At 42.0% G+C, this 71,558-nt stretch overlaps 3 protein-coding genes across 6 annotated transcripts; 2 read left to right on the top strand and 1 right to left on the bottom strand.

Moving 5' to 3' along the window:
- The first annotated feature begins 12,509 nt into the window (after positions 1 to 12,509).
- On the top strand, positions 12,510 to 40,619 carry rab11fip5a (RAB11 family interacting protein 5a (class I)). 4 transcript variants are annotated; one of them, XM_076748361.1, is made up of 6 exons: positions 12,510 to 13,397; positions 27,102 to 27,613; positions 29,458 to 30,046; positions 32,389 to 34,890; positions 36,619 to 36,775; positions 37,492 to 40,619. In XM_076748361.1, the coding sequence occupies exons 1-6, from the start codon at positions 13,021 to 13,023 to the stop codon at positions 37,747 to 37,749; spliced, it is 4,395 nt and encodes a 1,464-aa protein (XP_076604476.1). In that variant the 5' UTR covers positions 12,510 to 13,020; the 3' UTR covers positions 37,750 to 40,619. The 4 variants fall into 4 exon arrangements, with proteins under 4 accessions (XP_076604476.1, XP_076604474.1, XP_076604477.1 ...); XM_076748359.1 differs by having other exon boundaries at positions 36,619 to 36,784; XM_076748362.1 differs by lacking the exon at positions 32,389 to 34,890 and having other exon boundaries at positions 12,514 to 13,397; positions 36,619 to 36,784.
- A 971-nt stretch (positions 40,620 to 41,590) lies between these two features.
- On the top strand, positions 41,591 to 59,033 carry sfxn5a (sideroflexin 5a). The gene is made up of 14 exons (XM_076748836.1): positions 41,591 to 41,715; positions 43,880 to 43,948; positions 45,084 to 45,161; positions 45,566 to 45,592; positions 47,326 to 47,380; positions 47,852 to 47,877; positions 48,040 to 48,093; positions 48,569 to 48,625; positions 48,710 to 48,775; positions 49,650 to 49,740; positions 52,172 to 52,287; positions 52,435 to 52,520; positions 56,749 to 56,866; positions 57,908 to 59,033. Exons 1-14 carry the CDS (start codon positions 41,668 to 41,670, stop codon positions 57,983 to 57,985), a joined length of 969 nt encoding a protein of 322 aa, XP_076604951.1. The 5' UTR covers positions 41,591 to 41,667; the 3' UTR covers positions 57,986 to 59,033.
- Positions 59,034 to 61,006: 1,973 nt separating this feature from the next.
- Positions 61,007 to 67,397, bottom strand: emx1 (empty spiracles homeobox 1). Its single transcript, XM_076749261.1, has 3 exons — positions 66,984 to 67,397; positions 64,856 to 65,040; positions 61,007 to 62,147 (listed from the first exon to the last, which is right to left on the bottom strand). The coding sequence occupies exons 1-3, from the start codon at positions 67,330 to 67,332 to the stop codon at positions 61,980 to 61,982; spliced, it is 702 nt and encodes a 233-aa protein (XP_076605376.1). The 5' UTR covers positions 67,333 to 67,397; the 3' UTR covers positions 61,007 to 61,979.
- Positions 67,398 to 71,558: the final 4,161 nt, after the last annotated feature.

Below are 71,558 nucleotides of genomic sequence, written 5' to 3'. Positions count from 1 at the left end.
AAGATAAGATGAATGTTAAGGTGTAGAAGTACTGAAAAAGTCCAAAATCATGAATGTAAAACAGAAATTTCTCATAAAAAAATGTCAACTATATCTGATTTAAAATGAGCTGTAAAGTGCTTCATGTAGAATACATTACAAATATACAAATGTTCACATTATGAAGAATATGTGTAAAAATCCAAACAGGTGTCACATACAGCGAGAGACAGCACTTCACAGAGGCTAGGACTGTAATCCAAACAGCCATTTTACTGTTATTTATAGTTTTTTATTTCTATTGGTATTTATTATAATAGTGTCTCTCTAACGTCACATTTATCCTTCAAATCTGGAGCTTTAATTATTTTCCAGAGCCTCAGAACATGTCTGGAGGCTGAAATCAGACCTGCAGCATCACAGCAGAAAAGTCCCATTTTGATATGCAATGATGGAAAGTAACTAAGTACATTTACTCAAGTACTTGTACTTTACTTGAATATTTCATTTTATTCAGCTTTTCTACGTTACTGCATTTCAAGGGAATAATCTACTTATTGCTTCTCTACATTCATTCTAAATCTTTTCAGATTAAGATTTGACACAACAGCGTTTAATTTTATGAAATACATTTTTCAGAAATCAACCAGTGAAACCTTTTTAGCCTCAGGCTCCTCACAAGAAAACAGTTTGAGTCTCAGTTTAGGTGTCAGTGAATTTAAATAATGTCTTTTTATCAAATCAACTCACGACGCCTCAGATTTATTTATTTAGTGGCCCAAAAGAGAGATTTGGTGAAGACAGAGCTTTATTTAGCCCAATTAATAATCTTGCAGTACAAAGTAAATGTGCACTTTGTCAAACATGTTGTAATGCCACGTGATTTCTGCATTACTTAAAGTGTGTTTTTCTGTCTTTAGTCTCTAGAACTCCTGACAGGTGAGAGAATTCAGATCTCTGACTGCGTCTCTGTCCTGCACAGGTGGACTTCACGACCAACAGATGGCGTCAGATACAAAGTTATTTGGGCTGAACGGATCATATCAGTGAGATCACCTTTGATGCTGATTTGGAGGAATGTGGCTTAGAAACCTGAAATCTTTTAAAGTCAGTATCATTGTAGAAAATGAGACTCCAGGTTGAGGATCCTGTTTCCAGCCGCATCACTATAGTTTGAAGTGAAATGAACCAAATAAAAGCCCGTAAGGCCTGATTTGGCGTCACATTGTTGGATATTTTAAATGTTCTTTACATGAAATAAACAGCACATGTCCTCTCTGTCCACAGTCCTCCTCCTTGCTGGGTGATTGGCAGCTGCTGAGGTCAGTCCTCGGCTCTTTCCCACATGGCCCCCAGCCGCAGTTTAGCAGATAATTAAAATATAAATCGGACAAAGACCACTAAGACTCTGGTTAAGCGTTACAAAGGGAGAGCCCACATCCCCAGAGCTGGTAAACCTACACCGTATTATTGAGCCCGCAAAGAAAAACACGCCGCTCTCCGCCAGCTGTTCACCGCATGTGTTGTTTGGTGCGTCGGCCCGCGGAAAGCGGCTGCGGGCCGCGGGAGCCACGCTGCGTTCAGGGGCGGCAGGAAAGATGAGAATCCTGAGGTCACTGCGCATTCATGATCATATCTACCCTCAGTTGACATGACTCTGGAGAAATGAATCAATGAACACAACGAGGTTTCTTGTTCTCAGTCTTATTGGATTAATGTAAATGTGCATCAATCAGAAGATAGACATAATACAACGAAGCTCAACAAATATGCTTAGAAATAAACAGATATTATGTACAAGTAGTTGAAAAAAACACGTGGAGGCCTGTATAAATATAAGACAAACAAACTAGACACCAAACTTGTCTATGTTTAGTTGTTGAAATGTATAACACCTGTTTTCAAGGTTTGTCATTCAATCATTCCGACTCTCTTTCCTTTTAATATGAGATACTGTTATATGTGATATATTTCTCCTGTCGATGAAATTTGTAGCCACTAATGTGCATGAACCACTGGCGTCCTTGTAAAGTTTAAACTGCACATTTGTTCTCCTCGTATTGCTGCTTTTGAAAGTAACTCCTTCCGACGTGCATCCATCCTCACCCTGCGAAGTTGTAGCCTTTACAATGGCTGACAGCACCTGAACGCAGCATGCAGGCCGGGCTGGGATGCTGCTGCTCTGCAGGCTACATGGCTTTTGGCACTGAATTAATCTGCTGTGCTGTTTAGAAAGGATAACACTCATCTACCTCCACACAATGAAACACAGAGCTGATCTGAATTTCACAGATCTGCTCACATTTTAAATGAACTCCACCGGCCTCCTCTTCACACATCACTTTGAATAAACGCCTCATGGTCCTAATGGAAAATACTGGAATATGTTCTTGTTAATATGGAGATTAAGACACAATTTACAGCTCCAAATATCAGAAGGAGGAAGCATGCTTAACACCTGATACACTTCAGCATCAGAAATACATCTGCTGAAAATTCAAAGAGGCCGTACAAAAAGAAGAATCTCTCTCGACCTGAAACGTCGCTGACTTCTGTCTTCTGGTGGACTTTGTCTTAGTTTGGGTATCGCTTCTTCTCTCTGTCTCAATCTGGATCCATGATCTCCTGTTCAGTCCAGATAAAAACTCATTATGGACCCTCAGGTCTATCAGACACCTGATCTCCTCCACGCAGTCTAAATATTTGGATTTATATAAAGCCCAGTAAGACCAGTATCATTCTCACTGGTCAGCAACAGCTGCTGCTCACCAGCAGTGCAATATGACGGACAGGAGGGCTTGCAATCGTACTGTGCTATACTGACAGGGGTTTCTATTAATTTGTCCACCATGTTTGAGGGGAAAACATGGTGGACAGCATATTACAGTTGTGTTCAACTTGTTTAGTTTTAGTTCAGAGTAGATAAAAAACTGGAAATTGAATGTGTATGTTAACACACACACGTCTGTTTAATTAGTACCAAATTAATTGACCTGCCCTCTTTAGCATTTATAAGCAGTACATAAACATTTACTAACACACTATAATGTAGCTGTCAGCAGATATAAGGTCATTTCAACAATCAGAACTTCTTCAATGGAGACATATTTTATATTATGACAACTGTGTTATAACATACAGTCACATATAATCTGTAATCTGCCCACAAGAGGAATTCTATCTGCTTACAACCACATTACAGTGTGTTAGAAATCATTCATCAGATGTTTATTAAACGTGAATCAGGAAGACTTGAGTGAAATTATTACTGATTAAATTAAATCTTTTGTATCCTGTTTGTTCACTTGTTTTAACCTGAATTTAAACGTCTGTGTGGGATGTTTACGGTGTCATTTCTTTAAGTGAGTCAGCTACATAAAATATCTTAAATGGGAACAAAGGCGTTAGTATTGGGCCTTGTAGAGGACTGTACCAGGGGTGTAATTATAGACGGTGCAGGCGGTGAGGCAGCACTTGCGCCCGTCGGGGGGGGGGGGGGGGGGGTCCTGTAGAGAGAAAAGTAATTCAGTTTGCCACCTCTGAAATACACTTTATCCAAAGAAGATGTCGCATTAAATTGAAAATGGTGCCACTGGCTGTATACACCCTCGAAAGGCATCATCGTTTTCATTTTCTGTTGTTGTAAAATAGTCAGTAGATCTATGACAAAATGATGGTAAATGGACTGCGTCTGAGCGCTTTTACAACACAAGTCAGCACCATTCACACACACATTCATACACAGGTGGCAGAGGCTATCATGCATATATATGTACATATATGTGTGTGTGTGTGTGTGTGTTTGTTTGTGTGTGTGTGTGTGTGCATATATTCAGCATAAATTATAAACAATAAAAACTAATCAATTAAATAAGTTTTTTATTATACTGATGTTGTTAAGTGTCAAGTCTCTATGTGACGAGATGATGTGTGTGTGTGCTTCATAACTATAACCAGCGTGCACGATGGTCCACCAGGACGTCCTCACACCTCCGGACTGCAGTCAGAAACAAAACTAAAGTTTGAGAAAACGGATGTGATCAACGCTGACATTCTGCACAACCTGCAGAGCATTTCACAATTACAACATGGTGCCAAAACAGCAGCTGTGACTACAGTCAAACCCTTCATTCATGGCAGTTGTGTATTACTTTATGATGTTCTACATTATCAGTGTTAATAAAATCATTATTCCCAAGCTTCAGTTTTGCTTCCCAGCATTTACAACAATAATTAATTTCTCCTGTCCTCCACAAAGCCCAGTTGTTGCTCCCTTGTTCCCCAAAGTCTTATTATCTTTCACAGAACCTACATTTAAGTACCAGGAATGCTAAATATGTTTTAGCACCTGATTCATACGACAAAATGACACTTTAAATCACGAGTCGTTTTATGTGCGTTAAAGTGTTAAAGTTCTGTTCTTTTCTAAACTAATCAATCTTTGTTCCATCAGTGTCAGTATCAGTTTTGATTCTTGCTGTAACTGATAAAGATGATAAACTGATGCAGAGCAGAGACAGTGATATTTACTCAGAGCGTAGAGCTGAAAATGTTTCAGTTGTCTTTTGGGTTCTTGTGTTTGCGGCACGTCAGCCGACACGCCGGGATGCGAGGTGTGTTTTCAGGCAGTCACAGCTGTTTTTGGAGCTCGGTGAATCTGTGTCAGGGTGAGCGTCACGTACCAGGACAGGAGCCTTTCATTACGTTCATCAGGGGTGAGAAAGTGAGCCCTGATTAGGTTTCTAATTACCCAGTTTAAACTCTAAGTAGGCCATTTGCACTCCAGTGCTTGAACTGGATCCATCTCCGGCCTTCGTCTATCTGTTTCTCTTGGCTCCACAGAAGGTGTGTGTGTGTGTGTGTGGCAGCTGCCGGCCCTTATTGTCTACCAGAGTGTGTGTCCATATGTGTGTGAATATCCATCTTACATGTGGATTAGCCCTGGTTATGTAACAGCTGTTGGTGTCAGGATCTGATATGAATCCGCGAGCCTGATGAGGGGATGATTGACAGCTCAGCTCCCAGAATAGATGAGGAATCTTTCTTTGATGAGGCCCTGAGCTCCGAGCTGATCTCTTCACGGGGCTTTCTATAGAAACCTCTCTGTCGTCTTCGTGATTGGCGTAGATAATATCTTAATTGGACAGATTAGTTTGTAAAAAATATTGCTAAGCATTTCACCCCTCATTTAGAGCCTGTTAGATGCCTTTAAGGCTCTCAAATAGGTTTTGTCTCTTATGTGATTAGAGGACGTCGAGGGATGTTAGGCAGCTTTAAAATCTCATATTGGTCTGTGGAGCATTAGGAAATAATAGTCTGTTTGGCACTGTGTCATGGAAAATTACACAGTCTCTTCACAAGGTTCGTTAGTGGCTCTCTGTGTCACACAAGCTTTCTAGTCTGAAAATTAAAACAGTCTCAATGGGGAGAAACTGTTTAATCAGTGGTGTTGAAACATGAATCAATCAATACATGTTTTAAGGCAAATAAAAATGACATGGTTCCAGTTTCCATTTTTGCCTTTTTCTATTAGTGTAAATTGAATATTATGGGTCTTTCAGACAAGGCAAGACATTTGAAGACATCACCACGAGTGTTTCATGATTAATTGATTAGCATATAAAAAAAATAATGAAGAATAAATGCAACAGATTCTCTGCTTCCAGCTTCTGAAATGCCGGGATTTGCTGTTTTTCTTTGGTTTATGTGATAATAAACTGAATATGTTTAGCTTTTGGAGTGTTGATCATAAAATGTGAATAGGCCACCTTCAGGTCCGGAGTCCATTTTTCACCATTTCATGACTTTTTAAGGTGATATCCACATTACCTGTCAGCAGCGTTGGAGTCAAACCTCTGTTGTTGGCTGTGATGCCCATCGGAGGGCGCTGTATGCCTCAGCTGGTCTCTGCAGCCTGTGCTCACTGATCCTGACTGCAAACTGGACAACCCGTGTTTCTAGAAATGGGAATGAAGCAGCAAAAGAAAGATGAATGAAAGAATAAAAGTTCTTCTGTTAAAGAGTTCTCAGAGTAAGAGAATTCTCTTCCTGTCAGCACAGATTGGCTCATAAAGTCATAGCTGATGCGTTCACTTTGAAATTAAGGAACAAGTGTTACTCTTCAGGCTTTGAACGGTTCAGTGGAGCTCCTGATTTACATGGGATTCTTTTTGATGTGGTTCAACTGAAGCTTTTATCTATTCAGGACACACCAAAAAAAAAAAGTTTGGGTGTTATAAGACTTTTAATACATGTAAACCCAAAATGAAAACAGGGTATACATAAATTCTACTTGAAGAATGTACTAAACGTACTTTGTGCTATTTTGTCACCTTCAAGTACACTGAAGTGTACTCAAAGTAGTCCTTGAGTACCACTTGAGTAATCCTTGAGTATACTTGAAGTGTAAATTGTTGCTAAATTTGTACAAGTTCTTACAAACTTTATGAGTACTGAAATACACCAGTGAAAATTAGTATTCATGACAATTCAAAACACACCTGCAGTACAATTGTATTATATCACCAACGTGTTGGAAATATACTTAAATATAGTTAAAATGGAGTGAAATTAAAGTACACTTTCATTAAGAATGCTCATAGTGTATTACAGAGGACTTGAAAAGTACACTTTCTTACTGTTAAATGTACAATTTATACTGCACTTACAATAAAGTACACTTTTTATAAGTACTTAAAATACCATTTCAAGTATTGCAGAACTAGTATAGTCATCTTTGAGACATTTAAGTTGAACTTAATGACGTCTATTTAGAAGTACAGTTTTTAAACGTATATGTCAAACATGCTTTAAATTACACAGAAAGTATTAGTGTACTTGCAGTGACTTTTCTATACTTCACCTGGGTAGCATGTCAGCTATGCCTGCACGTTCACTGCGTTTTGATTCGCATGATTACAGAGCAAATATTCATATGATGTGAGCGAGGTCAAACTGAGCTCAAACACTTTTGCATGTGAGGTTTTTTTTAAGTGACTACAGTTCAGACACCGAACAGGTTTACGCTGAATTCACTCACATCTCCTCGTCTCTTTGAAATGTACCATATTGTCCTTGGCAGCAGACTCCTGGCAGTTGGAATAAGATAAAAACACAACATTGAGGTTTATTTGCTGATGCTGTTTGATGCATGTCTGGACAGAACAAGCATGACGCCTGCCCGCTGCCCTCGCTGCCTGTAGGATACAGTAACAGATATCTGGACTTCTACCAACAACCCGCTTCATCGCCAAACTCACATCTTTCCTCAGCCAAAACTTCATCTTGGCACCGCTAAAATATTTCACGAGCATCTTCCAACTCACAGAAATTCCGTAAAACTCAGATTGGAGCGTTTATCAGAGCCATTTTCTCTCGTTTTTTCATTTCTGAAAAATCACAACCTTTGCTTTGACACCTGCGTTTCAGACTAATTTGTTTTCTAATCTCATTACTGTTTCCCTTAGAATTAATTTCCTATAAAACATTATGGACAGATTCCTGGTATCTAAAATAATGTGGCCACAGTGGACAAATGAATTTTTGAGGGAGGTGATAAACTAGACATGTGGGAGTCAGAGCATCCTTAATATTAGAATAAAATAAAATAAAAATCCCCTTCATTATGGTTTTATTTAGCATTCTCTCTCTGTTTGTGTGGCAGGTATTAAATACTTTGTTGTGGGTGGAAATAAACCCGAGAGAGGACAGAAAAGAGGTTTGTGGACGGAAAGAAATGTGAGGCAAAGTCAGCCGTACTTCCCCGTGAACTGAAAACTCTCACTGCTCTTCAGATTTCATGGATAGAAAAATTTGCTAAGTGGGTCGCGTTGCCTCCCTCTCTGTGGTCACCGCTTCAGAGCCAGTCTGTTGACTCGCTCTTTACCTGAGTGGAAAATCTCAAGTGCTTCTGTCAAAATACCCTCAAAGAACAAAAATCCTCTTCCTGTCAGCACAAATTGGCCCATAAAGTAATATTTCATATGTGGGTCATGCAGTCGATCAGAGGAAGGAGACAGGCTGGCGTCTGACGTGAAGACACTCACTTCGGGCCTCTAACAGCTGCTGATGTGCCTTTGAGCACTGGACCTTGTCTGTCACTGCTTTAGAGGAGCTGCTCAGTGATCTCAACAGGAAGCTTTTGTATTTGTAGTTGTAGTTAAGTTTTTATCTATTCAGGAAGCAAGAGAGACCTGGGTACAGATTACACAAAATATCAGAAGAAAATTCAGTAGTCGTCACTCTTTCACTGATTAAATGTTGATAGATATTATTAAAAATGTCAGCTTCAGGTCCCTCAGAGGAACGAGTGTCAGCTGTCCCACTTCAGAGCAGAGAAACTTTAAAAATTCAAAAAGTTCAACATTTTGGTGGAGATCAGACGAGAAGATCAATATCACTCTTGTACTTGTTCGTTAAATATAAGGATAACTTCTGCCACAACTTCCTGGAATCTCAACAGCTCCCAACCAGGAAACAGTCTTAACCCCTTAAAACAGCAGATTTTTGTTTTTGTTGTCTGTTTTTATACAATTTCAACAAATGAGATGTTATGTGTTAATTAGTGAGCTTTATAGGTGCTGGTAGATGGATTTCCGACAGAGCCAAGGTAGATATTTCCCTTTTTCACACTTAATGCTAAGCTAAGCTAGCTGCTGGCTATAGTTACATGTTTATCATACAGATCTCATATTTGTAGTGGCGTCATCTAATTCTTAGCAAGAAGATGAATAGCTGTGTTTCCCAAAATGTCAAACTATTCCTTAAAGGTAAAAAAAAAAAAAAAAAAGATACCCAGCAGATTCAGTGATTAGCTTTCTGATACTGTCCCTCTTCACAGGACCCCACAGCTCTGGAACACCTTGACCATCTGGATTGGGTTGGACTGGCTGTTTATAAATCCATCCCCAGGTTTGTGTGTAAAGTCTGCTATTAGCTAGCTTGTTCTATATGTGGATATGTGGAGAAAAGCTGACAGTGTTCACACAGATTAGAGCGGGAGAAAATATATATATAAATACGTGATCACAGAACCAAACTGACGTTACTTGGTCAATAGGCTCAATAATGTTAGCACCTGTAGTTTTAGGTATATATTGTTGTTTTGGTCAAATGTAATATTTAATGTTTAATCCTCCCAGTTTACATCTTTATTCACAGCATTTCAATCAAGTGTCAGGTCAGCTATGTTCGCCAAATTACCTCTTTTACTATTCTATCTAAATGGGTGACACATGAGCAAGCTAATGCTATTAGCAGTTAAGCTAGCTTCGTCAGTTAGCCACACTTGTCACAATTGACCTCAACTAATTACTAGTTTGTGAGAGAAACCCCTTTTTATTTCAGATATATGTGAATATTCACTGACTGTAGTAAACATTTGCATTACCGTTAGGTTCATTTTGATTTTCAGTCTTTTTACTGTGTTATATTCTATTTTTGTGCTTTTAATTGCTTTTAATTGTGTTCTTTAATGTGTCATGCTTAGTTTACAATTATAGTATTTTTATTCATATTCCATGTGTGTTTTAGATTAGATTGTTACTGTTCTCCTTTGTGTTGGAGGAATTATTCTTGTTTTTTGGAGCAGTTATGAGTATTTTATTGTGTATGAATTACCTCCATACAATTACAGCCATATCTAACGTGAATAACTCGAATAACTATAACCATCTTTAATAACTTAAGTAATTGCTGCTGAAATGTGGTAACACACAAAATAAAAAAGATTCAGGAATTCACTAGTTATACTTATATAACCATAATTTCAATAATAATAAACTTTATTTATACAGCACTTTTTTTTTTTTTACAAAGTGTTTTACAAAATAAAATAAAATTAAAAAAAAAAACAGATAACGCAGATAAAATGATTAAAAATAGTCAAGGACATGAACACAGGGACATAAAGTCAATAAAACTTATAAATATGAAAAAGTAATTAGTAATAAAAAACATGTAGACAAATCATATATCAGACGTTTCCAAAAGCTCCAAATATGCTTCTAAAAAAATGTCTATATGAGGTATAACAGACTGGACATCTGAAACCTTTACAGAAGTAAAAACCACTTCAAAGAAATATTACTTACAGCTGCTTTGAAGTGAATGTAGCACATATTCAGTGCATCACAACACTGCTGAAGTGCCCTTGGACAAGGTGGTAAACCTCAAACTGCTGCTTTGCTCCCAAACCTGCACTCAGCGTCTGCCTGTGGGATGATGCACATTCACATCTGCTGTCGAGAGGACACATATGCCGTTAACGACTGTAAATTCACCAATTAAGTACCTCTAACCTAAATGAATGACGTCTTTAACTGCTTTGTCAATAAATAGACAGAGATATGATGCACAGCAAAGGCCGACCACTTTCCTCAGATCAAGCAGTGGCAAATTCTTCACTGTGTATTGATTTTCTCACATGTGGGCTGTGCACAGTTCAGCTCTACATCACCGACACCAGCAGCAACATCCACCGGCCCAGTCCTCCCATCAGTCACTCTCAGGCAGACGTAACCTCACACGCCCTGGGTCGAATGAGGTCTTTCACAGCCACACGTCAAGTAAGTTCAGACAGACTGAAGCAGGCAAGTCAACTGGGAACAAATTCTTCTCCACAATGACAGCTGGTGAGACGCAAACAGGGTCTCAATAGTGAAGGAGGGACAAAAACCAAACAAAGGGAAAGGATGAGAAGGCCGCTAGTGTGCAAAAGATAAAAGAAGCGAGAATTAAAAAAGACTGGCAAATGTGCAGAGTTGAATACTGCAAACAGCTTGACAAATGACACGAGTCAACACAAGGACACTGCCACAAGCAATTAAAGCATGCGGCAGGCGTAAGGCAGTGCTGGCACAGAACTTAATCTACAGAGAAACATAAATATGGCAAAGGTGACTTTACCCTACACACAAGAGAGTTTTTTTTTTTTTTTTAATCCTGCAATATGTGATAATCTGGTGTTATGATGTTTACTGTCATGCTCTGAAAACATGTATGAAACCATAACAGGATGCAGCAGAAACATCAGCCAGTATACTGAATTTCAAACATAGTTTACTTAATGTCACAGCCGTGCTATTGGCTCTGTGAGGCTATATGTTAGCACAACAGTAGTTTGAACTAAATGCTAATATCAGCGTGCTAACATGCTCACAATGGCAATGCTCACATGCTTATGTTTAGCATGTGTAATGTTCATGTCAGGAGAAGCTGCTGGGAGTCAGTTGAAGAGGACTCAAGTCCATGTTGCACCAAACCAAAGTGCTGCAAGGTTTGCAGGTGCATGAAATGAGACATATCGGCTTTGGGAGTGAGGAAAGTTTTTTAATAACAGATAGAAGGGGCATATGAGGATAAATATAATCATTGTGAAATGTTTCTTTTGCCAAAGATTCTTTTAGCAAAGCACTAATGTGTACTATAAATTGTAAATGTGAATTGTAAATTGTACTTGTTATCCGATCGTCACGTGTCGACCTCCTTTGCTCTCAGACAGAGAAGACTGAACTCAGCCAAGCCACAATAAGACTCCAGAAATGGCTGCCAATAACTCTGTCTGGGACATTTGGCCCAATGACACAGCTTTAAGGAGCATCTCTGTACATTCACCCTCCACATGCACAACAGAAACGTGAGCATTAGGTCGTAGCTTGAATGTCAATAGACTCAGAGACTCAGATTTCAGATGAAACTGTGTCAATATGAAACATGGCATGACTTTTACTGGGTCAGATGTATTGTAAAGATGCAGTGTTTGACCTTTGACCTGATAGATCAGGATCATTAAAGTTTAAAATAGTCTTTGTTACTACATAAATTATCCAGATAAAAGAAGGCTTGAAGATTTGTGTTACTCTGAAAGTCTTCAGAGCACAGATTTTGTTTTGCAGCCTCCTGCTGTCGAGCAGAGGCAAACAGCTGAAGAAGACCATGTGACACTGTTGAAAGCTGGGAACTTAAAGTGCAAACAGCTCCTGAGCATGCATGTCAACAGATCTATGACAACTGAGCACAGTGCATTGACTGATGAAGATCAGGCGGCGTGGTTGAAAGCTCAGAAAAGCTACTACGTGGACGTCGATTTGGGATTGTTCTGTGAGTTAAAAGTGCCAGTTTTTGAGCCATTTCTGTACAAAATAAAAATGTAGTCTGGTTTTATGAAAATGTATAAGCATGCCTACTTTGATGGTCTCCCTTGTATAGTTTGTGCATTTATTGTAACAGATTAGAGCTGCAACAATTATCCGATTAATCCAGAATGAATCAGCAACTGTTTTGGTAATTTATTAAAGTCTGTTTTCAGGCAAAAATACCACTGGACAACTTTGGGATTTGGGCTGTATGACACTGAAATGGACATTAAAAAAACAAACAAACAAACATAATTTGCAGCTCTCTGCCAGAGGTGAAATAAGATTTGAAGTTCTGTTATTAAGTCTACATATGTTCGTGGAAATCACTCAAAGCAGTTGTCAAAAGAATATTTTCGAGCTTTTAGTACAGAGGCCTTCATCGGGGTTTGTGCAGCGTGGACGGTCAAGCAGAGAGCAGCTTTGCATTCTCACGGAGGAGCGCAGTTGATTTGCTTGATTAAACACTAAGAAGCTGTAACACACCCTCCGTTCCCGCACAGGCTGACGCTGAGCTCTCTGTGCATGCAGCCCATGTGTTGTGTCGGAGCGGAACTTCCTCGTCCTGCAGAAGAAGGAGGATAAAGGTGTGACGTCGCTGCCCGCAGAGAGGCCCGTACGGCAGGAGGAGAGAGGCAGGGACGCGCCGTGCGGGGACGGACGCTGCCGCTGCCGCAGAGCACTACTGCTGCGAAACAAGGAGCAGCCGGGGCGCAGAACAACCGGCGAAACTTCGCAGACGACACACGGCCATAATGCGGCACCGCCCGCCGACCCCGGAGCTGATGTGACTGTGCACGCCCAGAGCAGGGAGGAAGCGGCGGACACCACCACCACCTCTCCCCGGTTGCCTCGCCTCGTCGCGGCAGGTCGGTCGGTCGGTCGGTGTGCCTGTCTGGAGGGGGACATGTCCTCGCTAACCGTCGAGGAGGACCAAAAATGGGTACCGACGCACGTCCAGGTGACGGTGCTGAGAGGCAGGGGTTTACGGGGCAAGGGCAAGCACGGCACCAGCGACGTGTACACCATCATCCAGCTGGGGAAGGAGAAATACTCCACCTGCGTGGTGGAGAAGACCACCGAGCCGGAGTGGAAGGAGGAGTGCTCGTTCGAGCTGCAGCCCGGCGTGCTGGAGAGCAGCGAGCGGAGCAGCTACCCGGCCGGGAGCAACGAGCTAGTCCTCACCGTGATGCACCGGGCGCTCATCGGGCTGGACGTGTTCCTCGGGCAGGCGGTGATCCACCTGGACAAGGTCTATCATGAGAGCAGATGCGTGAAAAACCAGTAAGTCCAGCTGTTTATACACGTAATAGTTGTGTGGCGTCAGGATGCAGATGGTGGGACTATGTGGCCAAAAGCTACATGCATATGCTTCACCTGCCATGACTTCCTCTGTTTTCCCATGTTCATTGAACTCATCAGGGTGTTTCTTTCCTTTCCAGCCTGCTTTTGTCCAGTTTTAGTTGCTACACAGTTTGTGCTGAGACATAAACACAGCTGTCAAATCTCTGGTGCTGCATCAGGGCCCTGCAGACACACCCTCCCTCCTCCCACAGATACAAAACTAACTCTGAGCACATCTGACCACTAAACTGAGGCTGAAGGCTTCCCCACATGCACACCTTCTAGAAACCTCCCTTCCGCCTCCTCCAGGGTTTCCACATGAGGGGCTTCTTGTGTTTGTTTTGCTGTGGGTTCTTGAAGTTGTTTCCCAATAGCCCAGGCATGACGTAAAGCGAGAGGGATTAATGCCTGTCCCAATTCCAGGGATTATCTAACAGATTCATGATCTGAAAGCTCCAAGGTATTTTTAGCCTAACATGTTGTTTTACAAAAGCCCGTCCGCTGGAGCTCAGGCGTGGCAGCGGAGAAGTGAGGCGAAGTTTCAGGGCGCGTTCATTAAACAGCCAAATCTTTAATTCCCACTCCGGTGGGGTTATTAAGTGGTGAACGTTTTGGTGCTGTAACTTTACCTTTAATGTTTTCATCTTCTATTCCTGATGTCCCACACTCCCCATAATGCCTTTCAACACCTCCCAGAGAGCAAGCCTGAACTTGTGGCAGTCAGCTGTGTGTTTGATAGTGTTAGCACAGAAATAGGCAAGACAAAAAGTGACGTTAGCACACTAGCAACTCAAACAATCCTCCTGACAGCAATGCATTCTGGTCAGTTGAGGCTGCTGTCAGTGGAGATATTGGACTGTTTCTTCTATGATTCATTTCTTACAGTTCCAGATTGGTGTACAATTTAGAGCGTACTTTTTTGACATTTACTGCTGCTGTTACAGATCCCTAAAACAATTCCTGCAATCCAACCATAATAACATGTGATTGTGCTTTGTTTACGTTCTGCCAGACAGATCTAAATGGCTGTCTTTTCAAAGGCTAGCTTAGTGCAGGCACCATCACATGTAAAACCTTTTTTTGGTCATGATTCATGCTGAAGAGGTGAATTGCACCGCCAATCATCAAATTGGACCTGCCAATAAAAAGTGCATCAGAAGCAGGTGCCATGGTGTTTACTCGTGGGTTATTCTTTACTTAACATCAGTCCAGTATTGGTATCAGAACAGGAACACGATCTAAGACGTCCTCTGTCCATCTGACAGCCTGTTGACTCAGCACAGTTTCAATATTTTGTCTTGTTGATGAACACAAAGGTTCCTCTTTAGCGTCTGTGTCCTTTTACGACCGTTTGATTAAAGTGACGACCGGCCGACCCGACCCTTCACTCAGACTCAGACTTGTGAATATGAGATGAAAGGGGAACCAGTCTCCTCTGCCGGCCCTGTTGGAGCTGGTCACTTGAAGGTTACAGGCAGCCTGATGGAAGTTGAAGTGTCAGCAGTTTGGTGTCTTGATACATTCAGAGTCTCCATGTGGTATTCAGTGAATCCTGGCTGGTCAATAGCATCACATCCCACAGTCAACACTGCCTGCTGAAACGTCTTTCTCACCTGTTTGACAGGGAACACATGAGCCACATTTTAGGTGAAACTGTTGTTTCTGTGCTACTTGATGCTGGTGCTACAGTTTACCATGTTAAAGACAGAAGCTGCATGTTCAGTCACAATCAGCTCTACCGTTTAAGTTGCGAATAAGCTCTGAAATGTGGTTTGAGGAAGAATGAAATGTCTGTGACTGAGAGAGCATGGTTGGTAGTTTGGGTGTGTTTTGCTAGTAGCGGCTAATGTAGGCTCAAGCTGCAGAGGTCTGTTATCTACTTTCTAAGTGCACACCCTCACATTGTTTTTGTTTTTAAGCTTGAGGTCTTCAGAGCCAACCAACCCTGACTGGAGGGACATCACTTGAAGCACAAAAGGCTTTATGCAACTCTTCACACAGGCAGTAGCACTGCCCCGATCTCAAAACAGACTTTGATATGTAAAATTATTTCAGTTCCCCTTTAAGTTCAACATGGTATTCAGTTAAGGGAGCTGTTATTGCCCTGCTGTCTGTGGGCTGAACTCCTAAAGACTTTGGTTCCTCAGTCGTGACATGGAAATGTCTGGATATCAGTGCCAATATCATGCTTGAGTCTGTGTAGCGATACCAAACCTTTATACTCATAATGCTTTTTAAACTTTGACCACATGCAGCCATTGTGGAATAATAGTAAATTTAAAATGTAACAGGAGCGCAAGAACTTTGTGAACTTAATGATGCCTTTTATACAGCAAAATATATTCAAAGTTTGCTGCATTGGATAACATAAAGACATAACATAAACATACATTTTCCATATAACGATGTGTGTATCATGATGGGAAAGATGCTGTTGATATCATAATATTGATTTCAGCCATATTGCCCAGCCGTAGCGATAGGCACAGTTGAGCTGAGGTTAAATATTGAGGTTTGAAACCCAGCCATAGTGGTGACTAGGGATGGGTACCTTTCACATCTGAATCGATACGATACCGATACTCGGTACCTGCGAATCGATACCGGTATTTTTCGGTACCTGTTTTCGATACTTTTTTAGGGGGGGATATGTGTTTGGTAATTAAAGTTATTTTGTATATTTAAAAAAATAGTCAAAACTTTGGAATTTTGAACATTTATTCTTCAATAACATCAAGTTAAATAACTCCAACATAGAACTTGAGAAAAATGTGTGTGGGGATAAAGTAAATAACTTAAAAATAAATAGATTCAAAATAAATAACTGTATAAAATTATGCTAATTGAAGCTGCGTCGTCGTCGTCATCGTCGTCGTCTACCTTTTTAAAAGGGGTGGTTGTTCTCCTTCCTCGAAGCTGGCTGCAAGTGTCGAGCCGCTGGCTGCAGCAGGCTTGCTGGCGGTAACGTTTAATGCTGACGCCGGGCGAGTAGCTGTGGTAACGTTAGCCTGTGTTTTTAAACTGTCAAAAATCGTGCACTCCTCCGCCTTGAGGAATATTTGGTGTTTAACCAAGTGCTTCCTCAAGTTGGACGTGTTTCCCTTGCTGGCTTTGCACTTCGCATCACAAATGTTGCACCGCGCGTTGTTGGCATCCAGCTTGATAAAATGAAGCCAGACTATGGAGCGTTTACGGTCCCCCTCTGAAGATAAAGCAACCACTGACGTAACCGCGTCACCGCGTCCTCCGCTCTCGCCGACGCATAACGTCAAGGTGCGTACAGGGTAAAAAAAAAAAAAAAAAAAAAAAAAAAGTGTGTTCAGGTACCGAAATGTGGTACCGACGGATTTCCCGTGAATTGATACTCGCTACTTCAGCGGGAATTCGGTCGGTACCAAAAAAGTACCGAAATTCGGTACCCATCCCTAGTGGTGACACAGCGGTTATTTCGCTTGTTGGTAGTTGAAAATGCTTTGATATTAGACTGATCATAATTTGCTTTATTTTTGTGCATCTTAGCTTTACAGTACTCATGTATGTTTATCCTTCAGGAGGATTTGGGGTTTGGGGCTGTTCCCAGTACCGCCCTTAAAGGTAAAGCAGTCTGACTTGTGTCATCTTTGGGCTCTCGTTATAGAGTAATAACAGGTTCTTGAAGGTTGTCATTTTTTAGGATAAGCCTTATTTGCATAGTGATAAATGGTGGCAGTAAAATCTGATAATAAAAATGCACAGAAAATTGGATCAGTGCAGTCAGTAAGCTGCTCAGGTGAGATGGAGGAAAGAAAACCAGCTCAACTCAAGACAAACAACAAAAGTCAGTGTACATACAGATGAGATGACCTCATACTGTAGTATTTAATTTCCAAAGTCCACCAGAGGGGTTTTCAGTGATGGTAGTGTTACATTTAATATTGCAAGGTTGAGGACTGAGGTCTTTGCCAAGACTCCTTCACTTTACAGTTTCTAATATTTATAAAGGCCTGCAGAGGAGGCGGGGGCTTCACAGTGATATAGTGCTCTGGGTCGTATATTACAGCAAATGGAGATACAGCAGGTCTGGATGGCTCTTTTCTTCTTAACCTCTGACTTGTGTTATTCTCTCCAGGATTCACAGTGTGCTTCTGAATCAGCGTGTTCCAGTCACAGTCAGTGGGAATGAAGGATGGGGTTTAAATTTAGATGTGGTTATGTTGGAGAGTTTATTCTGCATGTGGAATAATGAACAAACAGTGATGATCAAACTAGTGAGTTAGTGCCAGGGGCTTGGACTCGAGTCACGGCTTGGACTGGAGTCGTGACTTTAGGCTTTAGACAAAACTGAAAAAGAGTTTTAACTCATCCCTGACTTAAACACTAATGACTTCTGACTTTAGTTGACTTGATATAGCCTTTCCAAAACAAAAGACATGAGAGAAAAATTTAAGCAGGTGATTAAACAGTATGTTTATCAGTTCTAGCATATGGTAACCTGCAAGTGTTAGCATTTCAGCTAACTAGCTTACTGCCTACACTAGTGACCTGAGCACATCATAAATTAACTACTGTTCTTAAATTTGTGGGTTTATAGGTTACATAAAGAAAAGTAAATGGCATATCTGCTGTGTCTTCTCCCTCTGTGTGGAAACTGGTCGTGGATGCTGTCAGTGCTTTTGCTAACACTTTTTTTTACTTCAGGCTAATTAGCGCTACGCTGCAATACAGAACAGTACCGTTTATATGAAGTATTTCCATGTCTTCTCCATGAACATCAACTCCAACATAACATCTGGATAATATAGCATTAGCCTCAGTTTTTAGTACCTAGCCATCAAGTTCATATTTAAGACCCCTTTTGCAAGAGTGTCTTGTTTTCTTGTTTTGAGTCAACCTGAAACAGTGTTAGCTTAAGTAGCTAGCTAGCTAATAAAGTCTGCTGGTGCCAGCCGTCATTTCAGTCAGCAAAATGTACATTTATTGTTGCTGGCATTGACATATTGATATACAGTATCAAACACCAAATCATTGTTCAGGATTTGCTTTGTTATAACAGAGAAACTCTCCAGATGACCAGTGTTACGAGCACATACTGGGACGCAGTCTAGCTTCAACTTAGTCATGAGAGCAGCAAAAACAACCACACCAATGCTTTATTTTAAGCAAGTCCCAACATGTCTCTTCTTTATTCAGCAATTTCTTCATAAAATGATGGCAGAACAGCTGCCCTCAAATGGGTGGCATGGGGAGGATGTGGTGGCCGTGATGTATTTGCATGTTGAGTCTATCAGTGTAGAGCAGATTCTTGTAAAGGTGGGCGTTGCGTGAATTCCCTTGTGGGGTCTGCTGGAAACTGCCAGATCAACCCACTGTGAGCATAAACTGGAAAGCAACCCTCAATATTAATTAAAAAAATATTATGATGCTTTTGCTGAATGCTGAACTTATCATATACATTTTTTTTCTTAATAATCAAGTTTCTTCCCAAGTGGGTAATGTAACATTTCAGCTCCTTTTTCCTGCAGATCAGGGGTTTTTTTCATGGTATTGGTCGTGTGGCTCTTGCAGTGCTGATATTACGTTTTAGATTTGGTGAATATCTCATTGCTGCCTCAGTTTCTGCCATGTTGTGTATCTGTAGGAAGCAGAGAGTGTTACTGCAAGCCTGAGAACTGAACCTCCATCTGCTGAGTGAGGCAGAATGACTGTGTGTGTGTGTGTGTGTGTGTGTGTGTGTGTGTGTGTGTGTGTGTGTGTGTGTGTGTGCGTGTGTGATGTGCATCCATAGAAATCCTCTAAGAGCCGACTGTCTTTCAGTAGCGAGTCCTGCTGAGAGAGAATATGGACATTAGAAGTTACGTAACAGTCTGACCTGACAAGTCATCCAAGATAATATAAATGCACCTCAGCTATCTGGAAACATTTGTGTGGAGATTTATCAGATTAACGTCAGTAAAAAAACTGTCTTTAGCTAGCAAGATGTACAGCAGCCTGCTGTGTAGTTGCATCACAAATCTCCCATCAGCCTGCTGGGCATCATCATGGAGGCACAGACGAGAAGACACACATTGTGGTTTAGGCAAAGGACATTTTACTGTTGTTATTAGCAGATGAGCAGAGCCAGAAGAGACAAAGTTGTTTCCAAATCTAGGTCACTGTGACACAGCAGCCTGGAGCACTCTCAGCTAATTAGCCAGCATGCTAATGTAAGCAAAGCAGCCAATTCAAAGGGATGCTAGTAGTAGCCTTAACTAGCTTCTCTGTAATTTTGCATATGTGTAAATGTACAGGACGGTGAGTTTTAGCTGACCTGGTATGCATTTTTCTTACTATAAAATTTCTCCTTAATTGATTCAAAACCCACTTAAAGTTATTTGTATGTATTATTAATGGCAAAGGAGCATTCATCTATTTTGCATTTGTTTTTAAACCACTTTCCCCCTTAGGACATTAATTTTTAATTATATTTTAATTCTATCAAAACCTTGATTTCTCTATGCCATGGTGTTAAAGGGGCTTGTTGTCTGTGCCATTAAAGCACAAAATAAATGAGCATGGATAACAAGCTAATAATCTGTAAGTCATGCTCAAAGGCAGAAAAAAAGCCCCTCAGTGGTGCATCCAGATCAGTTCATGAGGAGATCCTTTATTCAAAAACCTGATATACAAACCTGTGCTCTTTTTAGATTTTGATTAAATAGGTAAATTAATCTTGCTGTGAAAGCAAGGATGTGCGAGAGATATGTTTTTAAAATACCAGCTTGGTTGCTCGGTAAGTATCAGTGATGAATTGGCCAGTGTCCACTCAGTAACAGCATTAAGATGAAGTTTATTGAATTGTGTTAAGAAGCCAAAGTCGGACATTGAGAAAAATGCCACCAGCTGTCCAGTAGCTCAAGTCCTTGAATATTACTGCCAGCTCTGAAAGCTTTAGTCATTTTAGGCTGATCTCTCTTTAAACTGTCAGCTATTTAAGAGGTTTAGCACTGGTTGTTGTACATGAATCTCTTAAAGGAAGTACACAGTAGTTAAAGGAGTAAAGGAGTCTGTTGTAATGCAGAAATTGGCCTTGACACAATATGGCCATGTGTACTTACAGCACAGTTCAACAGAAGTCATTTGAAAGTTGTATTATTTGTTGGAGCCTTTGTAAGCAAACAGATAGAAGTTGCCTTGTTCTCAGGATGCATTTCTACGTGCAGCACCTGCTTCTGTTTGTGGTGATCTACTTTTGCTTATTGACTCATTTTATCCATTGCTTAACAACACCCACCTCATGAATTTAGATCAACGAACGGCAAGCGGGCCACAGGTGGTCTGCCAAAGCTCCCCATCCTGCCTGCACAATATGAATGAATTCAGAAAATGTGTCCATCTAACGTTACTTACCAGTGGAAGAAGTCCTGAGAGTGATCTTGATTAGCTTGCCACCTCCTGGAAATGAGCCAGAAAGTCTGTAGCTCATATTTAACCATTGTACCGAATTGAATAACTTTCCATCTCCATAGTCTTTACTCTGTGGACCCACCATCAAACTGCTTGACTCCCAGGCTGGACGTTCCCTGGAGCCGACAACAGCTCACTGTCCGGACCAGGGGGGTGTAAGCTGGGTGGGTTTCGTATCAGCAAATGTTCGTCAAGCTGTTACCAACAAAGTCTGTCTACTCAACATCTCTGCTTAAAGCTACGCGACATGACCTCTGTTATTGTCCTCTCGTGCCTTCGCTTCTTTTTATGTTTTTGGAACAACTATGACCTACTTCTCACAAAAAATGGGCCATTTCTTTGGCTCTGTATCACTGATCCCTAATCTGAGCCTGAGGAGGTGTGGTTTTAAGATACAATGCTCAGTTGTGTGAAAGTATTGGAGGGAAGTTGGTGGTGAGGTAAGAGCTCATCGCATCCAGATGTGGAATGTGGTCTGGGTCTTGCGGTCTGTCAGCTACTTCTACTGATGAGGCTGGAATCCAGGCTACATTGCCAGCATTACCCACAGTGCTCCTGGAGTCTTTGTTGGTTTGTGTCATTGAAATAGATGTAATGGGAAGTGTCCACTTGATAATTCAAATAAACTTGCACCGAGCCGATAATCTGACCATGTTTGTCCTTTCTTTGGACGTGGGTGCCTTCAGATGACCAGTCTGACTGGTAGTTTTTGCACTGTGCCCAGCAGCGTTGGCTCTGACTGGACCTTGCTGGTGACTGTTTTGCTGGATCAGCATGTTAAATTTGCAGCAGAGGCAGTTGGAGAGTTTTGGCTCTCTCAATGTTGATGGCTGTTCAGCCTAATGAGTCAGAGGTTTCACAGTTAAACAGATCATTTATGTTGATTAAAGATCAAATGTTTGTGAGTGAATATGGAAACAGAGGCCCACTGGGCCATAAGGACTCACCGAGTTTAAATGCTAATTGAGATTTTTGCTATAAACTAGTGTTACTTTGACTATTACTAGCATGCTCTTGTCTTGTCATCCATCTTTATGAACAATCAATGATTGGTCCACCACTTTGGTCCAGACTGAATTATCACAACAACTGTTTGATGGATTACCATGGATTTGGTACATGTATCCATGAGATCAGAGGATGAATCCTTTTGGCTTTGATGATCCTCTGTCTTTCCCTCGCACCATTCAGTTTGTCCAATACTTTGGTTTGTGACCAAGTACCCGTAGCTGTAAAACTAGCAACATTCCCATCAGCCTCAGCTGTACTTTTTTGTTTAGTGCTAATGAGAAAATGTTACGATGCCGACATGCTAAACTAAGATGGTGAACATGATGAACATTATACCTTCTAAACTCAGCACGTTAGCATGGCGATGGTAGCATTTAGCTCAAAGCACCACTCTGGCTAAGTACAGCAGCTAGCATGGCTGTATTAGTTTTGTTTCTAAATGTGACGTATGAGTGGAGCACGCCAGGCCACAACGTTAAATACCAATATGTTTGGTGAAAAAAGTGTATTGCTAAATTCCACATGACACAGATCTGGCGCCCTTGGCACCAGTTTTATTTCAGAGAGTCTCTTCTGTCTGGCTCTGATACCACCCAGGCTCACAGAGCCCCACAGAGACTCAGGACCTGCTGGATAAAATAGGCTGATAGCCTACTTGTCTTGCAATTTCAGCCCTGTTCTGTCTTGAAGGATGGTTTCTAGGGATCGACTTATTCCACAGAAGACTTTGTGAGCTGAAACCTAGAAGAAGATGAAGGTGGCTCTTGAAAGAGAAAATGTTCCTATCTACTCATCAGTGGATAAGGTGGGGGGGATGAGGAGATGGTGTCATGCTGGGATGGGGTGGAGTGTTGTGATTTCCTGTTTTTGCAAGATGGGGAAGCAGATAGCCAGTTATGCTCTGCAGTTATGCTCTGCAGTTATGCTCTGCAGCTCTGGAATGGGACTGTTTATAAAAAGATGAAATCTGTGTAGACTCCCACAGATTCCAAAAAAAACAGGCAGAACATTTGGTTATGAAGACTGTAACCAAAAATGCTTTACAATATATGCGCATTGGCCTTGCTGAACTACTCGGGCATCTGTGTGGGATGATGCTTTTGGGAAACTGGGTCCTCTCCTGTAACAGACTGTGCTCTGCCTGAGTACGTGGGCTTCAAGATGTAGGCTGCTCTTTTTGTCTGTGTTGCAGTTTCTGTATTTAGGCCTCTTGTCCCTTGACTTATATTTGTTGTTGTCAGGCTTTTTCATGAGTCACATGATGCATGAACACAGGTGCATCTACGCATAGAGGCCTCTAACTTTTTTGCGTGGTCTTCACAAACAAAAGCTTGTTTTTTGTCAGCAGACGCTAATTTTTTCTCTCAGTCTCTTTGCATGAACAGTTTTAGTGTAATTCAGCCTGCCGAACTAAATACTGAAATCTGATAACACAAAAGAAATGTTTGCTCCACGATCTCATCAAAATCAAATCAGTAGAGGCTAGGTGGGAGACTTCTTAGACATCGTTCATGAATAAATTTCAATCCCTGCATGGTCGATGGTATGACGACGATAGGAGCTGGGGCAGATTTGCAAAAGAAAACCCTTACATGGCTCCCTGGTCCTGTGTTTGGAATGTGAACCCCTCCTTGGCTGCAGGGAGTTGGCTGCAGAATCAGGAGGAGGACTGATACTATTGTTGGAGCGTCAATGTGAAACTCGAGTCCACACCTAACAGGGGTTGGGGTTGCACCACTGGTGTACAATTTTAGACACTTGAGAGCTTACTCAAGAATCTTTGTATTTTTTCGGATGCCTCCACACATAAAAAAGAAGACCGGCAGGTTCAGCGCTCAGGAGTTTCTGTTGTTTGCATGTATCTTGATAATCTGCTAACAGGACTTGATTGAATGAAATGCCTTCTTTGCGGCCTCACGGGAGCGCCACTCTGCTCGTGTGGCACATTTCCATTGTTGTGAGATGTAATGTTTGTTGTTCTTGTGCAGCTATAAAAAGCATCAGCATTCCTCTGTCTTGTCCGAGCTCCACCTGTTTGTTATGTGTGAATATCAGAGTCGTACTGGAAGGAGTTTGTTCAATGATTGTTTTCGCTAGCATTCTTCTTGGGTGTTACCGGGTTTTCAGGGTTGAACTTGAGGTCGGTGGCGAGATGATGATGATTACATAACAGCCTGGACTCTGAATTATATGACTTGTGTTTTGTTTTTTTTTTCTTGCAGCCTTCAATTACACCAGTGTTTTTGCTTGAACAGGAAACCGTCCTGTCTCTTTTTCCTATGTAACCAAACAGCTTCATGTTAGAACTGAACAGGACCTGGAGACAAGGGCACGTGGTTTAAATGACCTTTTATTAAATATCAGACAACCAGTCCTGTTAGACCATTTGTCAGACCACACTTTCTTAAGAATATTTAGTGTTTTAATGAGTTTTGTTACATTTCTTTAATTCATTTTAAATTGTTTAGTTAAATTGTTTTAGTCCCACTAGCAGCCTGCTTGGACTGTAGGTGTTGTCATTAGTGTTGATTTATCCGTCCAACTTTGGTCCAGTGTGAAATATCTTGACATTTTTTTGAATAAATCTCGTCGAGACATAGATTGATGAATTAGTTTAGTTTTCATCCAGGGCCACCAACAGTTTTTCATGTCCAACACTGTTTTATGAAAGGATAATCTCTAAAATTGAATTCTACTAATGCTAACATAATGTAGCATGCTAGCATTATGATGTTGATAGTGCGCTAACAATAACGTTTTACCATGCTAATATGTAACATTAGCAAGTAGCATTTGGCTGATATGCTAAACTTTTAATGCTAATTGTACATGTGTTAGCATGCTAATGCTACCTCACGTAGGGCTGGGCGAACAGCTCATACTTTGAACATCAGTGGATCCTTTTATGCAGATTTTGAAGTTTAACAAAAATCATACAGAACATTGAGAAAGAATAAAGAAACGTTTCTAACTCCATAAAGATATCTTCTGCTCAGCCCTGCTCTCAATTTAAACATTAGTAGCATGCTAACACGCTAACTGCAATCATTATAGCATGCTTACATGCTACAATGTTGAATGTGAACAGTTGTTAACAGGCTGTTAGCTCTGCTCTAGTATTTGCTGTGTCTTTCAGCTGAATGCTAATATTCCTCTGAAAGTGAAAAACTGTAGATGTAGGTTGTTTTTACATTACAAAAACGAATTTCATTACATTGGGCTTTTTTGTAGTTTTCCCATGTGGCCCCTGGTAAAGCTGTTCTCACAAGCTGTTGTACTCTGATGCTAAAACTGCCTGCTGTGTTCAGTGAACACATCAGCTACAGTCTTTATTTAGAAGTTTTTGGGTTGTGGCCCCTGTCATTTTTCTGCCTCGCTGAGTCTCTGCGTTGTCATACTGTACGTTCGGCTTGTCTGGTTTCTAAGATAGCTGTGCAGCAAATGTGTGAGGTTCCTTTTTCATCATACATCCGTGGGTTTTCCTTAGTCTCAGGTTGCTTTCATGTAGCAGCTTTCATGTCTCGTCTTTGATGGTTAAACCTCCGTTCTTGTAACTTTGTTGACTTGTGCATTTCACTTCCGTAGCATGACATTTAGATTTTCTTGTTGACTCAACAGACCAGGACATTTTAGTTGTTCGTGAAGCAGCATTTAGGTCATTTTACATCCAACCCCTCCGACATCCTGTTTACATTTTCTGTATTAGGACTGAATTCACCACATTTGAAGATCGTGAAGTGATTACACAATCAGCTACGTGTAACTGCGGTAATTTTCATTGAAAGTCTATATTCAATGATTTGCATTTTGCAAACATGCCTGCATTTGCACATTAATCACATTAGTGGGATCTGCTGCAGCACAAGTCTGTTCTATAACTTTTGCCTATTTTCATTAATACAACAACAGTATTTTTTACAATTAAGTAAAATGTTGCCAACTATGTGCTACTCAGCCTCATAGTGCTTATATGAACAATAGAGGAAAGGCACTGTGGTTGAGGTGTGAGGTGAAAATAACCCAGCAGCACAGGAAGTGAAAAAATAAAAGCAGGGCCTGGCTTTCAGCCGTCCTCCCTGCACTGGTGACTTCCCTTTGGCATCTCAGAAACACATGTTAACTGGGGGAATTTTTCTCAGTCATGTTGTTTTTTTTAAACTGGTCACAACAGAGCAGATAAGAGTTTCCCATGAGTCATGGTGCGGTGAACTTGCTGGCACTGTAACACCCACCGGTACACAGCGTTTCTAAGAACTGCTCCTCTGTTCTCGCCCAGTGAAGGAATTTACAGTTGGGGCATCTGTTTTTCAGTCGGGGGGCCGTCATATAGGCCACTCACTGTTAAATCAGAAATTAGCATCCTTTACTTCATTGTTCTTGCTTACCGGGTCTGATGGCGAAAACAAGAGGGCCCCCTCAAGGTATTGTGGGATGTCTGGCCGCACACAGCCTGGTGGTATTAGTAGGACACACGCTCTTCAGGACAGATTAACCCCGTTCATAATAACAATACAGTCATTCACATTATTTCATGACCCCAATCAATGCTGAACTAATTAATGACTCAGATTGAGCTTTAAGTTTTCTCAACGCCTCATCGTCAGTTTTCGGTTTTCTTGTCATTAGCGCTTGCACATAACAGAATTTTAACTTTGCTGATTGGATATTTCTCGTTGAAATGCACCTTGAGAGTTGAAGTTAACGACTACCTCGAAGTCTTAATGTACACAAACTTGTACCTTTGACTTTTTTGATAAAGAAAACAGTTTTTTTGTAACACAGATGTTAATAGTTTGCGCTAATGATTCAGTTCGGACAGTTTCATGCCGATCCAAGCTGTGACAGTGCTCCACCTGTGAGGCACCTCGCACTATCTATGGGAAATTTGTCTGTGAAACCAAGGGCGCCCAAAATGGCTCCTCCCACTCCAAAGCTCTAATCTGGGGAAAGCTGATTCAGACATTAGAAGATGACAATGGAGCTGCAGCTAATGACTATTTTCACCATCAATTTTGCCTAAATTGATTAATTGATTATGTGACTTGTGGCATAAAACAGAGAAAAGCAGCAAATCCTCGTACTTAAGAAGCTGGAATCGGCAATAGTTCTGTATTTTTTCTTGATGAATGACCAGATAATTGATTGTTTCACTGCTGAATGATACTCAGAGTGTCTGTTCATCTCATGTGAGTGAATTGTTCTCTGCTGCAGGTGGTACAGGCTCAACTCGAAGACGGGGAAGAAGGAGAAGGAACGAGGAGACATTCAAGTCACCATCATGTTCACCCGAAACAACCTGACGGCCAGCATGTACGACCTCGTCATGAAGGACAAGGGCGCCTCCACCTTCGGCAAGCTGAAGGAGCGCATGAAGGGGAAGAGGAGATCCAGCGATGAGGACTCCTCGTCGGCCGTCCTACCAGGCGGTTACGGGTCCCTTTACCGGATGCGACAACGGCTGCCGAGCGATGGAGGTGGAGAGGAGGACTACGAGGACGACGAGGGAGGCGAGGCCCGGCGTAGCAAGATGAGGACCTTCTTCCTGAGAGGGAAGCTAAGGAAGTCATCGGACACCCGTTCCAGCACCTCGCTCGGGTCAGAGAGCAGCGAGTCCTCGTCTCGGGGTGGGAGCCTCAGCCCCACGGCCGGCATCAGCGTGGTCGTCTCTGACCTCTCCAACTCCCCCAGTAACAGCAGCAACCTGACAGTCGATAACAGTCCAGGTGAGAACGAGCAGTGGAGACGCCATGTTGTCATTTACTGAAGAATATCTAGGTCAGTTTCACGGTCGTCCATCCTTTCCTTCATCGTCGACGTGCACAGGTTCAGGTTCCCCTCTTGTGAGACAATCCTGCAATCGTTTACCAACAACTAAACTAAACTAACTAACTGACTAGTGCTGCAACTAACAATTGTTTTTATTCTTGGTCTCTAAAATGTGAAATAAGTAAGATATTCAGTTCATGATGACATATGACAAAGAAAAGCTGCAAATCATCTAATTGGAGAGCCTGAAGAGGCTTTTTTCACTATTTTTGTTGAAAAATTATTAAAATAATTGCTGATTATTTTTCTGTCGATCGACTCATCAATTAATTGACTTCAGCTTTCAACTCTAAACGAATCTGCTACCATTGATCCCCGTCCACCACTATAAATTTCTCCTGCAGAACTTGCTGGTGGTTTTTTAGTGGTTTATGTAAAATATCTATTCAGAATATGTTGAAATAAACCACTTCCTCAAAATTCTTTCACACCAGCCACCAACTCTGAACTGCACAATGAGTTTGAGGTTTTTTTTCCTTTTCGTTTATGAAGTTGCTTTTCACTTGTATTTAATTATTATTTTGAAAAGGAAGTTTTGTTATTCAGAAAATGGATGGATGACTGGGTGACTGTGAAACCGAAACTTATTAGCTTGTATGTGCTTCAAAAATGGTGAGAATAAAACAGATATACAGCGTAAAATTATTTATATATTTTTTAATATTTGCACAATAGTTGCTTTGTTGCTGGGAATTAGATGAGAAGATCGATACCACTTTCTCATTTGTCCATTAAATATGAAGCTACAGTTAGCAGCCAGTTAGCTTAGCTTAGCATAAAGGCAGGAAATGATATGGAATCTTTACTTTATCATTTGAATAGATAAACAAACCAGATAAAATGCTTTAAATGGTGACCTTTAGAGTTGCTAGTAGGCAGATTTTGCTACCTTTGCCCAGACCCAGGCTGGCATTTCCCCTCTGTTTTCAGCCTTTATTGCTAAGCTAAGCTAACTGTCGGCTGGCTTCATTTAATGGACAGATGTGAGAACATTATGTATCTTTTCATCTAATTCTTCACAAGAAAACAAAAAGGTGTTGATCTATTCCTGTAAATGCTCACAACAGGCGCATTGTGTGTGATGAGGATGACTCATTACTGACCCAGTCAAACACACTGCACACGTTAAAAAAATGCATTTATCAGTGTGACATGAGTTCGTCTTTTCACCATCTAACTTTTAACATTATGACATGTTAAAATAGAGAAAATGCTGTTTTTATCCATTTCATTCCTCTCTAACGCCACAGTGCTGCTATATTCAGCTAACATACTGAAAAGATGTTAGAATTTAAACACTAAGTCATTAAATGTCTGCATCTCCTGTTGTGAAACAGGCTGCCAGTGCGCCCGCAAAGAATTAATTAACGTCAAGTTAAAATCCCACATGCGGAACTGCTCTATTTTGACAGGTGTTTAGACTTTACAGATACCATCTACTTTGTTAAATCACCTGATTGGAGAGCAGCGTTGGAGAGATGTTGCACTCTGACGCTCTGAGCAACACTTCATCCGTTTCCAATCATTCTTACACCTACAGCACGTCTGCCAGTGATGGTGACCAACCCTGCTGTGAAAAACATTGTCAGTCAAAACCATTACGAGACTTTATCGCCCAATTAAGCTGCCTGTAGATTTTATTTATTATTCATTGATTGCCTGCATCCGTCTTTTCTCACTCTGCCTTTTGTCTCTGTCCTCTCCCACCTCTGTTCCTCCTCCTCTTGCCTCCTTTTTGCAGAGCACACAGCAATCACGTCGCCCAAGTCGTCATCCTCCCTCAAATGTGAGTTTGGTGATGAGGCTGGTGAGATCACCATCGCAGTGCCTCAGCCCACTGTGTGCGTTAATGGAAGCCATGCTTACAACGTCCAGCCCCTGGACCCAGGCTCAGGAAAACCTGCAGGTTCTTTAGGCCTGGGACTGTTGCAGAAGTCTTTGCCTCTCTCCATGTCTCTACAGAACCTCAGCCCACGGGCTTCCACAGACCTCCCCAAAGGCCCCGTCGGAGATGGGCGCCGCTGGTCTTTCGACAAGCCCGGCGAGGAGGAGAAGGCAGCCATAGCAGCGGCCCTGGAGCACAGCGGCCCCATGCTGGGTGACGAAGAGGAGCTGTTGGGACAGGCTGCTCTGCCCAAAGCCGCCTCCTCCACGGTGTTGTCGGATGGCCAGGGGAAAAAGCAGAAGAGGAACTTGTTCTCTCATGGGAGGAGCGAGTCTGCAGGGAAAGGGCAGAGTCAGTCCAAGGATGAGTCTGAACAGGCCCCCGCTGCCGCCGAGGAGAAACACAAGGGATGGTTTGGATCGAAGGACTCGCACAGCAAACCCAGGTGAGATACACACTGTGATCACACAGAGGACTAATCACACACTGACGTTCATTTGTTGCAACATCTAACAGATGATGAATTAGCATTTCAATCTGAATATGGATCGAAAGGTCAGGAACCTGCTGAGAGTTTGTACCCATTTAGATTTCCCTGCATCGTAAGTCACAGAGTGAAGTGTCTTATTGCATCTGAGCTGAATACTTTGGTTTTATTTGGTGAAAATAAGACCATGAAAGAATTTATTTAATATAGACTGATATTTAGCAGCAGAGCTGAAACAACTAAACTAGATTCATTGCAATTAAAAAATAGATGAAAAACAATAATCTTTTATTTATGTTCCAAAACGTTCATGATTAGAATTAAAAAGTTACAGAAATCTGTATTTGAATAAAACTTTTATGAATACAATAAAACAACAGCTTTACAAAAATAGAACTGAACCCATCACCTCACAGTCTCAAAAATCATTTAACCTAATAAACTTTGAAGAAATAGTTCAATAATTTGCTTTCTGTGTCCGTGTGTTAAGTATGGACGGAGTCAGCAGGAGATGAATTTAGCTTAGCATAAGGACTAGACGCAAGCTAAAACAGCTAGCCTGGCACTGTCAGAAAAGTTCAAAGACACGCCAACCAACACCTGTAGATCTCATTAATTAGTGTGTGTTTTGTCCATTTAAAGACATTGATTAATTGAACAAGATAAAAAAAAATAAGCCAGTTTCCCAAAATGTTGAAATATTCCTTTAAAGGGCGTTGGTTACCGTAGGGCAATTTTATTTAATCTCATCATTTGGAGGATAAAGAAAAGAATATCTCTTGTGTTCGAGGGTTCTTTAAATAGAACTTACAGAAGCTTAAATTGGAGTAAACACTGAAAATGTACCCGATTACAAGAGGTTTGAATTTCCCAAATCTGTATTCAGAGAATACGCATAATGTTGAACAGTTATCAGAGAAGCTGTTTACTTTTCACTTTCTGTGTACCAGCATGGCTGCCAGAATTTGCTTCCAGCTCTGTGCACGTCCCCCCTCAGCTCCTGGTCTCAGTCTCTGGTTACAGCAGGTATCTGCAATGCAGATGGAGGAGGGGAGCTGCTTTTGTGAAATTAGCTTTATCAAGCCGAAGCCTTGTGCACACTGTAATATGGTTCAGTAATAATCATCATTGCAAAGATGATGATGTGAGCTGGAGCAGTCCTTGCTCTCTTATAGGTTTGGTGTGTGTGTGTGTGTGTGTGTGTGAGAGAGAGTGTGTTTTTGTGTATGTGGGCAGGGAGAATATAGGGAAGAAAAACCCATCTAATTTTATTTCCACTTGTAACACAAGCACATTCTTAAGTGGGTAATTTATTTTGGGGGTGTCACCTGCTGCACTGTACTTTCTCTTGTACTGCTCACTGCAGTTTGTATCAGAGTTTATATATAATTAATCTTTATTTCAGGTCTAGAAGAACCCTGAAACAGTTCCTTTTAATTTTTTATTTTCATCTGTTTACTCCAGTGCAGTACGGCATCGTAATATTCATATACACCGAACGTAAACAAAATATTGGACTGATAAGCACCGGCTGATTGATGCGAGGTCAGCTATTCTAGACCATAGTACACTCAATACCTCTCTGCCAGCTGTGTAACTATACATTTTCACGGCCTACACACCCACATGCTCTTGAATCCCTGGGGAAAGGTGCCAAGTTGGCACCAGTTGCACTAAGTAATCACTACACCGGGCTGCATCCACTTTTCTTGCAAAATGTTACATCATGAGCCAATGAAAACACACGAGAGAGGACGGAGACTGATGTTTGTGATATATGAAAACATGCATGATTGATTTACACTGTTTTTACAATTTTTGATTGACACTGTTTGCATAGCAGTGAAAGCTCCTGTGTGTAGACTTTTCATGAGATTTTAGCTTATTGTTTTGGTTCCACTGCTAACGCTGCTGTGTGTCTGCAGAATGTGCAAACTGGCAACTCTTTGCTACCATGTTTACTTTAAAAGGTGATAAAATGTCAATGTTGTGCTTACAGCTTGTTGCGCTGCCCTCCAGTGGCCAGAAAATTCAGTGATTGCTGATAAAAAGGCCCTTATCGAAAACCTGCACTGTAAGCAACGAAACTGCCAGTCCTGAACTAAAACAGGGTTTAAATGAATAAAAAGGCTGGTTCATTTTGAATAAATTAGGAGAAACAGATTATACAGAGTCTTACAGTCTGTAAGAATATGTGATTAAGATGTGAACTGAGACAGAACACCTGCTGCAGGCCTGTCGTTCAGCTGTGTGAACAATCCTCACTAATCAAAGAGGAATGTGTGCCCTTTCTTTCACAGCCTGGTGGTGTCACCTAAACTAGAGCCCAGCACTGACCCCCACCCACCACCCCTCCCACCTAGTCAGCACCCCTCGGGTCCCCCTGTAGATCCTGCCTCTCTGGTTTCTCCGCTGCATCACACTAACCCCTTTAGCCACTCACAGAGCACACCACCCCCGATATCCCCCTGCAACCCTTTCTTCTCTCTCCTCCAGCACAACCCTTTTTATGAACCGCTAACCGCTCAGCCCTCAAAACCTTCGCTGCCTCCTTTGCCCTATCTCTCCAGCTCCCGGCCCCCCATAGCGCAGCTCTTTCCACAGCCGAGTAACCCTAACCCCACCTCAACTAACATCAGCCAAACCGCAGAGGACTCCATCACTGGTACAGATGCAAAGAACAAAGCGATGTCCAGAGTTGAGAAACGACCTCTCCCTCTGACTCCCATGGAAAGGGAGACATTTTTGAGCAAGAGGCCATCCAACCCTTTTATATCTGTCGGGGAGCTAGAAGCGGATTCGGAGTGGGACGAATCCTTTGAAGCATTTGCAGCTGGCAGGCTGCAGTCTCCTGAGGATCTGACCACAGATTACAAAACAGAGCAAAACTTAAGTGACCATCCACTGGAACACTGCAATAATAAAGGAGCATTACTACCCATAACAGATGATCAAAACACAAACGCGAATGACGCACCACATCATCAGCCTTGCACAGAATTTGTAATCGAAGCACATGAAACCTCCAGCCAGGTGATGAACACTAACACATATCACTTTGACACTTTTGCACAATATCTTGAGACGATCCCAGAGCACACAAGCTTTGAGAGTGACAACACAACTTTAAATGCTCCAGCGAACTCACCAAAACTGACTGCTTGCACTGGAACTAATCAAGCTAGCAGTGCTACTAACACAAATGATTTAACCAACACTAATATGCATCAAGCCCTCCATCACAACTCGCCTGTAAAGCTCAACAGCAGCTCCCCTGATCCTGGTTCTTCAGGTCTTGGCAGTTCAGCAGAAGAGGATTTCCACTCATGTCTCTCTTCTTATTCTGACAAATTCTCTGCATCCTCCTCAGAGGAGGCTGAGGTGCAGAACTTTGAAAGCAACATCCTCGGCTTTGAGAATTCCTCTGAGTCAGCTGTGGTCAAAACCTTTAAGCCCCCGGAATCTGAAGATGACATTACTGACGGGTCAAATGATCTGACTTTAGTTGATGCAGACCAGCACACTGTTATTCAGCACAGGGATGGTGATGAAAAGGTAGACATAAATGTTTTGGAGGCGTCATTGACGCCACAGTCTCCAGTGCTCACACTTCATCAGCCTGTGATCACTGGAAGAGAGATTCAGGCACCAAAACTCTCAGAACTACAGTCAGAATCCAACATCTCCGTACAGTCTGACAAGGAAAATGGCGACAGAGTCAAAGGCGAATTCAACAGATCTCCAGAGGAATTTTCAGAAGTGCTCAATGATTCTTCGGTATCTGTGAGTAACGCTACAGATGTGATCACCTCTGCTACTCCAGATGATGAACTCTGCTCCGCACACCCATCATTACACATCATAACCTCCTCGCCTGATGTGAAGCAGAGTTCCACAGACTTGCCCAATGAGAGCACTAGTTTAGGAGGGCAGGATGCGAGTCGACATTCTCCTATACCATTTGGACTTTTCGGTGATTTCCTTAACACCAGTCACATTGCAAACAGTCCAAGCAAGGACTTCGACGACCAGCTGTTGCACACTCGGGTGTCCGATCAGAGCACCAGCATCTTTCTCCAAAGCCTTTACGTCAGCACCGACTCGCAGGATTACCAAACCTGTGATTCTCACCGTTCCTCCAAATGCACCAGCGGCTCAGAGCCAAACGAGACGCTACACTCTGTGAACTCAACTCTCTGCGATGAGCTGAGTGAGATTCAGACGACTGCTGCATTGGGCCAAGGAAATTCCACCAATGCATGCAAGCCATCCAATGAAGGAATCAACCCAGTTCAATTTGAGGAATCCCTCTGTGGAGCCAAGGCCAACGCTGCAACTCTTGAGCCAAGTTTCATGATAGGGGACGACTTTGGTTTAGAAGTACTCCCAGCGGCATCGACAGACTCTCACATGAGCTGTAACCCGAGGAACCTCACCGAAGGAGGTGTGGAAAGTCATGATGTCTTAGGCCCTCAGGAGCAAAATGCTACGCTGCACCGCTCCCAGTCTGAGGGCACATTAATACCTGCCTTTGACGAGCTCCTCCTGCCCTCCTTTGGGAGTGATCCAGGTGCCATACAGGAGTCCTCTTCAGCACAGCCTGGCCCTGACCTCCCCTTTCTGATCTACTTTGCTCCTTCTCTAACTGCTGACAGTAGTAGCTCCCCTGTAGCGCTCTGTTCCCTCCCTCCCTTTGCCGATGCTACGGCGAGGTCACCACCCAGCACAGCACGAGTTGCGGCGCCAAAACCAATGCCTCAGGAGAGCCAGCAGCAGCAGCGGGCAGCCAATCAGCGGAACAGGTGAGGTTGCACATGCTCAGTGCTCGGTGAAAAGGTGGAGGGGAAGCACTTTTTCCCACTTCCAGAAATCTCTATCCTGTCGTCTCTCCAGTCTCCCTCTGCCGCTCCGCTTCCGCCTGCTTTTCTTCTGTGCCGCCGACTCTCAGGGGTTTTCTCCTTTGTGGTGTGACCTCCTCTTTTTCATCTCTTTGTTACCACACACACACACACACACACACATACTGGTGTTAACAGGACTCCTCCGCAGGTGCCTTATGTGGGTCCTGGCTCCGTGGCACCAGGAGGGGAAACAGAGCCTCAGGCCAATTAGCAGTTATTATTTTGCCCTGAATCCTACTACGCACCCCCTCCCTCCAACACACACACACACACACACACACACACACAAACACCAACCCCCTCCCCACAGGGCTAGCAAGTGTTCTCACACAACCACAATCCAAACATCAACCAGAAACAAGACTTTATAGGAGGCAGAAAAGGTGTTGTTGTGTCACTGATAGCATTTCCGTCTCACCTCGGGGTAATATTAAATTTAACACAATACCACATGTTTGATTGCACTGACGCATGCAATTAAGTCTTTCAGTTTTGAGCTAATTTAATTTTCATTTTCACCACTATTTCTTGTAATGAGGAGTGTTGCACATGTGTTAACTCCTTTGCTCTTGATCACTAAAATGAAGGCTTAATGGGAATGGAAAAGGTTGTCCTGAAGCATCCATGTCTGGTGTCATCCTGGAGGCCCACAGAGAAACGGCTGTGCTCCAATCATGGATAAACTGGTATTATCTGGGCTAAACAAAGCTATATGTGGCAAAGACTTGGTTGTGTGTATGCAAGTCTCTGCAGTAAGTAGGTAAGTGAGTGTTTGATAAGATAGATTTCCTTGTAAATGTAGGTCACTGACACAGGAAACTGTCTTTCCTGTGTTATCGTGGAGTTGTAGGTTGAGAAAATCCTTCAAGTTAACCTGAGAGTTGGTTTCTGGTTGTTTGCCAGCCAGCTGGCCAAGCAGGCCAATTGTTTGAATTAAATAGTGAGACTTTTTAGCCTATGTGAAATGGGTCTGTATAAAAACACAAACAACAACAAAAAAACAACTTCATCTGTAAGTTCATTTTTCAGTCTTGTGATACTTGAATTTTTCTTGTTTGTCTTCACAAAGTTTCCCAAAGGAAACCAGTAGTTGTAGTTTGGTGGTTAACTGTAGGTGATTCCCCATAGTTTATTTTAATAATAGCAGTTAAATGCTAATAAGTGCCAATTTTCAGGCTAACACTGAAAGTTCAAACATTATGTTTTACATGAATCAAAATAAGCCTTGAGTATCACCCACAGCCATAAGTATGTTTAATTCTATTAAGACTAAAGCTGTTTAAGTGGCTGCTTAAAGGATTTTACTCTGAAAATCACACATTGCACAAACCACCCCTCTACTTCCTCTCTGCTACTTTTAACAAAATAACAGAGAAAGGACAAATAGATGTAAATTCAAGTCCTCTTTCAAATGAATTTTCTGTATATGATCATTTCAGACACAGACTGAGATGTTCAAGATTTACGTTGCAGGAAGTTAATGGGCTTCTTTATGGACCTCCAGTTTGGCAGCCACATGGAGTTCTTACATCTCCTGAGAGTCTCCTGTATTCAGCCACAGGGGCGCCGTCCTGTGAAGTGGGATAGCTGATCATGTGTGTGTGTGCTGCTTGTTGTCGTCTCATCCAGCCCCCACCCCGTGAAGCCCCTGACCACTGCCATGCTGGCTGAGGAGAAGCGGACTGAGGGCCGGTCAGTGCTGGCCACCGGCCTGGAGAAGCTCAAGTCCACCATCCATCCGGGGAGGAGCAGTCAGCCCAGCGAGCAGGAGACGGACAGGAAGAAGGTACAGAAGGTATTACAATAACGATATGAAGATACTGCAGTATTCAGAGGCAAGCAGTAACTATACGTTTGAGGTTATATAGTCATGATTTGTGTTTAGATTTATGTCATATGTGAACCTGCAAACATGTAAGTGAAATTACACTTCTAGTCATCAAACAAAGTGGTTCGCTTCAAAAAAGACATTTTAAAGTTGTTTGTGTGAGTTTCTCGACCAACACACCTCCTGCTGGTTGACTATGAGAAGCACAACAACAACAATGATGATACTCCATTTATCAGCAGTAAGTGTAATAAATGTTTCTCAACTTGACAGATGCAAACTGACGAGAATCAGGGATTGAAAACAAAACAATGTTTTTTTTTTAAACCCTGTCTTCATAATGTTTATTCTTAATTGAAGTTATACAGATTTTAGGCAGATTTAACGTTGGATTTCATACAGATGATATTGTTTTTCCTTCAGTAAGGATGTTGTAAGACACAACATCAGGTAACAAAAGTGATGAGATTTTATTCATTTTTGTGAGCATCACACACAACGCTTCTGTCAGTTTGATTGACAGCTGCATCATCAGCCTTCCCGATGACACCTGATGTCGTGCGTGATGTTGAGATAAGACGTGGTGTGATCGATCGGGGTCGTACGTGTAGTCCTGCCTCACACAGACCTCACACTGTTATGTTTGCTCTTCCTCCCTGTCTGTCTGCCTTCAGTCTGCGACAGAAGGAGCGGGCTCGTACTACCACCTGAACCACAGCGAACTGGTCGCCCTGCTGGTGCAGCGCGAGGCGGAGCTGGAGAGGCAGAAGGCGGAGTTTGAGCGCCAGAAGTTTTTGCTGGCTAAGCGGGAGGTGGAGCTGAAGAAACTGAAGCCGCAGGTCAGAGATCTGGAGGACTACATTGACACGCTGCTGGTGCGCATCATGGAGCAGAAGCCCACGCTCCTGCAAGTGCGTTCCAAGTTAAAGTGACGAATGGGGGGGGGGGCGGGGTTTGCAGTTCAATCCGCATCTGTTCACTCTAACCTCCACAACAGCTCTTTAGTCTTTTCACTGCTATGCTGTCCTTTTTGATACAAATATTTAGGCACTGAGAGATGTCGAGGCGATGTTTTCCAGACGGCATGCTTTACTGTGCTGAAACGCGGCCTCGTCGAAGGGTTCGGTTCGGGCGGTTCTGAATGTAGCGGGTCCTCAGGTTGTTTTCAGGTTCACACAGCCAGTTGGTTTTAAGTTCTCAGAGGAGTGAGCCCAGTGTGTTCCAAACCCAGACGCTTCCACTTCGGGATCCTGATTGTAGAAACATCGATTCCTCCTTTTCACCTCACTTGTCACTTCTATCACCTTATCACAAAAGAGGGCGTTGGTAGAGTTTCACTCCAAAGCTCTGTATATCAGCTAACTCCTCACGCCGTTCAGAAGTGTCACAGTTGCAGCCGGAGGGGAGCGAACAGCGTGAAGGGCCACTTGCATCTTTTTGTACATTAACTATAAAATGCTTACTTCAAATCATTTTTTTCCACTGGTCGTTTCTGTAGCACACCTTGGTTTCACTTCATCTCAGTGCTGCATGAAAATCACCATGAAGTGACCTGAAAGCTCCTCAAGACAATAATTGATCACAGTGCACATTTTGACGCCTTTGATTTTAGGTCAGAGCTGCAGCTGAGAGCAGGGACCTTTTTCAGAACACGGCGATTATGCTTTGATCTGCAAGATGTAAGATTTAGTCAACAGAAAGCATAATTAATGATATTTTTCATTCTCAGTTAATCTGCCTCAATTACTGAATTAATCATTTGGTCTAAAAAGACGATAAAGCAGGGTGACATCTTCAATTTGCCTGTTTTGTCAGACCAACGGTTCAAAATCCAAAAATGCTCAGTTGACTGTAATGTAAAACAGCAAGTATTTGACCTTTTTTACTTAAGCCGGGACGCAGGGGTAGCCTGGCACTGTCCGAACATGCAAAGAACACCAACCAGTAGCTCTATACACAAATAGAAGAGTAAAAACATGTGTTTTTATTGATGCCTGGCTCCCCCCCGAAAACCACTGCTTAGTGCTTTAAACATGTTGGTCGCCGTATTTTTTTAACTTTGGACAGAGCCAGGCTAACTGTTTCCAGTCTTAATGCTAAGCTAATGACCGCCCGGCTCAAGATTCACACTTGGCAGAGAGTGTTATCGATCCTCTCATTGAACTCTTGGCAAGGAAGCGTCGAAGTGTGTTTCCTTTAACTGAAATGACCTGAAACCAGCAGCTGCAGAATTATTTCAAAGTAGATACGATATTTGGTTAATGAGGTAAATCCAAGCAGAACCACCAATATGTTTCACATACGGTAATAAACTGCACTGTGCTGAACCGCAGTGACTTGAACTTCTGTGACTGGCGTCCCTTTTTCCGTCTTCTGTATATGTTGTTTTGGATCGACACTCTACAAACGTTCCTCCTTGAATATCGAGTGCTCTGACCAGTTTTTGAAACTACAAACCAAATGAGCGGTGTGAGAGTTCAGCCTTGTCACGTGCACATTACCAGGAACTGATCGTAGCTTATGAATGTTCAAAAGTGTTCTTAGCCAGCAAGCGAATGGTTTTACTTTCTACGCACGAAAAGTGCCGTTTATCTTTTGCTTGTTCCTTTTTTCCCTCCTTTCTTCCCTCTTTCTGTTCAATGGGCATGTCTTGAAATTACCCATAATGCTCAGCCTAATAAGCTAACTGATTCTTGTATGGGTCACAGTGTTATCAGGTGAAGACAGTATCACTCAGTATCCAGTCAGTATGGAGATCGGCCATCACAGCTTCTCCGCTCTCATGCTTCTGCCTTCCCACGTGTGTGTTATCGACACGACTCCACCGTTGAGAAAATGCCTGCGACATGCTGGTACTTGACTCCCCTCCCTCAGTGTCTGTGTCACATCTGCTTCGGCTCCAGCACGCATATCGCTCCTGCTTTCAGGTGTTACAAAGGGATATATACCGCGTTTTACAGCATATATGCCGTATTGAAATGCCAAATGCTGCCTTATTTTTGTTTTGTTTTGCCGTTCATTAAGAGTCTAGCACTTCATTTTACTTGTCGGGGCTCGGGGCAGGTTTTGAAAATGATAAGCCATCTGTTTGCTGAAAGTTGTTTTTTTGTTTTTTCCTACTTCTTTTCATGCTTTGGTATGATATTGATTAGATCACTGCACAAAAATAAACTGTATGCATACCAATAGAAAATGAGCAGTAACAGTGATTATCTGTGAAATGCCAAAAAAAGAAAAAAAAAGCCTTGAAACTTAATCTATGGAGCAGATTGATACACCATAAAGTATTCTGATATGATGCCACTTTTAACAGCATTTGTGGATGTTCTTGCACTACTTAATCGTCAGAACATTACTCTACTGTACCTCTCTGTTCATATCGGTATAGTTAGATCTACTTCACACCGTACTGCACTTTCTGATCGCTCTGTGATTTAAGCACTTGGTTTTGACACCATGACGATGATTTTCCAGTGAGCTTGAAGCATACAGAAACATCCAAAACCGTCTTGTCATCTCAGTTCTGCTGTGCGATCTCAATATCAAGTGCATAGATGACTGTAGAGACATATTAAATGTGACTCGGCACTTACGAAGCGCAAGAATAAACGTCCTCCTCCATGTCTTCCATTTTCCAAGTTTTATTTAAGTTTAAACTGATTGTATTTTGTCCTTGATTGTGTAGCTGGTGGAATGTGCTTAAGGTAGTATGTAAGATTGGAAAGTTTACAATTCGTGATGCAATTCTGTTTCACAAATTTTGTATATTTAATAAAGAATATTTTGTGTTTCTTGCTCACCATATGCTTGGTTGTAAATCTTTCTTTGGGGTGTGTTTGTGTATGTTTTTGGTTGTGGTAATTCTTTGTTTACAGTGGTGTTCTTATGTTTGCATTCAGGGTTTGTTTCTGATAGTGAGCTCCCTTTTGTGTCCGGATCCAGATAAATCTGGTAAAATACCAGGATTTATTCAGCTCCTTTCTTCTTCTCTTTAAGATAAATGCGCAAAACATTTAGGTTATCGCAACTAAATAAGCTATTAGTTTAAAATCAAACGCGCTAAATCCGATTTGAACATTTTATGACTTCTGAACATCTTAAAATCATAATATACTGTGTGTGAATTAATAACTAGTAAAAAAAAAAATGTACATGGTGTGCCTGTAATATCAATCGTTAAATTCTTATTGACGTTTTACTGTCAGTATGTGAGTTGTGCACATGTGAAAAGTTGCTCCACATGTGTTTGACAGAACAAATTCATGTGCTTTTTTTTGTCTAAAATACTGGAATCAGCCTGTGTACCTCCCACCAGGTTTTAAGCACAGATACATGCAATTAATTAATGCACAGTTCCATTACAATAACTATCTTGAAGTGTTAATTCACCTCTGCCATAATATTCCAGGCTGGAGTTTGTGTTGCAATGAATGTTCATGATATTTTGTCCAGCCCCTTCACATTTTACTGACTAATTCATTCACCGCCACTAGGGGGCTATGTTTTACTCTTTAAACTCACCGTCATCCAGAGCTTCTTTGAACAAAACTGTAACTCAGGCTAAGTTTTATCTGTTGTTTTCCAAAATGTTGCAAAGCATCTTCCTCCATTAGCTCCTTTTTTGAAACAGTGAAAACAAAGCGTGTTCTTCTGGGAAGTGTAGTCTGCTTTCCATAAGCCCTTTGGAACGAAGCCGCCCGCAAAAGACTACGTTACCCATAATGCAACCTGGCCGCTGACGGCTGACCGCGCAGCCCTGCAGCTGCACTTACATTAAAGTGTTGGTGAAGTCAGTTTTGCTTGGCAGGGGAGGAGAAAGCTGCTGTGGACTTATCTGCTTTTTTCTCAGCATGTCTGAATATCCGACATTCCAGCTCGGCAAGCCTCGTTTCGACCAGGTACTTTCGTTTTTCAGTCGACTGTCTGCTGCAGGAACCGAAGTTCATGTGAAGCACCAGGCAGCTGTGCAGATGCGACCCGTTAAAGCTCGTATTTGTGACATGACATTTTCTGTTCTGTCTCTTCGCGAACAGACTTTTCTGTGTTTGAGTATCTAGCCGTGTTTGAGGTAATACACCTAAACTTTTGGCGGTAGTTTCTCTCTGCTGTATACACATACTTCACTGACGCACCGTGTCAACATTAGAATACATACACAACTCGTGTCCCGTGTCAAGCCGTCTGTGAAGCTCCAACGTGAGGTAAATATGTTAGTCTTTCTAAACTAAACTAGTATTAAAACGTTGGAAACTTGCACTTTTATTTATCAACTTGAAAGTGCACCAGTGTTTGGGGTCAAAAGGTCGCATAATTTGACCTTTGAACTTCCGCAGCGCGAGACGTAAGAGCCCATTATTTCTCAAAATGTCTGACCAACGGCCCGAACAGCGATTCTGCTGATTTCTGATATTTGTGCCATATGTTATATCCTATCATCTGACTTCATGGGATCAACTATTAAAAAAATAAATAAATAAAACAGGTGTCAATGAATTGGTTGACCAGCTCGACATATGAAGTTTTCCACAGCTACAGCTAGCTTAACTGATGGCTAACAGTTTAGCTAGCTAACATCACAGCTAACACTTAATGAACCTAAACTCTATGAGGATAGGGTCCACCTTGTGCTAACGACTCAGTTTCATTTCCGGTTAATGTACCTAGAGGATGACGTGAGTGTTGATTCTCATGGTTCTCAACAAAGAAAGAAATGACATTATTTTACCTAAACAAATCATAAATTTGCACATTCAACTACCATGAATATTTCAAATAATTATTAGGCAAACACGTACTCTCTATCCTAATTAATAGGTTGTTTGCAGTCACGTGATGTTAAATTCAGTCGGAGGGCCGGAAGTGAAAACTGCAATGAACGAGATGAAGGAAAGTTTTTACTGGGCTAGTTTAGAGGATATTTTGAGAGAATTTTCTTTTTCTGTGATAATCCATAAATAAATCAGTTTGGCCAGAGAACCAGTAAAAATATCTTAAATAGCCAAATGAGGTCCAAATCAAGTCACAGAGCCTTGAAGTACTGGTAAAATGAGTCCCCTCTCTTCAAATACTAAACCAGTGTCAGCTCAAACTGGTCAAGGTGGAGTAGCACTGGTGAGTAATTGAAATTAACAGATTTTAAAAACTGTTCCTCCATGCTGTGTTTTCACCAACCATCCATATGTTCAGGAAGTCACAAGGCGCAGCAGTGAGTCAGAAACCAGATTTTCATCCAAATTAGCAGTTAGTGTAATTAAAGTCAAGTTAGGGAGGGATGCGTGGCTCTCGAGGCTGCGTGGCGTGTTCCTGTGTTTCCAAAATGATTCCTTATGCTCAGTTATGATTAAATGATCGAAAGGTATTTCTGGCACAGTCATTATAGAGAGTAACTGCAAATGGTGTGAGTGGATTCGGGCCCCTCAAAGATGCAGATAGGAAACAGTTTGTCAGGGGTATTAATGAGGAGACTCCACCTGGTGTGTTAGAACAGCTGGCAAGCCGTAATATCACTGTTCACTGGATGACAGCTGTAGTCTCGCTGCCTCTCTCTCTCGGTTTGAAGGAACATGCCAGAATCCAGACCTGGCTGCCTTTATTACAACAAAAAAATTCATCCGTTTTACCTGTAGAGCCCATTTTCTGAACTGTCGCACCCTGACTCAGGTCAAGTTGCATTTAAAGGACCAGTATGTGAGATTTAGGGGCTCTATTAGCAGAATATGGCAGAAATGGGATAAAATATCAATGATTTCTGTAGTGTATCATCACCTTTATATCTACAGAGGGAACAGGTCCTCTTCCTCTGAGTCTGCCAGGTTGCACCTCCATGTTTGTACAGTAGCCCAGAACAGACAAACTAAACACTATTTTGCAGCCAAGTTCTCCTTTCCTTGGAAAGGGAGGAGCATATTCAGTTGGTCTCAGTCTGCAACCTCACAGCTAGATGCCACTAGATCCTACACACTGGTCCTTTAACATCACATGCAGAGGTAATAAATATGTCTTTTTCCAATTAATGTGACTTTTAAGATCATGTTTGAATGATGTATTTCCTTCTTCTCTTAGAACAAATTTTTTGGTCGATTCAGGCACTTCCTGGATGTGATTGACCCCAGCACGCTCTTCGTGACAGAGGTACACAACAGTTCCTGCGTGACTTTGTGCCTGGCTTAAAGGGACCTCAGTACTAGTGTTTTACTGAAGGGATGGAGTTGCTCATTCACTCACTGTGTATAGTGACTGGCTTACATGTGTCTCATTTTCAACGTTATTGGGAGACAGAAATATAGGGAATCTGCACTTGCAGGGCAATAATGTTGGAAATGAAATGAAACCCCATTGGCTGTGAAGGGAGGAAAAGCAGCTTGTTGGCATCCACACATTAGCTGGTGTTCTAGTGAGGTAACGGGCAGGTGTTCAGTCTCATTTTTCTGTTTTATTTGACCTTCCTCTCACCAAGATTTAAACAATAATGTTACATGAAACACAGAAGGAAGACAGTGTAGAAGAAGAAGGTCTGGCCTTTGTATCATTTCCTCAAGTCTTGGTTGTGTTGTGGTAATTCTGCTCATGGAGTCATCAGTGCTCTGGTGCTCTGGGTAATGAAGCTGTTAGCGAACTCTTTGGTGACAGTAATAGCGGCAGTAGCTCTTGGGATGTGATGAGGTGTGGACATGTGGGGCAGCTGTGAGGGGTGAAGAGTGTGTACGCTCACTCACACACTCACACTCACACACACACACACACACACACGCACACCTTGCATCCTGCTGTGCCAGGCGTAGCCTCAACTTGCCCCTAATGATGAAAGTGGAACAGGGATGGCCGTGATTTTGCGTACTATCTCACACACACACACACACACACACAGCCTCATGTGTGCATAGGCAAAAGTGCACACCTAACACTATCTTGAACAAATGCAGAGAAATGAGCGCGCACACACACACACACACACACACACACACACACACACACACATTCACATAGATGGCAAGCTCATTAGAGCAAATTGGGCCTCATGACCTTGTGTTTTGCTCAGCATTAGACAATGATCACGCCACAGAAAGCTGCTCATTACCTTTTAGTAAACTCACTTGTTCACTGAAAATCAGCATGAAAGTTTTAATGAAACACAATTATCACACTTTGAACCGTGTGGCTCACATAGTGGAGGAGGAAGAAACATCTCTGAGCTGACTGAAGACTCTCTGGGGAAAAGCGCCCTGACCTAATTTGACATTTCACTGACTTCTATCTGTCCAATCAGAAACGGCTGCAGGAGAGCATGGAGCTGCTCGAGCGTTTCAAAAAAGGAACTCTGCCTCCAGGTGTGACTGATGCTCAGGTAAACACACACAAACTTGAGTTCTGACGAGTGTAAATGTTCCAGTCTTTCTTTTCGCACGGTGGTTTTCAAAACGACACTGTTAAGGGTGTGTTGATTGGTCCACAGACGGGTAAAACCTGGTTGAGGTGTATGTGAAGCGTTCAGAGCAAGAATAGCTACAGAGGTGTATCTAAAAACAGCCTAATGTCTCCTGTTTAGACATTTAAATGCTCCATTTTACTTTTACATTTGATGCATTTAACTGACAAACTGTATATATTCAGAGTGCTTTACAAGTGCACCGTCCCTGTTTAATAAACCAATAAATAATAATGATTACTTGTGACATTAACTGGCCTGTATACTCAAAAAACTCTTAAAAATACAGTGTTTTCCCATTAAAGTGTTATTTGTCTCTACAGCTCTGGCAGGCTCAAAAAATAAAGCAGGTAAGATGTTTCTGTCTCTCATTCACTTTTTGTCTCTCTGTGAGCATGTTTGACCCCTGGAAGGTGGGAGTCCATCACAGCTGTTATTCCTTCACAGTCTTTTGATGTTTTTAGGTTATTTTTAATGTTTTAAACTAAAATTCTTACACATTTAAGCTTCCTTTCCTGCCAACTCCTATAACACCCCTCAGCAAACAACCAGCTCAGTCTTCACTGATGTGGTGCCTCATAAATAAGGAGGCTCTGTTCCATTTAGTTCTGTGCTTTATGAATAATGTTTTCATGCTTTTTAGGATTTCTTTCCTCTTTTCATAATGTCTATATGTTAATATATCCTATCTCACAAGGCACACACATCTGTTTTCATTCATTCTGTGTTTGTTATTGTCTTAATTGTACCACTGTACTGTTATGTGTATTTACGTTGATTGCAGCCAGACTTCCCCTTGAGGGCAATATAGTATATCTTTACACACACACACACACACACACACACACACACAAGCTAAGATCAAGATCAGTATCTCATTATCTCTGGTTGTTGTGGCACGGTGTCAGTGGATTGGCAAACAAAACTTACACCAGTCTTTACTCTTTCAGCTACACTGAAATTCCAAAGACAGTGAAGTAGGCAAGTGGTCTAAACTTTGTGCTAATTAGCAGCTTCTGAAGATGTCTGACAGTCGCTGAACTGCAGGTGCAGCAGGTCAAACCAACAGAAAGTCATTCAGTGTGATGTAGGAATGGCCACAGCAGCAGCTCTACTTTAAGAGTCGCGAACAGCGGCTTTATAAAACTCTAATTATTTTAACAAATGAGTCCTGCATCCTTCTTAGCTTTTCTAAAATTCATCAACAGCTTGTTCAGTGTGCAGGTAGTGAGTCACGACTCAGCCTTTCTTACAAAATGTGTTTTTATATTTGAAAAAAACAGACGTGAATAAACCCAAATCTAAGATATGAAACTGATCAATCAAACCACATCCAGGATCGGTCTGTGTCGTTGTGGACCAACATGTCGCTGAGCACACTGAAGAGCTGCTGGGTTTCTTGTTTGCATACAGTTGGAGAAATCTGTTCAGCTGCCGACTGTTAAACGCGTGAGCTGGTCTTTAGTGTCACAGGCTGCATGGCTGTGTTGTGTAGGAGAAGAAGTATGAAGCCATTTTACAGGAAACATATTCAGACACTGCAGTGCCCTCATACTCGGCACTTCCCAAGTTCAAGATCATCTCCATGAACATCAGGAAGAAGTGAGATAGATGCCTTCAGTTCCTCCTCAATCTGCAGATCTCATTGGCACTGAAGCAGGAGGGGAAACAGATTTCCATCTGTCTTATCTTACAGCAGAGAGGATAATACTCTAACAGAACGCTGTCTTTTGTCTTTGGTGCATACGTATGAGACGACTCACCCGCACAGAAAAAGTAATGCAGCTAAGATCAAAGGTTTTGTGACTTTAATGCCTTATGCAGAGTGTCTTCTTAAGTTGTTGCAGAGAAAGCAGATCAATGAGTTGCTCTAAATGGCTCTAAATGAAGTTTCCCAGTAGCTTCCTGTCAGTTCCGTCAGAGTTTAACTGTGTTTAAGGTGATATTAATTTGTTTCTAGTAAAACTTTCCTTCACTTTTAACCCCAGTGCAAAACTTTCTTCCTAGTTCATTTGAAGTGAACTAATCCAAATCATTCAGTGCTCATTATGGTCTGATTCTAATCATTACGCTCTTATTACAGGCCATAATCCACCCTGACACGGGCGAGAAGATCCTCATGCCCTTTCGGATGTCAGGTACAGTGGCTTGGTGTGGAAACCTTGGGTGAAGTGGGATCTTGGGGCTTGTTATGTGGTCCAACATGGAGGCGTCGTTCACCCCGGGAACTGTCGCGGGCTCAACGGGGCTCTTCAGGTTGTCTGGAAAAGGTCACACTCAGCTGGGCGCTGATTAAAACCTCTCTCCCACGGTGACGGAGAAGTTCTCGAGGCCTCCGAAGAAGCAAACACTTCTTCGTATGACGGTCCGGTCTCAAAGCGCCTTTTTTGTAAGGTGGCCTTGAATTTTGGGAGGAGGGTGGGAGAAAGAGTCATCGGCTATTATGACGTTCAGAGCAGACACATGGGAACAGGCTGCAGAATTGTAACACCAATTAAGAGAAATGGGCCTAATTTGGTTTTAAAGAACCTTCAATCTGGTAGCAAAATAACCTGAAAATAAACAGTTCTGACTGTTGAACAGTGATAATACTGACTGTCTTTTAACAGGTTTTATCCCATTTGGCACACCAGTGGTAAGAGGTTTTTTTTTTTAAGATACATTTCAGTAATGCAAAGGCACTCATGTTTATTATTATTAGTCCAAATTTTAGATCACACACCGACATAAACGCACGTTTTAGGCTTAGTGTTTTTTTTTTGGATCATCTGTTCTAAAGGGTTTCATCCTTGTACAGGTTGTCGGCCTCCTTCTCCCAAATCAAACGTTGGTGTCAACTGTCTTCTGGCAGGTAAATACTGACATCCTGGTCTGTAAAACTCGTAATATTATCAAGATCTCCTTTCAGTTTCTTTTGATGAATTCATTTATCAAGACAACACTCTCAGCCAGTTTTCAGCTGCAGTCCTGACAAGATGTTGAAGTGAGAAATGCAAACACTTGACAGTAAGATGCCAAAGTGACAGCAATAGCAACATAATTAGCGCCACAAGAGGAGCTGCTGAGCGGTGGTGGTGGGCGAGTCGTGGGAAGGCCGGGGGACATCATGTAGTACCTGAATGCTTTGTTGCACTGCTGTTGTAGTTTGTATGTAAACTGTTAACAAGTTTAGCACAGATGTGTTTTTTTTCAGGTTCAAGAGCCTCCATAGTCTCTCTTAATCCAACAAGGACATTACAGTGTTGAAAACGCTAAGTGTAGCAGTCAGGAGGAATAAAAACGTGTACCAGCACATTTACTGACCAGCTCCCCTCTTCTTTTTACAGTGGTTAAACCAGAGTCACAACGCCTGCGTTAACTACTGCAACCGCAACGCTTCCAAGGTACTGACACAGCCGTCAAGTGAGCCAGAGTCTCTATATACACAGATATATTTTCACATTTTAATCACTTACTTTTCACTTTAGCCGGCTCCGTTCTCCAAATTCGTCCAGGGATACATCGGAGCGGTGACCAGCGCAGTCTCCATCGCTGTGAGTTCCCATAATCCCCTGCTCTGACTGAACAGGCCCCGTGACTCCAGTGACTACACGTCAAACAGAACTGGAGGTTTCTTTCCACATGAAATTCTGAATACCTGAATTAGATTGTGTTTTCTTGTTGTTTAAACCTGTGGTTTCAGATGGTTTTCGGCCCTGACTGGAACACATTTTCAGGCAAAACACCAAGTACTTTTAATTGTTTTGACAGGAAAATGGCCAGATTCAATGCAGCTGAATGTCATCATAAACCTTTGAAAACCTTACCTTTATGTCATCAAAGACTCAAATGTCAAAAGAGAATAATAAATGTTCACACACCTGCCTGACACAGCCCTCAGTGTGGACACAGGCCTCAAACTGAGCCAATTACTGGTCCCGTTGGGCGCTCATCCGGCTGCTGCCCTCAGGATTGACAACGGCAACAAGCACAGAAAAAGATCGCGGGGTGCCTGGAGGGCGGAACGGCGGGCGGGGAGGGGGGCGGGAGCTCTCCAATTAAATGTCCACTCTGGTGACGACCCCCCGCCGGGCTGCGGGGAGCTGCAGGCTGAAGTGGCATGATGGTGTGTTATCGGAGAGCACATAGCCTTGTGACTAGAGCCCTCTAGTGTGTTAAATACAGTGCAGTCTTCGATTGTTTATGCACAGACAGAGCCAGAAATTTCTGTCACTTCTCTCCCAATCAAACCATTTCAGACACTTAAAAGTTTGTTTGTTGTTTGTGTCTTTGCTTATCTGTGCTGAAATCATGTGGCACGGCAAAGAAAGACCAAAATCCATGGAATCCATTCAAGATATTCAGGGTCTTTTCAAAACAGAGTCAGTGGCTGATTGTCTGTATGGCGTGCGTCTGGTTTCCCGTCAGGTTGGCTTGAACGTGTTAATCCAGAGAGCCAGCCGCTTCAGCCCAACTACCAGGCTTTTGGTGCAGAGGTTCATCCCCTTCCCAGCAGTGGGTAAGTTCAAAAAGCTCAGCCAGACACTTCATGGGACCGGCAGGGATTAAGGCCTGAACTAAAATGGGCTTTAAAACTGAATTAGTCTAAATGTGAGTTCACAGTAGTTTTGCTCTGTTCTCAGAGTTTAATCATTTCTATTTTTGAACGTCCATGTACTGGAAAACATTTCAGTGCTGAACCCAAACTGCATTAGCATGCTAAAGTTGGAACGCTAATGTGTAATTAGAATGCCAGTATGTTCAGATGCTAAAGTTAGCATTTTCATAAGCTCATGGTTAGCATGATGTCACACAAACATCCATTTACAAACCTTTTAAGGAGTTTTCACCCACGTCTCAGCAGAGGAGTGATGATTTGATAGAAAGCCCCGGAGAAAGCTAGCACAGTAAGTGGCCCTTGAGTTTTATGATGTAGTGCTTGCTTGTTAGCATGCTAATAATTGCCTTGTTAGTGCCACATGCTATTGTTTAGCATGCTATGTTTGTAACTCTCGAACTACATGCAGCTGGTGAGAATTTAGGCCATTAATTTAGGTATCTTCTCATAAATTATCAGAGCATCGTCATGTTTTGGACATCCTCTGAGGACCATCAGTAATGATCCCGTCCATTTTGTCAACATATGGACCTAAAACGTATTTTTTAAAACATTAGCGAGTATCCATAAATAAATGATGTTGGATTTATTTGGATTTTCCTCGCTGCTTGTTCTATTTCCATGATACACAGAACAGTGATATAAAGTAATATAAATGCTCACATACAGTATAAACTCATCCTTAGTGGTGGTGGAGATTTTTCAAGCTGATCATCAGGAATCGCGCCGCTGAGCCGTCTGTCTCGCTCTGTTCCTCGCGGTCTGTTTTCCGAGCTCGCTTTGTCAGACGTGCGTGGAGCCGCAAAGCTGATTTTCATGCCTCTCTCCCACAAACACACAGTCACACCCAGGGGTACAGACCCGTGTCCCAGAATGCCCCGGGCTGCTCGCTCATAATTAAATTGTTTGCCTGCCCCCTCTTTCACCATGGCAGTTCTTTCAATTAAATCAACAGGTTTCTACAGCGCAGCCTTTGCCTGGTAATTGGCTGCTTGTTAGAACTCTGCTGCCGCAAACAAATTGGATAATTACCCCCAAAGTGGCGTCTATGTCATGGCCTCATTTACCTGATTTCTGTTTGTTCATTGTGGTTGCTGTTGTTGTTTTGCTTGGCCCTTATAAACGGTAATTAAAATGGCTAATTGAAGCGAGCAAAAGCAAAGTGCTGTTTGAATTTTCACCCGCTTGATTTTGTTTGCTTACTTAAGGCAAGATTTATTTGTAATAACCTAATCAAGCAGCGGCCTGTCATTCAATTAGATTATGAAGACCTTAACTGGAGGGAAAGACGAGCCGCCAGAAATTTATGGGGATAATTAATTTGTCGTGTTTTGAAAATCCGAGTTATTAGATGACAATTAGAATGTACATAAATGTAATTATTTCAAATAATTACAAATTACAGCCAAATATTTTAGCATTGAGCTGTGGAGACTTAGAATTAAATGAATAAATGCATCAAAGTAATTATGAAATTGAATTGATTATTACAGGCAGCTTTTTGATAATTTCATCTGTTTGCTGTAGTTTCTGTTATTCCTCGCTGCTATCTGTCCCTCTGTTAATTGGTCTGGATTAAAAAAAAAAATCCCTCGTAGGTAAAAAGAGCTATTTGTCAGTCAATTGAATTCCCCTCCCAAAGCGACCTGCCAGCCCTGCAGCCCCGAGTGAAGATAACTCTGAACGCTGTTGTCTTAAATTAAAAAGGCTTGCGGCGGCACCACTAAACTCTCTAAAATGAGTTTTTCTTATTCCTATTAGAGTCAAGGAGAAAGGTCCATCTACATTAACATACATTTGTGTTCATTTTGGCTTTCGTGAATAAATCACAGGGTTACATCTGCTGTTTGTCGACCTATCAGTCACCTTGGTGACGGTGCCCGTTGCAGTCAAGTCGCTCACGCGGAGGCATGGCGTTCAGTTTTCTGGATTAAGACACGCGTGACACGGCAGTGATGTGCCACATGTGGGCAGTTTCAGAGAGTGAAGCATGCAGGGCCTCAGCGCCTTTCAGGGGGCATTGTCCGTGTAAATCTATGAGATTTTTTCTAGACATGGGCAAATATTATCTTGAAAATCTTGAATATTAGGCATTTTCCAATCAAACACTTCAGTCAATCTCATGACGTCACAGTCAGCCCTTCGAGGTGTGATCCCTCATCCTTACAGAACCTACCACAGTACCCATGAGCAAGGAAATGAACCCCTTCCTGTTCCTGCAGCACTGAGCAGGCTGCCTGGTCTTAAACCCCAGACAGAGGGTGAAAAGGCAGATTCCTAGAGGTGAGACTCCTCACTTTAGCTTTTAAAACCACCTCTCACCTCTCCACAGCGAGCGCAAACGTCTGCAACGTGGTGCTCATGAGACACTCTGAGCTGTCGGAGGGCATCAGCGTCCTCGACGACGACGGGAACGTGGTGGGAACGTCGAAAGTGGCTGCCAGGCATGTATGTCACTCAGCTCTGATATGAATCCTTCAGGTCAACTGAGAGGGTTTTGAGTTTACTTCTCAATGTGAACATGATTGAATATTTTGTCTTCCTTGATAAAAAGCTTTTTCAGACATCTGTGTCTTCATTTTATGTTCGTGACAGGCACTTTTAGAAACAGCTGTGACCAGAGTGGTCTTACCCATGCCCATTCTGGTGCTTCCTCCAATGATCATGGCTGCACTGGAGAGGTAAGACATTGCATTATTTTCATCATTTGTGAAAACACTCACTGACTGAATGGGTCAATTGCCAATGATCCCCGAAACCAGATATATGACAGTTGGCGAGTACCAGCGACGGGCGAACTGGACCTTCATCATCACGTGGTTAACGTGAAACTGTCGCAGTTTCTTTAGGTTTAGGCACCAGAGCAAGTAATGCATTTGGAGGGGACTATTTTCAGTGGTGGATTAATACACGTTCAGCGTGCAAAAGTATTTATGGCAGCAGTTGCTGTTTTCATGGTTATGAGGGAACATGTGACTCATTTATGTGTTTTTAACAATGGAGGTCTACGGCACCGAAAAATAAGTGATATCGAGCTTTGGCTACACGGTGGTACTGGTGGTTTTTGGTCTGTTTTGAGTTTTGTTGACAATACGAAAAATAAAGATGTATACTTTAACATTTAACTCTAACATTATAATTACTGAAAGCTTTGCTCCCTTGATTTGGTGTTGCTTTTTGAGAATGTGCTCATTGCAGTGGAGGTTTACACCATCTCTCATCACAGCGACAAATAAAACAGACGCTCAGTTTATACTGTAGCTAATAAACAGTAAAGAGTACAGAAGCAGAACCACGTCTGCTTCAGTCTTCCGTGGCTTTTCGTCTTGGAGACAGTCGTCTTCCTTCCTATATTTGTTATACCTGGGTTTGCTGCTGGTGGAGCTTCTATAGGTGGTGTCATTTTCTTTGTCCGTTCAGCCGTTGTGACTTTCTGCTCAGACTAACTCCTTTTTGTGCCTGGTTCAAATCCTGATGTTGCCGCTGCTGCACCCAATAAATGCATCAGTTAATGTGAGCAAAAGCATTTTTTACAGGGAGAGAGAGGCAGAGCGATACTCCGAACATGTTGAAACACTGTTTGTATCGATCTGAAAAAGTAAATTAATGCTCGAATGAAAGTGAAGGTTTTAGTGTTCTGGTGTAATTAGATTAATTAAAAATCCAAATGACCCCTAATTAAATGGCATCTCTTAAATGACATAAATTGTCATTGAACTTTGATATTTAGTCTCAGATTCCGTCATCCTCAGAGCTGCTGTTGTAGTGAATGAACCCTTTCCCCACTGAGATTCAGTGTTGTGTGATATGACCATAATGATGTCTTAATGATGCAAAGTGTTTATACGGACGTCGTGTGATCGATGGCCTGACTGTGCCTGCGGTGCGCCGAGGAATGCAGCCATCTTTGTAAATCCCTGACAGCACTTGTCCCGACCGCTCCGAGCGGGCGGGCTCAGACAGCCGGGCCGGCTGCCCAGGTGTGTTTGGGATTCCTGGCAGCTGAATGACGGAATGAGAGAGGGAGGGAGTGTATGTGAGAGCGAGGAGAGGGCTGTGAGCTGCGCTGGGTGCAGGTGAGTAGTGCTCAGCTATCTTCTATGTCAGCTTGCCTTCACTGGCTCTCAATGGAGCGAGAACAAGGGGACAGAGACGGGTCCCTGGGCGGCCCCTCAATGATGGATTACACTGCTGAGAGCAGATTTAGGGCAGTGACAGCAGGTTCTGTCCTTCATGTGCTTCAGTAGCTATGAGAGATTACAGACATGTAAGTGTATTCAAAAGATCTTCTTTATTTTGTGTGTGTGTGTAGAGCTGCATCTACCTGCACAGAGAAAGTCCATTTCAGCCCTAATACCCAGGTGACCTGATGTGGGGCCAAGCTCATACAGTCCGTTTCAGTTCATGTTTCAGACTTCATGTTCAGATTATTTGAAAGTAGCCGTATGCTGTTTTATGTCGGGATAATAATGTATTGTTTTATTGTCAACACACTTAATCACAAAAAGAATCCTCCAATGACAATAATTACCAAAAACTAGGCTCCATTTGTGACTTTGCCCAGAATCGATGTGAAAGGAATAACCTGCAGAAGAATCCCTTCCTAAAAGGAGTTGAAGGCTTAGGATTGGTTTCACAAGTGAGGGGCCGCAAAGTCAGAGGTCCCCCGTCAGACACCAGAAAAACATACTGTACACAGACTATAGATACAGAAGAAGGAGTGAGAGGTCCTGTTTTTCCACACAGTGTCCTCCTGCCAAGCTCCACCAATCAGATTCTTGTGGGGGGACAAAGGTTCATCAACCATGAGCTCAGTCCAGGGCGGTACTTTCCTCATGGCTTAATCATCATCATCACCTCTGCAAGCAGAGCCATCGTGTATGATTGAGGTCTAACCAATGTGTGCACCTCGTAAAACATTTGCAAAGCAGACATTTTGTATTGTTATTATTTTTGTGTGTGTGTTTTAAATCCTGCGTTGTTTCCATCCGTGTTCGCTCACTTGCAGTGATTATTTTTGCTGGTGCTTTAGCGTTTCATGGCGTTTTACCTCTGTATGCTGTGCAGGGCGTACAAATAAAGCAGCACCCACTTGGAAAACATTGCTCCATAGTGAAATTCCACAGGGTACCTTTAACGCTGCAGCAAATAATGGGAAACATGCTGAACTCCTATTAACTATCGAAAAATAATTAATCTGTAGAACAGCTTCAGTGTTTAAAACAAAAGCTTCTTCTGCTGCTGACAAAGAAACGCCTCCTGGCTTTTATTGTATGTTCATAATCACCCCCTCCTCCTCCGTGAGGTGTTTGTTTACTGCAGAAATTAGAAACCTGCTTTGCAGTTTAATTGCTCATTACACATACCTCTGTATACTCAGTACAGCACTCTGCCGACTGGAAAATAACTGAACAAAAGGTAAAAGAAAAGGTCGACAGGCATCGTTTTTCAGCCACTGTTTGATGGTGTAGTGTCGTATCTGACACAAGTCTGCAGGGATCTTGCGTTAATTTGTCTTCTCACAGCGACAGGGAGTCATGGTGTCAGAGGCTCGTGTGCACATTTAAACCTGGTAAGACCTCAACCAGAACATGGCCACCAAACCGGTTATTGAGTGCATGTAAGCGCGGCCATTTGTGCATGAAACTGTCATTAGTTTGGATAATAGCAAGATTTTCACCTGATTTGGAGGTTTTCAAACTCATGTGTGCCCAAACCTTCCCTCATCACTCGCATCGCACATGCCTCCCAACTTTTCTCCCATTGACTTTCCTCTGGGTAATCCAGTTCGAAGATGTGTCTCTGCACATTTGTGTGCGTATGTGTGTGTAGCCTAATTAAACCATGGCAGCCATATGTGTTAATGAGCTCCCTCATTAGGCAGTAGCTCTCCTCGTTAGGGGGAGAGGCGTCGCTGGTGGAGGAGAGACGGAGCGGCTCTTTCTCAAACTCCTGCTGAGTTCGCTGTCCCACACACTGAAGAGGGGATTATCCTACGGAGGGCAGCGAGGAGGGAGGAGACCCACGGGCTGAGACCAGAAAATATATTTCTGGAGATGGATCTTTATGAAACGTCCTTTCAAAGTCTGTTTGGTTCACATAGAGACGAATGGTGACTTTCAGTGGAAGTCTGTAGCTGGTTCCTCTTCAGGAACGTTTAGCTCAAAGAACCTGTGATTGAACACTGTTTTTTTTTTCAAGTTTCTGAAATACATTTCTAATAAAAGCTTTGATCTGTTCACCCATTGAGCAGCAGCACATAGGCCTTCTCTCTGACCGTAGGTTCATAATGCAGTGAAGACATTATGGGTTGTGTACACCGACCTGTCTGACACACAGTGTGTCACGTTGCTTATCTGTGGAAAATCATCTCATGCAGAGGAGATGATGCATGAGATGATTCATTTCTGCATTGTGGTTTAAATAGAGGCTATACTTTACTTAAGATATGAATGCTTTCTGCCGGGAAGTGGACACACCTGATACCTGCATTTACTCCTTTTAACTGCATTTTATTTTAACATTTAAAACATTTGCTTTAACTCCTGAAAGCTTTGAAGATGGTAAAATCTCCTGAACTCACATATTGATTGATGGCTGACTGATTGTCAAAGACATGTTTGAGGTCATTTAGAAGCAGTGCTGAAGTCACAGTGTTTGTCACCTGGGAAATGTCCTCAGTGACCAAATTTAAGGGATTCTTACCAAAAGTGTGTAAAATGTTTGTTGTGTGTTCATGTAAAACCCATAAAAAGACTCAGCGTCATTTGGATTCTGCTGCTGTCACTTCAGCATGTGGACACAGTCTGAGTTTGTTTACATCCTCAGAGACAACACCACAACACCTGAGTGTCCATGAACAGTACGGTGAATAAAGTGAGTGTCTCTGTCTCATCTGTGTCCCTCCAGACTCCCTCTGCTGCAGAGACGGCGGAGACTCGTCCTGCCCGTCCACAGTCTGGTGTGCCTCGCTGCCTTCGGCCTGGCTCTGCCTCTCGCCATCAGTCTCTTCCCACAGATGTCCCAGGTACAAATCTGTCCTGTGCTCAGAGAAGACTCAAAAGAAAAAAATGATTTAACCAGAATCAATCCTGATACCAAGTGCTTCCTGTTTTCCCTCCTCCTTTCCTCATTTCATTCATTTGCTCTGCTCAGGTCTGTCTGACATGACTGGGTTTCAGTGACTGATGCTGATGACCGGAGTCTTCTGACCTCTTTAACGTTCCCCATTGAGCCTTACAGAGGCTCTCTCCTAATGAGCCGTAGCCCTCTAGACTTAACCTGCTGTGTTATGATCTGCCCACAGCCTCTATTGCCTTCATTCACCGATGCCATCCGTAGCAGGCTGAGATCTAACTTTAGCCTTATTACCTCAGTATGTGTCATTCTGCTCATTAAATGGCCACGATTTTGTTTTTCGCTCTCTCTCTCTTTGTCTTCTCTCTGCCAAACGACGTGCTGACACAAGCCAACCAGCTCTGGCTTTAAAATGTTTAGGATTTAATTACCACTGGAAATAACTCAGACAGCCATATGGCAAAAAACTTCAGACATATGTGCCGCCAACGGTCCTGTGAACAAGCTGCCTCCAGTTCCACGGAGGGGCCTGTTTTTCTCTCACAAGTCCTTTTTGCACTTTCGCAAGAATAGCAGATGAAAAAAAAAAAGAACTCCCCAAAAAGCAACATGAATGCCCTGTTCCCCTGGACCCCCGCCTACTCAATTTGTCCCACTTCCCCATTTCACACCTACCAAGATGTCTGATTAGGATTCTGCCTCCAACTCCAGCAGCCATCTGTCTCTGGTTCAAATATTAGGCGATGCAAACCTCAAATTAGACTTTAATCTGCCAAATTGGCTCCTTTTGCACATTAGCGGTAAATACAGAACATTTAAAGCTTTTAAGAATTATTTAGTTACAAATTAAACTTTCTTTAGGAAGCGGCTCATGTAGTGGATTATAGATTTAATCACAGCGTACTCATGAGAACACGTTATACCTGTCAGCTCGTGCCAAGTGTTTCCATTTTTCACTGCTGACCTCTTTCCTCTGCTGCCGTCCCCACAGATCAGCGTGAGTCAGCTCGAGCCAGAGATTTCCATGGCAACAGATTGTAAGATGGTGACCTACAATAAAGGCCTGTGAGTGATCTCGAGTGCCCGACGCGCGAAGACGGGACGCGCTGCTCATCGTGGTTCAAACAGCCCGACGCTGCCAAAGAAGGAGTTATGGTAAATGTGTGTTAGCCAGTGAGCATGTTTACAGAGAGGCAGCTGACGGGGAGAGTACATGTTGTTTACAGCAGGACGAAGTTAAATAAACAATATAACATCACTGTTCTCACCGTCACAACATGGACTCTTACCAAACAAGTAATGACTGAAAAGACTCTCCGTAGCGCTCATGTGCTGTCTTCAGCTGAGAGGAGCAGCAGTCTGCTCGGGCTCGAGCTAATTTAGCTCATTTATGAGCTCGCCTGGTTTCTTGTGTCTCTTCCTTCTCTCTTGCTTCATAATGAGCAGGCAATTAACTAAATATTCATTTTAATAATCATGAGGAGAAATGGTAGGAGTGGTTACAGCTGTCTGGATTGTATATGAATATACTGTGAATTAAATTAGGATAAATGATGTGACATGTATTTTTGTGAGCATTGAAGTTTTTTGTTTTTTTTTCCTTGTTTATAATTTAATACAACCCAGTGACATCGCTTTTATGTCAATAAGTTTACACCAAAAAGAAGCAAAGATCAGAGAAAAGTCAGACGAATAATCAGTTTTTTTCTTAAGTCCTACCTGGACGATCATCTCACGCCCCCTTTTGAGGGTCCTGACCCTCAAAAAATATACATATATGTGTATATTTTTTTAGAGCGATATCAGGTAATTTAGCAAACTATGACTTTCCTATTTGTTGCACTATTAAAGCCTTAAACTCTGCCTCCCTTTGAAATGTGACACTGTTTTGTTTTTGTTTTTAGCACAAATGCAGATATTGAAAACATGATTTTAAATGACTTAAAATCTGAATGTTTTGCTTCCTGTAAAACACCTGCTGTTGGTTTTAGTTTGACAGCAGATAAAAAGATCCATCTTTTAGCTTTGCCTCCTCCTCTGCAGACGTGCATTTACTCTTTATAAACTCTGTATTGTGTAAGTTAATAATATATAAATACAATTACAACTATCAGTAAAAGGGGATTTTTATTCTGTACATGACTTCTGAAAGCATTGTTGTTAAACGCTGTCTTTTTCTATGTATTTGCACTTGATTTCTATAAACTTTCTGTCTTCAAGCATTATCTCGTGTCACCATCTGTGATTAATATGTTTGCACGGTTGCTGAGGGAACGCAGCACGGTAGGCTGCGATGCGACGTAATTCGACAAGAAGCCACATGCAGGGTCGGTGGAGGATGCTGGGGGGACGATGTGGAACGACCCGGGTGAGACAAACAAAAACAAACCTGATTTAACATATTGTCCTTCAGACAAACAGCTGATTTCTTTCTTTCTTGTTATTACTTTAGTTTTTACTGTTTTGTCTCGCACGATCACATATTAGCATCACATCTCACTTGATGTGGAGAGTTTTACACAGATGTTACCTCACTGAAATATATATTTCAGCAATATAGCTTATAATTTCAAATAATAGTCCAAAGTGAGTGCAGTTTTAATATCAATTCATATTTGTAATAATAGTTTTTACACTATGTAATTTATGGATATCTTAAATTTATGGATATGTTTTCCTTTAAATATAGAATTTTATATTTTGAGGAAAAAAATATCTGATCTCTTACGCCATTTCAGTCAGTCCATAGTGAGCAGAGTGTGTTTTGTCACTGATTTGAAAGATTGTTTCGATAGATAATTAGGCTGTTGTTTGTAATTGAATGTGTTTCCGGCTGCTCAGCTGAAACTGATGCAATGTGACACTGTTTCTACACTGCATGATTTATCGCTCGGCATCAACAATGAAACACATGCAGTTTGCAGAAAATCGAAGGCTTCAGTCTTCCCACTCGTCTGGAGGGACTCTTGTTTTTCACGGTGGATCCCTGCTCTGGACCTGAACCCTCGTCTCTGCTGACTCTGCTGCGATGGGAGATGCGGCGTTCAGGGACACGGCCGTGATTGTCCCTTAATTGTTTTCCAATCAGACAGGTGAGAGATGCAGCTCTCGTCACTCCTGCTGACCTTTTATCTTACCAGCATGTGATTGGCCTCAACCACAGACAGGTTATAGTGTCAGAGTGAGCTACTGTACTGGTTAAAACACACCTTCAATAGTGTTTATTTGGACAATAAGGAATGCTGAATTTCTTAAAACATGCAGATGCACCTGCAGTGAGTATTGGATATCCTAGAAACTCAAAACAAGGCCTGTGGCCCCTTTTGCAACTGCAGATGTCTGACGTATTGTGCCCCTTTGTAAAAACTACTGCAGTGTATTTTACTTTGCCGCCTCCCCCCTCGTTCCTCGCTGTCTCTCTGTTTCTTAGCTTACAAAACAAGACATCGGGGTCAGACGTCAGGGCTCTCCTCCAAAGCCTCGGGGTCATTAGGAGGAGATTCCTTCCGTTTCTCTTGACAGGTGATTACTGAGGCAGTTTGCTGAAAGGGCCGCCACACAATAGTTACTACTTTCCCTCTTTTTTTCAGGGGTTGCACCCTCTGGATGGGAATTATTTCTGTGTCCCCCTTCTGCTGGAATTTGGAGGAAATACCGGCCGATAGGTAACACACCTGACACCTGTGCAACGGTCCCGCAACATTCCTGCCACCTCAAGTCTCTATCAGTGGTTCCCAACCTAAGAGAAGGTTTTTGGATCATTTCTGCAGTGTCATGACATACATTTATACCATTCAAATCTTTCCCAACTCTCCTTGAATTTTCACAATCTCAGCCTAAAACCACCTGAAAATGGAAAATACCCCTTTGGTTGGACTCCATGGAGTGTCTGCAGGTTTCTGCTACGGTCAAACGCAGCATGTTTCACACTGATTTGCACATGCACCTTCAGCCACGGAGGAGGGCCTAATGAGTGAAATCTGCCGCTGTAATGGCTGGTTTTAAGGAAAGCCTGCAGACTCTCCAGCCTGTGTGGCAGGATGTCCAAAGTGAGCGCCTGAATTACACAAAAACATTACATTCCTCTCATCAGAGAAATAGCTTCTGTTTTTATTTCTAAAACATCTTCTTGTAATTACATGTTCTGCTTGAAAAGTATGTTCTTATATACGTTTCATACTACACACGGCGCTTAATGAAATCTGCAGACAAATGGAGTCGTCGTCCGTCACCCCACTCTGATAAATGTGGCACGGCAGACGAAGCACAAAGCTGTGAACCTGCTTTTATTATGTGGCACAACTCGCCCCTAACACCAGAGGTCTCTGCAGCTTCTCGTCCGTCCCAAAGTCACGCACAGCTGGTCATGAATTGCCTCTCTGTGGTGAATCTTCATTAGGAAGCGTAACAGAGCGCTGGAATGGCTCCCAGGTCACCGGTGGAAATCAGATCTTGCAGCGAGGGACAAATGAAGATCTTCTTTGACACATGGTTCATTTCCTGCTTTGTTCTTCCGCCCAGTCACCACACTGTTCTGTGACTCACTGGCTGGATTAAAAGTGTGTGACAACATGTTCTGGTGATGGAGGAGAAATTTAAATTAACATGGCTCACAGGTGGCGGAGTGGGTGGGGTGAGCAATGAGGTGTTAATGACCTAAGCAGGTGGTAAAAACAGCTTTAATGAAACAAATAGCCTATTTCAAAAACAACCTTTAGAAGTGGCCTATGTACAATTAAAAAAAAAAAAAAAAAAAAGGCTATGATAGAGGTTCACGTTGTTTCTCTTCATCTTTGGTCGTCACACACCAAAGATCTTTAACCGATCCTCATCCAGAGACAGTCATGATGGATGTCATTAAATAAGATGGAGTTTTTTCCAGTGTGACAGAGTATAGCACCTCGATGAAGAGATGCGCAATGATCACATATTTAGTCCTTGTGTCTTCCTCTAATGTGTCTAATTATACTTAATAATATTACATAATAAATAGTGTTGGTCCTCTGGTGCGTCAGAAGGGGACGCAGGGTTTGGGCAGCATTGTCGGAGGTTGGACGGCGGTTTTAGTCCTCTGAGGTCACGTCTATGTCCTCGGAGCTGGCCTGCTTGGTGGCGATGCGCCATCTGTTGATGTGGTGGTTTCCCTTCTTCTTCTGCTGGCTCTCCGGCCCCTCCTCCTCCAGCTTCTGTCGCTTGTACTTGGTCCGCCTGTTCTGGAACCACACCTTCACCTGGAGAGAAAGGTGCACAGGTTTCATGATGAGGATGTGAGCAGCCTGTCGTGTGGTTTCAGAGGGGCTCAGGCTCAGTTTTTGTGGTGGGACCCTGCTGCTGTGCATGCTAGCACTTCTAAATGTAATGGAGTTTGATTAACCATTATTTTCATTACCTATTAATCAGTATTATCAGGTTATCGATGAATCACTTGGTCTGTAAAATTAAAAAAAAAAAAAAATTAAAAATTAAAAAATGCATAATTTCCCAAAGTCCAGAGTGACAGCTGTTTCCTCTCTGACCAAATGTCCAAAGATATTCAGTTCACATTGCTAGAAAATAGGAAAAAGCAGCAGATCTTCACATCTGTGAAGCCGGAAACAGCAGAATGTTTGGAATTTTTGATTTAAAAAAATGATTTAATTGATTAATCTTATTATAATTGTTCCAGCTCTACCTGTGATTTTACCATGAGCAGTTAAAATGTCTTCCTGCTGGTGAGGAAAACACAGAATACGTCTTTCAGCCACAGTTTCTAATCTGTTTAAAAAATTCAAAGAATTTCTCATTTGCTCCCAGTATTTGATTCTATTCTCCAACTGGAAACCAGTGGAGGTTTTAGGGGATAGCTTCATTTCTTCCATTACATATAAACTACAACTAATCACAGCAGCAGACATTTTTATAACTCTCTCAATCCACCAATCAAAAGGCTTCTTTTCTCCGACGAACTGATCCCACACTGGTTTATACTTTTCAATCTTCTCCCCCTGCATCGTCTGTCACCTCAGCATCTGCTTTAAGGCTCATTTAAACTCTCTTTGCCTCTCTGAACATGGCATTCATTTGCGTAAGGGTTCAACAAGCTAAACAGCTTCCTGACCGACTCGTGTTGCTTTGCATGACCTTGGAATATGAGCTTGACTGACTAACCTATATGTGGCTGGATGCATTTTTTAAAGAGCAGCACTCATATTAATTTTGTCCCGCCTTACTTCTTGACTCTCAATAGGCTTCAGGGTAATTCTATGTAGTAAATGCTGTTTAACTGAAACTCCAAACTCTCAAAGTGCCACAATATACTGTTCAATAGTTGGAGGAAGTTGTCTTAAGTGGAGGCAGATCAGAAGACTTAGAGTTAGAATTAAAATGATGTTGAGACACTTGAAAAGCATGCGTAATGCTGTGTTTTACTTCAACATCCATGCTTGTTTTCACAATTTGACCAGTCATTCACCTGAAATAATGCGCATTTTGTAACCTCAGTGACTTGATCAGTCGACCGGTCCAAAAGCAGAGAACAGATAGTTGCATCAGATCAATCATGTTGTCATCCAGCTGGATAATAACACACTGTCCTCTGTGCACCTCATTGCTTTTGTTTTTATGCCATTACAGTTCACATTTAACCTGAGACCAAATAAACTTTGAGTGTGTTAATCAATTTTTAACATTATAATTAGCATAATGCAATTGGTGCTTAATTGCAGGACACCTACTGACTGACACAAAACCTAAACTTACAAGCAGCATTTATCCATATCGCTGACTCAGGAAACCTCTCCTCATATTGCCTATTAGGCCTAATTGACACCCAGATAATGTGGACTCATTAAACATAAACATCAATAATATTCGCACACCTTTATCCTCTAGCATGCATGAATTAAACACCTTTAAGACACACTTTAAATGACTGAGCTGCAGCCATGTCTGTGGCCGGCACAAGGGAATTCTTTAGCTGGGAATGCAATGTGTTGAATAAAAGTTTTAATTTCTGTCATTACTGCAACTGCATATATTAGCAGCAATTCTCAGTGGGGTGATAAATGTTATATGATGCAAGACTCATTATAGCCAAAGCAAAATATCTCACACTGTGAATTTATAGTTTGCTCTGCAATTAACATAATAGTACGCTCATATTTTGCAACATAAAAGCCCAAATTAAGATGATTCCTTATTTATAAATAACCTATAATTCAAACCACTATAGTCTATGTAACACCTAAATAAAAAATACAAGACAGGCGCCACAAATATTAACAGAACTAATAACATTTCAAAATTAAAAAATTAAAAACTAATGACTTAAATTAAGTTTGCAATCTCTAATTTTGCTGCCTTAAATTGAAGTGGTATTATTGTTATTATTGACATTAACAGTATCAGGGTTTAACCTCGTAAATTTTTGTGATATTTCCATCTAGCCTAGATTGTAGCTTTGGGAATGTACCTGGTCAGGAATTAGTCGGGATTTATATATATTTATATTTATATATTTATCCAAAGATAAATATTTAAATGCATTTTACATAGTATTTAATATTTAGCACATCCACCCCAGATTTGATTCAATTAGAAGAAAGTTTAAAAAAAAAAAAAAAAAAAAAGGTTAACTTTCTCATAGTGGAAATATTCCCGCTGTTTTGATCTTAATGTACAAATATTTTTTTTTTTGAGTTATCGCGACATTTGCCAGCATAGAGCACGGAACCGTTCCTTCAGGAAAGTAACGGAAATGTAACGTTAGCCGTGAAACGCTGCTCTCAGTAAACTAAATACATTCAAAAGCAGAAATTGTCAACAAATAGACAATTTTAGTGCTTCGAGGCTCAACTGCTGACTTTTAAACCACTAGAAAGCGAGAAATAACCGTGTTTGATAGAGGGATCCACACCGGGACAACATCAGACGAGCATCCGCTAGCATAACATTAGCTTACCTGCGTTTCAGATAAACTCAAGCTGTTCGCCAGCTGCTTCCGCTCCGCTCCGACGACGTAGTGGTTCTTCTCGAAGGCTCTTTCCAGCCGGAGGAGCTGGGAGGGCGAGAAGGCTGTCCGGATGCGTTTGGGTTTTCTGGCAAAGGGACCGTGGAGGAGCAGGCTGTCCTGGGACACATCATTACCTGACACCGGAATAAAAGAAGCAGCGAGGCTCGTCAGTTGGGGCCGGCACAGGTGAGGTGTTACCACAGCTCGTGTGTAGACAGCGGACAGTGAGGCTGGCTGTCACTGTGCTCAACCGGTTTGTGTCAGAAACACTGTGAACTGTGTGAACAGGCCTCCGCCAAGTGATGCTCTAAATGTCCTTATCATGGCAACGAGACACAGAGGTCAAGCAAATTTTGTACATAGACCTGTTTGTAAAATTATTATTATTAGTAGTAGTAATAGTAGTTGTTAATAGACTAATAATAATAGCAATGCCGTAATAATAGTATTTACCAGAATTTAATTATATGCTTGTAAGTAAATGGTCATTTATTAGAAACAGATTTTTTTTTTAATCAAATTCCCATGTTTAATACCTACAAAATCATACATTTTAATAGACTTCTTTAACTCACATTAGACCTTTAACCCCATTTGAACAAAGCGTTGGAGACAGAAAACCAAATAGTTTCACAAAAATAGTGTGGAAGTCTGACAAACATGCAGATCTAACTAACCGTTTATTTTTGTCTGAATTGACAGATTACTCTTAAACTAATTCATATATATTAAACGTAAAAATAAAAGTGATCATACTTATTTGGCTTGTTGCCTGTAATATACATACAGTCGGATAAACAATTAAATTCTACCAGTTAAATTTACAGCACAACAAATAAATTATATTTTTTGTGCGAGCAGCAATAATATTTCTTAATATTGGTTAATTAACTGACAGCTTCTTTTCATCCTGATCATCTTCCCATTTTATTGTCAGAAAGATGAAACTGAAAATATTCTGAGAAGATGAGACATTTGTGGTGAAACATCCCAAAATAATTTTATAATATAACAGAATTTTTCTCTTTTAAGCGACCGTTTTTTAATATATATATGTATGTCTATTGTAAGCCAATTATGCAAACTTTTTCCTTCGTTATTGTCTCCTTGTCCAACAAGAGGATATTATGGGATACCAATAAATTAACCTATTAGGCTTAGTCAAAATACCAGTGTGAAATTAGTTTACTTTAAATGATGGGCATCATTCTGTCTTTATTGTAAAATATATTCTCCACCCAGACCTGTAGGAATACAATAAAAAGCGATATGAAAATAAAAGTGCAATTAATCTGACAGTATAAATGTGCCTTAATAGGTCCTACAGATTCATTTATTGGGCAATAGTTCGAGCAGAATTGCGCTGAGGTAAATAAATGACTGCAGGCTGTGTTCAAATCCTTTGCTGCTAATACCTGGGAAGGATTTTCCTCTGATTTGCGTCTCTATTCCCATTATACTGAAATTATTATCCTGGATTTGATCTATTTTGTCTCTGCAGCCTGGCTGTTGTGCCAGATTTTACCAATGAAATGAAAAACAGTGTAGCCTGACCTAAGGCGAGTTTTCTTGCACGGAAAAAAATCAGCATCAGAGCTTATCTTCTGCTGGCTGTGGCTTTGTGAGAGTATAGCTGCAGGGCGAAGGAGAGTGGAAATATGAGAGCAGCCCGACAGCCTGCTGCAGACTCGGTGGCCTTGTCGTTTATGCTATCTGCAAGTTATTGTCTAACGAAGAAATATTCTCAGTGTTGACATCATATCGGGCCAAATGTCATGTGTGGAAACTTCTCAAGAGCAAATATGGAAGCACGCTTTTACAGCCTCTATGAATAGAGTTTATTTTGAATTATGCAAACACCTTATGAATGTTGTCCGCCAGTAACCACCCGCCCGTAAGTCTAGTTTGTCCATGTGCAGAGCAGCCTGTTGTACAGGCTCGTCATTCGGACAGAAATGACTGCACATGTGGAATTAGGAAGTATATGAGTATGATGTTTAAGTGAAATAAAGAACAGTTTCGTCGTCATGTTTTAACGCCCTATGACCGTATTCAGCATCACCACCACGTCCCCTACCTTGAAATCTGTGCCCAAAAAACCTGTTCCGTAGGACCCAGGGGTAGAAGTTGAGCGGGTCTCGGTGTTGCGTCCCGAAGAAGTGCGGATGCTGTAGGTGGGAGCCGCCAAGCTGGTGAGGAGCCACGGTGAGGGAGGGGTGGCTTACCGACTCTGGGAACACCAGGTCCGGGGTCTGATAGAGGGACCTGGCCGGCGGAGCCTGGTAACTGTTCATTAAGGCATCTGTCGTCGGGTTGGAGTAACTTAAAGCCGTCGGACGGATGGGATCCTCAGAGGTTAGAGGGTTTTCTTTGGCGACCAGAGACTCTATCGTGAAGCAGCGCTTTCCTGCAGACGAAAACATCATCTCGGTAGAAATAGAAACCAACACCGAAAAGAAAGTGATCAGTCTTTCCCTCCTCTTGCTGGAAAAGAAATAACCCGCCGCTCAGAGATGCGTCATGACCAAAGATGGAGGGGTGTTTGGGGAGGGGGTTGCCTTCACGAGCTTGTCCAGGGGAGACGCTGCTACAAAACTCAACAGTGCTGCAAATTGCCCCGATCCATGGAGTCTGTGCGCGCTCAGAGGGTTTCTGTGCACAAGTGCGCACCAAGTCAAAGCGCCTCCAACCTTCAGTGTGGTTGACGCTGCGCAGTGAGAGCGCTGATTGGACCAGAGCACCTGCCAATAGGTCTCGTCAAGTACCTGCTTCATAGATCACACAAGGCCGGGCAGCTTAGTTACGGAGGCACGCTGAGAAAACATGTGTGCTCCAATTAATGGCTCATAGTGTGTCCTGTTCATCCGTGATATGTCGTTTTTCTGAAGGGAAACAATCTGCCGGTGGGGGTGAGGAGCTCGTTTCAGCGCAGCTTCAGTCATCCAGGATTTCTCTGCATGTGACGATATTTAAAACATGGAAGCCTGTGTGCCAAGAAAATGTCTCATGGACACGAGTGGAAATTTCAGTCCTTTCACAGCGCAGTGCCAAATGTTGTTTTAATGTGGTGTAGACGCGTTTTCACCCTCATGATGCTGCGTTAAAAACTCAATGCACCGGAAAGCAAACTAGTGCTGAACATGACCTGAAATCTGAAATGAGCTTTTGGAGACTCACTAAAATATCTGATGTCATTTGTTATTTCACATATTTCATTGTTAGAATTTTAATGGATGACAGTCAAAAACAACACGTTTGATTAATTCCCTTTTTAGATTTACATTCAGGTAAAGGCGCAAACGGAAGTATAATTTTTGTCCTCATCATTCACCAACACCAACAATAATCAGAAGCCTTTATTGATCGTTTTAGCGCTAAATTTGTGATTTAGTTCCTTAATGCTGATGTGGAATTAAGTTAAACGTGATGCTTTCTTTTTAGAATTAAGAAAATAACCAAAACAATGATTTTTCTGTCAGTATTTGTAGTTTCTCTTGTAAACAACCTCTATAAAAAGAACATCAGTACAATAATAATTATTCTGCTTTTGATACATTAAGTCACCTTGTGATATCTCGGTTGTACTTAGTGTGAAGTAAAATCTGATGACTGGGGGCAGATCGGCCTGTTTTAAATGAGTTTCATGCACGAACATCTTGGAGGAGAGACTAAACGAGGCCCCTCTCTGTGGGCCCAGTGGCCCGGCTCTGGTCGCCCTCTGTGAGGACAGTTTATCAGCATGCAGTCGTGCAGCAGAAAGCAGCAGTTAACAGGCAGCCTGTAATTGTCTTTGGAGCGACGCGGCTCCTTCATCCCTCGGCTCTCAGCTTCCATGGTGCACTAACCAGGTTAATAATTATCCTCTTAATACGCTCGTTTGCGTCGAGGCTGCATTAGAAAATCATTACCGATGGAAATTATGAGGTAAAACAAGTTGTTGATTAGGCGTTTAGAGCTAAAGGCTCCTAAAGACGGCAGTGGGTTCCGTGAATGAGTCGCTCTCCAAAAGTCTCCTTCAGTGTATTTTTTAAAACACTGTAATAATTGTAAGGGTTGTGTGGACAGATTAAAATCTGCATTTGATTACTGGATGAGCCTTAAACTTCTTCATACAGTCTCCCAGTAAATATGTTACACGACTCATAAGAGCCGCTGTTAAATATAACAGGCCTGTGAATCATTCCGGTTCTCTGTAAATGTCCTTTATGATCGCCCAATTGAAATGATCACCAATAAATAACCACCGAATGTGGCTCCGCGGAGTTATTTTGCGTCAGGGCGCGAATCTTTTCAATTAATCTCCATGTTCTATTGAAACAACTGTGTTTTGTCATGTGGTCACATTACAGAGCCTTCGTATGTGTGAGAGCATGAAATTATGAAAAATATACGTGCAACAAGTTAATAACGATGTAAGGCCGATGGGCCGTTTTGAGGACTCCGTGTTCATCGCAGGGTTTTACATTTGAACTTTTCACCCACAGAGCAGCAGCAGGAACTTGAAGGCTGACCGAGCCGGTTGAAAAACGCTGCTGACTTTAATGATGAAACCCTGCGGGCCTTTACGCACCGACCCTGATCGCTGCTGGTTAATAGGTGGCCAAACTGCTCCGCATTAACAGAAACAGAGCAGTGCAGTCCGACGTTGGTCCGGATCTTCCCCCAACTCTCCACACTGCGACAGTCTTCAGCCTTTTATACTGAAAATCCTCTGTTTTCCTGTGATATTTTAGGGTGCACGCGTTGCAGTTAGTGGAAAGTTGCGACCTTCGTCTTCATTTAATATCCCGGATGAATTGCTGAGATTTGTTAAAACTGAATGTGCTGCGTGGTTAACACTGCATATCGTGATGTCTTCAGATTATATATTAATTATAGGAGTAAGGGAGAATAGCGTTAGTTACACATTGACCAATTAAGTAAACTATGAGAGAGAAGTTACCAGGAAAGATGGTGAGAGCAGGTCTGAGCTGTGGGATTGAACGCAGCTCTCTTTATTGGAGCTGTTCCACAGTGCGAGACGGTGCCACTGTTTCTATGTGACAGAAACATTTTTTAGAAAGTTTGTTTAACTTGTTCATTTGTCCAAACTGTTGCGTTTTTTTGGTATCATTCTGGGAGAAAAGCCACAGAGACCCACTTAACAACCACTCCTCATATATGCAGTAATGAATGTGAAAAATAGTGTTTTAACCCAACTTCACTGTTTAATGGAAAATCTCAGCTGATTCTTGGCAGTCGGTGACATGCAAAACTCAACTTTGATGAAAACGCTGTCACTGTACGTATTTTGTGCATCTTTGCATCATTATATAAAACGTTTGTAGTTACAGAGTATTTAAAAAAATCACTTTATTTCAAAAAGATAATCCAGTCAGTATCAATAATGACTTCCTGAAAGTCCTGTTTACACGTGTAAAAACAAAACAGTAAGACCATTAAAACACACCAGTCTGATCAAAAATGCGATATTTCTGCTGACTTTTGTCTTTTAATAATTTAGGAAAAAAGAAAAAGTAGCTCAAATGACTGACCCAAATGCACCATCAATTATTAACAGGGGAAAACCCGATTTTATGATCATTAAAGTTTCGTCTGATCAATTTAACTCTAAAATCACACCTTTGGCCAGACCTTTGGCATATAAAAACAGTACTACTCACAGACTTTCTATTAGTTAATGGTCAACTTGTAAATCCTACAATATTCATAGGAGACGAGGGACAAACAGTGAGTGAACGCTCTGAAGACGGATGACCCACTTTAACACACGTGCTGCCCCCTAGTGGTCACTGTCTGAACGACGTTCGTATTATGGCGTCTTCACTGATGGTTAATGACTGAGGAAGATGCTCCTGTTAACGATGAACACAATAATAGTACAATTATAGCATGGCTGAGCTTTGACTGTGCTTTATTACAATTTCAAATTTCCTAAATCTAAATAATATTTGAGCCTGATTATTTACTGTCATGTTCACTCTTCGTTGAAGATGAAGAGAAGTTTGGGGGGTTTTTTTAGACCAATGCTGCCATCCAGTGGTTGACCTGAAGCAGAACATGTTCGTAGGGTTTAAAGTTTCCTGCAGAGGTCAGCTGGATGCTTTGACCTCAGAGGCTTCAGTTTAGCTCCTGGTCCCAGAGGTCCCACTCCCAGTGGAAAATGAAAAATATTACCCAGATCAGACATTAGTACAAAACTGGGAGGTTAACTTGTTAATGAACATCATGTTACACCCTGAAAAACTAACTCAGAACTATGTTGAAGTATGTTGATAAGGATGTTTCCCTGTGGACAAATGTACGTTTCAGCGGTCAGTCATATCTTCCAGTGACAAAATCTCCTTCGTTATGTTTCTGTGAACTGGGATCAAAATAACCATCATGTTAATCAGAATTTAAAAAGACTCCAACAGAAACAAAGACGCAGATTAAGCTCTCCAGAAAAACTTGATATAAATCTGTACCTGCTGTTAAGGGAAGGATGACCTCAATAAACCAAATAATCCAGATTAATTTTAATCGATTGAAAAACATCTTATTTTATTTTGTCCACTAAAATTTTTGCAATCATTTTTAAACAATTCTGCAGCAATTTAATAGCCTGCTTAATTTGATACATGGCCGATGTATGATTAGACTTTTTACATGT

Source organism: Chaetodon auriga, chromosome 14, assembly GCF_051107435.1.
Source record: "Chaetodon auriga isolate fChaAug3 chromosome 14, fChaAug3.hap1, whole genome shotgun sequence".
NCBI classification, from domain to species: Eukaryota; Metazoa; Chordata; class Actinopteri; order Chaetodontiformes; family Chaetodontidae; genus Chaetodon; species Chaetodon auriga.
Note: the sequence above shows the minus strand (reverse complement) of the source record. Positions and strands in the feature narration are given on the sequence as shown.

Coding starts and splice junctions, on each gene's coding strand:
- rab11fip5a (XM_076748359.1), top strand. CDS start 13,021: ATGTCCTCGCTAACCGTCGAGGAGGACCAAAAATGGGTACCGACGCAC. Junction 13,398..27,101: donor AGCAGATGCGTGAAAAACCA/GTAAGTCCAGCT, acceptor TCTCTGCTGCAG/GTGGTACAGGCTCAACTCGA. Junction 34,891..36,618: donor GCAGCCAATCAGCGGAACAG/GTGAGGTTGCAC, acceptor CGTCTCATCCAG/CCCCCACCCCGTGAAGCCCC.
- sfxn5a (XM_076748836.1), top strand. CDS start 41,668: ATGTCTGAATATCCGACATTCCAGCTCGGCAAGCCTCGTTTCGACCAG. Junction 45,162..45,565: donor CAGGTGTGACTGATGCTCAG/GTAAACACACAC, acceptor TTGTCTCTACAG/CTCTGGCAGGCTCAAAAAAT. Junction 52,521..56,748: donor ATCATGGCTGCACTGGAGAG/GTAAGACATTGC, acceptor GTGTCCCTCCAG/ACTCCCTCTGCTGCAGAGAC.
- emx1 (XM_076749261.1), bottom strand. CDS start 67,332: ATGATGTTTTCGTCTGCAGGAAAGCGCTGCTTCACGATAGAGTCTCTG. Junction 65,041..66,983: donor TTTTGGGCACAGATTTCAAG/GTAGGGGACGTG, acceptor TTCCGGTGTCAG/GTAATGATGTGTCCCAGGAC. Junction 62,148..64,855: donor TGAGTTTATCTGAAACGCAG/GTAAGCTAATGT, acceptor CTTTCTCTCCAG/GTGAAGGTGTGGTTCCAGAA.